The sequence below is a fragment of the Cupressus sempervirens genome, chromosome 9, assembly GCF_028749045.1.
Source record: "Cupressus sempervirens isolate cs-2001-9-10 chromosome 9, ASM2874904v1, whole genome shotgun sequence".
In the NCBI taxonomy this organism is placed as follows: Eukaryota; Viridiplantae; Streptophyta; class Pinopsida; order Cupressales; family Cupressaceae; genus Cupressus; species Cupressus sempervirens.
In genome coordinates this window covers 88,611,846-88,683,934 of record NC_143126.1, presented here as the reverse complement: position 1 = coordinate 88,683,934, position 72,089 = coordinate 88,611,846, and the positions used below count along the sequence as shown (strand labels likewise).

The following is a 72,089-nucleotide window of genomic DNA, read 5'->3' as shown; positions in this document are numbered from 1 at the left end:
AAGACACGACTCAAATGCAAGGATTCTTCTATTTTTTTGGTCTCATGATCAACTTTACAATGGTTTTTACAAAACCCTCCTTTTTAGCCCCTTTACCCTAGGGCTTTCTAGAACTCTTACTTTGCAACGTCTCTAGAACCCCAAAATGGTTCAAACACCTTCACTTTGGTTATATTAGATGACTTCAAACATAAAATGCAACTCCTATTTGGAGAAAACACTAAATCCACCTTGGGAGCAATCGCATACCCCTTTTTATGCACTCAAATTTTAGGGAAAACTATTGAAATACTTCTTAAATGGTTTCAACACTCGACTTTTCAGATGGAAATGGTTATTATAGACTCAAACCAACAATAAAAATCCCAAACTTGAGGTTTCTCAACACTCAACAATCAAATTTCAAAACTATTACCAGCACTTACTACTAGGACAATTTCTAGTTTTAACGGTCAAACTCCCAAACCATACAAAGGACCCCCCGCTGTTTTTGCATTTTTAAACACTCTTTTTGGAGACCTACAATAACCTCTCTCACTTTTTGGAGATCACACTCCGTTTTCATTTTACGACGCCATCTCGGGTGATGCTGAAACTTGCAATGTCGGCTAGTACAAAGTTGCCAATTGCCAAATCTCTCTCACCTTTCCTCGTGGGATTGAACTGTCTACTCTGTTAGCTCTGCGTGGCTGGGTAAACCCTATCCCCAACCTCGTCCTATCCCCTTCAATGCTCGAACGTTCTCAGGCACGCCAATCCAGAATGTCCCCAAGGGTCACTAAATGCCATAGGGCTGCAATCTTTGACGGGGCATATCTCGGAGCTCGTGCGAGGTATGGATGCGATTCTAGTTCCTACAGGACCATGTTGCGGAGACCTACAATAACCTCTCTCACTTTTTGGAGATCACACTCCATTTTTGTTTTACAATGCCATCTCGGGTGATGCTGAAAGTTGCAGTGTGGGCCAGTACAAAGTTGCCAACTGCCAAATCTCTCTCACCTTTCGTTGTGGGATTGAACTGTCTGCTCTGTTAGCTCCAAGTGGCTGGGTAAACCCTATCCCCAACCTCATCCTATCCCCTTCAGTGCTCAAACGTTCTCAGGCACGCCAATCCGGAATGTCCCCAAGGGTCACTAAATGCCATAGGGCTACGATCTTTGACGAGGCATATCTCGGAGCTCGTGCGAGGTATGGATGTAATTCTAGTTCTTACAGGACCATGTTGCGGAGACCTACAATAACCTCTCTCGCTTTTTGGAGATCACATTCTGTTTTCATTTTACAATGCCATCTCGGGTGATGCTGAAACTTGTAGTGTTGGCCAGTACAAAGTTGCCAACTGCCAAATCTCTCTCATCTTTCATCGTGGGATCAAACTGTCTACTCCATTAGCTCCGAGTGATCGAGTAAACCCTATCCCCAACCTTGTCTTGTCCCCTTCAATGCTTGAACATTCTCAAGCACGCCGTGTTAGATTGTGGTGACTGATCAGGGATTGGGTGAACCACGTTAAATCTTGGTGCCTTGTGTTCATTTCTGTATGTTCTATTATTTTCTGTTATTGGTTATATTTGCATGTAGTTTTTATTTCTGTCTATGGTTTATCCTAACAAGTGGTATCAGAGCAAGGTTGTCTTTCAGTTATCCTCTGCAGGAAAGTCTCACGGTTAAGTGGGAGTCTCACAGTTGAGTGGGAGCGATGGTAGATGAGGGTAAGTTGAGGGTTGACAGGTTTAATGGGTAGAAATTCCAGTTATGGAAGATGCAAATGGAAGACTATTTATATCAGAAGGATTTATGGAAGCCGTTGGAAGGAAAAGCCAAGAATCAGGGAACTATGTCAGAGGCTGAATGGGATCTTTTGGACAGAAAGGCACTCGAAAGCATTCGGTTATGCTTGGCACCATCGGTGGCATTTAATATTAGAAAAGCAAAGACGATAGAAGATTTGATGAAAACCCTAGCGACACTGTATGAAAAGCCCTCCGCTTCAAATAAGGTATTTCTCATGAAGCGTTTATTTAATATGAAAATGGCAGAAGGTGGATCTATTGTAGATCATTTAAATGAGTTTAATACTATTACTAGTCAATTATCTTCTGTGGGTATCAATTTTGATGAAGAAATTAGGGCTCTCTTGATTTTGTGTTCTTTGCCTGAAAGCTAGAATGGCTTGGTAATGGCGATGAGTAATTCTGTTCCTGGATCTAGTACCCTAAAATATGATGATGTGATCGGTGTTATTTTAAGTGAGGAAAGTCGTAGAAAATCCTCAGGTGGATCTACATCAGGAAGTGCTTTAAATGCACAAAGCAGGGGCAGAACGACTGAAAGAGGAAGTAACTCTGGAAATCATGGGAAATCAAGAGCAAAGTCAAAGGGGAGGAGGTCTCAATCGAGAGGACCAAATGATTGCTGGTACTGTGGGAAACCAGGGCACAAAAAGAAAGATTGCTGGACTCGAAAAAAAAATGAAGGATGGTAAGTAACAAATCCAAAGAGGATGCTTTGCTTCTGTCTTTAGAGAGTGTTGATGATTCATGGGTTTTAGATTCTGGTGCTTCTTTTCATGCTACACCTCATAGAGGTTATTTTATTGATTATGTCCAAGGGGATTTTGGGCTTGTTTATTTGGGGGATAATGAACCCTGTCAGATTGTTGGAAAGGGAAAAATTAAGATTAAGTTGCAGAATGGGAATCATTGGCTACTACATGAGGTAAGACATGTTCCAAAACTAAGTAGAAATTTAATTTCAGCAGGGCAACTCGGTGATGAGGGTTGTGTAGTTACTTTTAATGATAAAAATTGGAAGGTTTCAAAAGGTTCCCTTGCAGTAGCAAAAGGTGTGAAAGTAGGCACCTTATATCTTTGTACAGGTCATATTGTTCCTTCTACTTTGATTGTTTCAGAGAAAAATGAATATTCAGGAACAATTACTGCAGTTGAGCAGGGAGAACAAATAGCTGCTGTAGATTCTGATACAGCGTTGTGGCACAATAGACTTGGGCACATGAGTGAGAAAGGTATGAAAGTACTTCATTCAAAGAAAGTTTTACCAGGTCTAAAATGTGTGAATATGGATTTCTGTGAAAGTTGTGTGTATGGAAAACAAAAGAGAGTGAGTTTTGTAAAGACAGGGAAGGAAAACAAAAAGGAGAAATTAGAGCTTGTGCATACAGATGTATGGGGACCGGCTCAGGTATCTTCCCTTGGTGGCTCTCATTATTATGTTACATTTATTGATGACGCAACTAGAAAAGTATGGGTTTATTTTCTTAGACAGAAATTTGATGTATTTCAAACTTCTAAGAAATGGAAATGCTTGGTTGAAAATGAGACTGGTAAGAAATTAAAATGTCTCAGATCTGATAATGGTGGTGAGTATTGCAGTCATGAATTTGAAGATTATTGCTCCACTAATGGTATTCGTAGACAACAAACTGTTCCAAGGACTCCACAGGAAAATGGAGTGGCTGAACACATGAACATGACTATAATGGAGCGCACAAGGAGCATGAGGTTGCATGCTGGGTTGCCCTTACACATGTGGGCGAAGGCTGTCAATACTGCAGTATATTTGATTAATAGAGGTCCCTCTACTCCTTTGGGCTGTGGGATTCCAGAGGAAGCATGGACTGGTAAGAAGGTGAGTTATTCTTTTCTCAAGACCTTCGGTTGTGAAGCTTTTGCTCATATAGACTCTGAAAATAGAACCAAGCTAGAAGCTAAATCAAAGAAATGTGTCTTTGTTGGATATGGCATTAATGAATTTGGCTATAGGCTTTGGGATTTTGAAAATCATAAAATTATAAGAAGTTGGGATGTCGTATTCAATGAAAAAGTGTTGTACAAAGATCTGTTGCAGCAACATGAGAAGAAAGAAGATGATTATGTAGTGCTGGATGATACTCCAAAAGCTGATGTTCCAGCCATTCCTCATGATGTGCAACAACTGCAACAACAAATACCACACACACCAGTGAATGTTAGACGGTCAACAAGGCCAATTAGACCTCCACAAAGGTTTTCTCCCTCTTTGTATTCTATTTTACTTACTGATGCTAGTGAACCTGAAAGTTATGATGAAGCTGTGCAGGTGGATACTAAGATTCAGTGGGAGTCTGCAATGAAAGATGAAATGGACTCTTTGCTGAAAAATAAGGCATGGGATTTGTGCAAGTTGCCTGCAGGTAAAAAGGCTTTACAGAATAAATGGGTTTATAGGTTGAAAGAAGAGGAAGGAGGTAAGAAAAGATTTAAGGCCAGGTTAGTTGTAAAAGGATTTGCACAGAGTAAGGGAATTGATTTTGATGAGATATTTTCTCCTGTTGTTAAAATGACTTCTATTCGTACTGTTTTAAGTCTTGTGGCTACTAAAGATTTGCATTTAGAGCAGATGGATCTTAAAATAGCCTTTCTTCATGGTGATTTGGATGAAGAAATATATATGGCTCAGCCACAGGGTTTTGAGGTCAAAGGTAAGGAGAACTTAGTGTGCAAATTGAAGAAAATTTTATATGGCTTGAAGCAAGCACCTCGGCAATGGTATCTGAAATTTGACAGTTTTATGCATGAGCATGGATATAATAGGTGTCATTCAGATTACTGTGTTTATTTTAAGAGGTTGGATGATGATAGCTACATTATTTTATGTTTATATGTTGATGATATGCTTATAGCTGGGTCTAACATGGATCATATTAAGGGGCTAAAATGCCAATTAGCACATGCATTTGCTATGAAGGATTTTGGGGCAGCAAAACAAATCCTTGGTATGAAGATTTGCAGAGATAGGAAGAACAGAACATTGACGCTATCTCAAGCTGATTATGTTGAGAAGGTGTTGCAACGTTTCTCTATGGAGAATGCTAAAGCTGTCAGCACACCTTTACCTGGTCATTTGAAATTGACTAAAGAGATGTGTCCCAAGACACAGGAAGAGGAGGATAAGATGTCCAAGGTACCCTATGCTTCAGCTGTAGGAAGTTTGATGTATGCTATGGTATGTACTAGGCCAGATATTGCACATGCAGTGGGAGTCATTAGCAGGTATATGAGTCATCCAGGATTTGAGCATTGGAATGTTGTCAAGTGGATTCTCAGATATTTGAGAGGAACATCCAATAAGTGTTTACACTTTGGGGGCTCTACTACTGATTTACAGGGCTATGTTGACTTAGATTTGGCTGGGGATATTGATACCAGGCAGAGTACTACAGGTTATGTCTTTACTGTTGGTGGGGCAGCCGTGAGCTGGGTTTCTAGGCTACAGAAGATTAATGCTCTCTCCACTACAGAGGCAAAGTATGTTGCTGCTACAGAGGCAGCCAAAGAGATGATATGGCTTCAGTTCTTCTTGGAAGAATTGGGACATCCTCAGAAGGATAATTATTTGTTCACAGATAGTCAGAGTGCCATTCATCTTGCTAAGAATTCAGCTCTGCATTCTAAGACCAAACACATACAATTGCAGTACCATTTCATTCGGTCAGTTTTGGAGGATGGACAGTTAAAGCTAGAGAAGATACATACCAATGAAAATCCAACAGATATGTTGACAAAGGTTGTAACAAGGGAGAAGCTGAACTCCTCTTCAGCTTCAGTTGGTCTTTTAGACTAAATGTCAATAAAAGAACAGCAGAGTCTAGGGTGGTTTGATCTAGTGGGAGCCCCATGCGGTAGTTGTATTGCTACAGGATCAGTCTCCAAGTGGGAGATTGTTGTTTAGTGTGGAGCCTAATCAATCCCTAAGTGGGAGATTGTTAGATTGTGGTGATTGATCAAGAAAGTACTGTACATACTTCATAAATAGTGGGGTTCGGGGCACCGCCCCGAAAAATTTTTTTTTGGGAAGTAGCCGACATGGTAGCCGACATATTATGGCCGACATATGGCCGACATGTTATAACACTAAAGCGGTTTAATACTTGTATAAAAAGGGCTTAGGGTTGGGTATTTTTCATATGTGGTGATACGAAATTGGTTCTTGCGGCGGTATTGAGCTGTAAGGGATTACGGATTGTAATCAGGTTGTAATCACTGGATTGTAATAAGATCGGACTTGCTGTTTGGTGGACGTAGCCCAGGGATTGGGTGAACCACATTAAATCTTGGTGCCTTGTGTTCATTTATGTGTGTTCTATTATTTTCTGTTATTGGTTATATTTGCATGTAGTTTTTATTTCTGTCCATGGTTTATCCTAACACACCGAACCCGAATGTCCCTAAGGGTCACTAAATGCCATAGGGCTATGATCTTTGATGGGGCATATCTTGCAGCTCGTGTGAGATATGGATGAGATTCCAATTCCTACAGGACCGTGTTGCAGAGACCTACAATAACCTCTCTCACTTTTTGGAGATCACATTCTATTTTCATTCTACAATGCCATCTCGAGTGATGCTAAAACTTGTAGTGTTGGCCAGTAGAAAGTTGCCAACTGCCAAATCTCTCTCATCTTTCATCGTGGGATCAAACTGTTTGCTCCATTAGCTCCGAGTGGTCGAGTAAACCCTATCCCCAACCTCTTTCTGTCCCCTTCATTGCTCAAACGTTCTCAGGCATGCCGAACCCGAATGTCCCTAAGGGTCACTAAATGCCACAGGGCCGCGATCTTTGACGGGGCATATCTCGGAGCTCATGCGAGATATGGATGAGATTCCAATTCCTACAGGACCATGTTGCAGATACCTACAATAGCCTCTCTCACTTTTTGGAGATCACATTCCGTTTTCATTCTACAATGCCATCTCGGGTGATGTTGAAACTTGTAGTGTTGGCCAGTACAAAGTTGTCAACTGCCAAATCTCTCTCATCTTTCGTTGTGGGATCAAACTGTCTACTCCATTAGCTCCGGGTGGCTGGGTAAACCCTATCCCCAACCTATTCATGTCCCCTTCAGTGCGTTCTCAGGCATGCTGAACCAGAATGTCCCTAAGGGTCACTAAATGCCATAGGGCTGTGATCTTTGATGGGGCATATCTCGGAGCTCGTGCGAGGTATGGATGTGATTCTAGTTCCTACAGGATCATGTTGTAGAGACCTACAATAACCTCTCTCGCTTTTTGGAGATCACATTCCATTTTCATTTTACAACGCCATCTCGGGTGATGCTGAAACTTGTAGTGTTGGCCAGTACAAAGTTGCCAACTGCCAAATCTCTCTCATCTTTCGTTGTGGGATCAAACTGTTTGCTCCATTAGCTCCGGGTGGCTGGGTAAACCCTATCCCCAACCTTGTCTTGTCCCCTTCAGTGCTTGAATGTTCTCAGGCACGCCGAACCAGAATGTCCCTAAGGGTCACTAAATGCCACAAGGCTGCGATCTTTGATGGGGCATATCTCAGAGCTCGTGTGAGATATGGATGAGATTCCAATTCATACAGGACCGCGTTGCAGAGACCTACAATAACCTCTCTCACTTTTTGGAGATCACATTCCGTTTTCATTCTACAATGCCATCTCGGGTGATGCTGAAACTTGTAGTGTTGGCTAGTACAAAGTTGCCAACTGCCAAATCTCTCTCATCTTTTGTCGTGGGATCAAACTGTCTGCTCCATTAGCTCTAGGTGGCCGGGTAAACCCTATCCGCAACCTCTTCCTATCCCTTTCAGTGCTCGAACGTTCTCAGGCACGCTGAACCAGAATGTCCCTAAGGGTCACTAAATGCCACAGGGCTGCGATCTTTGACGGGGCATATCTATGGGCTGTCAATACTTTGACTATACTTTAAGTCAACGATTATCAATATGTGAAAAAATGGAACTCGTTGTATTTTGAAGTACTGAGAAGATGGCCTTGCCCTTCCCCAGGAGTTTCAAAAATGGGAGACATTAGGTAAGAGAGTGAAAATGTTACTATCGCTTCAACGCACATGACACAATTGGAAATGCAAATTTTGATGGTAATCATTTTGTGACAAGGGAGAGACTAGGGATGATCATTGTTACTATCTCTTTAGTAGTGGAATTTTGTTTTCTCTTGAATTTGGTGGTGGGGGATCAGTGGTAAGTCTCCTTGGATATTCCTTCTTATGATGTTAGTGACAAGTGTTGCTCTTTGAAAACACTTGTACAATCTTTTTTAAATTATTAGATAAAAATAGAGAATTGTAAGTATTAAACATGATTAGCCTTTAGTTCTTAGAAGATCTTTATTTCCCCATCAATGCATTTAGAAAGTTAAGTTTTAAGAAGATCATAAATAGAAAAAATTAGAGAAGCGATTTAAACATTTATATTGATTGGAAACACGTGAGTTTTGAGTTTCCTCTACCTTTTAAATAACGTTCCTTAGCTAGCAGACCTAATTCCACATTCCATAAGACTGTCATTGTGCTAAAGATTTAGGAAACCAACTGCTCTAAGATAAAGCTTCCTGGTCAATAATAATCTAGCCTATTGAGGAACATAATACTTCTCAATTAAACTTGTGTTAATTCAGTATTAATTTTGTAATTAACTACAATTTCAGTATCTGTGTACAGGGGGTGACTGAGAAAACTATTTGAGGTCCAATTTGAAAATATATTTGTAAGGATCTCGACCAAGGTTCACAACTTCGATGATTAATACATTCATTCAGGCCAGAACCTCACTACAAAAAAATAATATATAAAAAAGGTAGTGAATAACGTCATGTCTAGACCCAAATCAACCAATGAAAGTCAAATTAGCATAATGTGGAACAACAATATATGCATTGAGTGGGTTGTCATAAAAAAGCTTCATAATAAAATTCATGTCTAGAATTAAAAGACCTTAAAGAACATTTATGCTTGTAACATAAATGGACATTGAAAACTAAATATGATTACAATATGTGAAATAGCATTACAAGAACTTGTAATGCTCTTGTGAACATCGTGTTAATTCTTGTAAGAATCCCTAAGATGCTTGTTATACTCAAAATTTTGTTGAAATTGAATTAATTTTTATCTAGTCGGTTAATTGGCTTAGGGTGATATATGCTTCTTAGATGGAATAATGAGTTTGTGATTAACTCTGTATTAAGATTCATAGCATCTTCTAGTTATTTGCAAAGGAAATTTATAAATTACTTGCTAATGTCATATGGCTTGCTTGAGAAAGATGTCTGTGTTCTTATTGATGGGTACTAATGACTATACACATTTAGTTCTTATGATCACATTGCTTTAGGACGTTTACCAATATTAGTTGTTGAAGATTTAACAATTCAAACAATTTCGAGCTAAGCATATTAACTTAATATGTCTGAAGAAACTATGGACAAATTTTATGATTAAATCATTTCTATGATTATTTAGATTGAGCTCCGATTAAAGAATATCTAATAAACAAAATATTTCTAATTTTTGACAAATCAAGAATAAATAATTCTATTGACATCCCATTAATAATGTCAGATGTATGATTGATCAGAATCAATTATTGAGCTATAGATTAATTAATCAGTGCCCATATAAAAAAAGATCCTATTTATGATCCCATAGATTAATTTATATCCTATTTGACAAGCTTTCCATAGACATTTCTTTGCCATACTAAATATTTTTGAAAACATATTTGAGTAGAAGGACTATAGTAGATACTACATGATGTTTTAACAAATAAAGTAATGGGTTAAAGACTATTATTTCCAAGGTATTATGTCATAGTATTTTAATTGTAATGATCTTAGACTAATGATATTCTTGAAGGTAACTTCGACATGCAGCAAGAAAGACAACCTACAGCCAAGGATATATTGTGCCTACAACCAAAGCCATAAATGCTCACAGCGAAAGCCACTAATGCACATAGCCAAAGCCATGTATGCTTATAGCCAAAGTTACAAGTGTTCGCAACCAAAGCCATGAGTACATGAAGTCGATGATCACAATTGTTTACAACTATTCACCAGAAACAGCTTCTTTGCAATTTTTGAGAAATACTAATAAAGCAAAAAAGAACATCTACTAGTTGGTAGACATAATGGAAACTCTCTAGCAATTGAATTTAATTGCATACATGCACATATCTAATTTAATGTCATACACGAACATATCTAATTTAACGTCATACATGAACAAACATATAATATAAAATGATAACCAATAATGTCATATACATTAACAAACACATAATATATTATGATAACCAATAATGTCATATATGAACAAACATATCATATATTAACCAATAATGTCATACATCAAATATAGAATGTCATATGTACATCAAATGTGTATCGAATATGTCTCTCAGATGCCTATATATATACATGGGGAAGGAAACAAGTCTCTATATATATGTATCAAATATCTCAACTACATCTTTTACTTCCCACGAGGGGAAGGAAACAAGTCTCTCGACATCCTCTGCCGTCGTGTGGAGGGAGACAGTGGAGATGATGGGGCCCTCCTGACATGCTCACTTGACCTCTTATTGAGGCTCTTCTCCAAGTCCAACTGATACAAAGAAAGTAGATATGAATCAATATTTATTATACGTTGAAATCAAATATGTGTACTCACAAAATCAATTATTTTCTTACTGCCAACAAATAGTCACTCTATAAGTCCACCTCAAATGCTCGTGGATGATTAGGCATGACAAGACCCTACAACAATTCAATAAATATAATCACTTATAAATAACATTAGAAATTTTGAGATTAACTATTATAAGCAACAACTAAAATGAAGAAAATTCTTTGATACCTCCGTCAGTGGCTGTGAGCTAGCCACAGTTGCGGCCACTCCACTATCAACAGACTATCGCAGATGAGGAGGTGTGTCCGACATCATGAGCTGCATGTCATACAATACACGTTATATCTAACATGAAGCATGGAATAAATATAATCAAATGAATTAAATTAACATGAAACAACTGTACTTGTGTGAAGCTCGTATGATGTCTCTGCTCTGTGTCTGTGGTAAAGGTTGAGGGTCCTGTGGAGAACTGATGCACATGCATATTTTTTTTGGTCAATCCTTAATATGATTACGTAATAAATATATGTATTAATTAAAATGATTAAATTGATAGATACCTCAGGACTCATCGAAGGGACAAAAAATGGGCCTAGAGGATCGCTGCTAGGCCCAGGAACACTTTGACCCTAAATTTTGAACAATGTCAATAAATCCTAATTAATTAATCATTCACTATATGTATGAAATGTGATCAAATTAGTAATTTACCTGTGTGTCAATGCCAAATGTCTCATTCAAGAACTGATCGGTGACAAGCCCATCATCTGCACCATCTCTGACATGAGTGCCAAATGTGCATAGGGATCCGCATGAAGAGCACATGTGATCACGACGTATAGAAGGCTCCCCCTCAACTAATGGGCTTGTGGAATGGATGAGGGTCTGCGTCAAAGCATTAATGGTCCCTAGAGTGCTGGCCTCTACATGTTCCTTCACAACTAAAGGAATAATCACATGCTCGCGCTGTGGATGGACCACGGCTGCCCTAACTACATTAGGGTCACGACGTGCTCCTGGCCTCTCAAATGATGACCCCCCACCTCTACCCTAGGAGTCTAACATATCAAAATAATTGGGGATCTCCCCAAGGACAAACTCACAATATAATTTCTTCAAAAAATACATGGGGACCTCGTGATTGTTGCAAGGAGGGGCATCAAAAACCATCCACCATCTATCCCAAAAATTATTTCTAATAGCATCATGTATGCTCCAATGGATGGGGAATCATTTAGTACCCTCTCTAATAGTATTTTGCTCACCGGGTTTTCTAAATAATGCACATATACTACCTTTTGGTATTTCCTTTTTTCTAACATCTTCATATGACAATTTATTTGCATAAAATATTTTTTGTTCATCCCTCTTAGCCCGCCAAATATCTAACTAACCACTAACTGAGGCTATCTGAGTGTTAATGGATTCGAGGGATGATGCCAATTGAGCCCTCATTGGATTGGTTTGTCCGAATTCTTTCAACGAGCAATGATTCCTTCTAATTCAGTTTTGCCTCTCTCTATTTCATTTCTTATATTTTCTTGTGTGCCTGGTGGAGGTCTTGCAATTGGTTCGGGTTGTGGAATTTGTTCTTCTTCTTGAGGAGGGTTTTGGTTTTGGGGTTCTTGAGGGTTTTGATGTTCTTGTGGATTTTCTGGTTGATTATGAACATTTCCTGATAAAAAAATCAATTAAAATTCAAATAAATAAACAAATCTAAATGAAATTTGTAAAAACCCTACAAAAGAATATAAAAAACTTACAAAACAATATGAAAAATATATCAAACAATGCAAAGTTAGGTTTATATCACTTACGGCGTCGTCGTGGGTGCGCTTGTGGTCTTGGATTTCGTCGACGAGGAAGCATTTTGGCAAATGGTGGTGCAAATGTTGAGTCTTCAACTCACATACGCGCTGCTCGCTGTAGGAGTAGAAGAAAATGTTGATGAAAATGATGGGATGCGGGTTTGCAGCCCATCATATATACTTTTTATTTTTAAAAAGTGTGTACGCACTATAGCGCGCATGCGCTATGGCTTGGGTTGCCCAAGCCATAGCGCATGCGTGCTATAGTGCGTACGCACTATAGCATGCACGCGCTTTTTAAAATAGGAAGAAAAAAAATTCCTTGTCACCTTTTTGGCACCACAACTCGGTGCATATGCCCGTGAAGTCAAAGCACAACTCCATAAAACCTCTAAAAAGTATAAGAAGCATGCAGATAAAAAAAGGAGACACTTAGAATTTGAAGTTGGAGACTTAGTGTGGGCTAATCTCAAGAAGGAGAGACTACCAAAAGGTAAACATACCAAGCTCATGTTGAGAAAACTAGGTCCTTGCCAAATAGTGAAGAAGTTTGGAACCAATGCTTATGAGATTCAATTTCCACCCGAGATTGGAATCTCTACCATCTTCAACATAGCAGACCTCACACCATTCAAAGAAGCCAATGAAGGAGTTGATACAGGTCAGATTGCTAATGTAGAAGACATTAAAGATCTACCATTGAAGGAGGCACCAAAGCTAGAGAAGATACTTGACACCAAAGTAGTGAAGAAGACAAGAGGAAAGGAGTACAAGCAGTACTTGGTAAAAATTAGATGTTATTCTGACGTAGATGTTGTGTGGATGATAGAGGATGATATAAAGAAGAAGGGTACCACTCTACAAGAGCTCATCTCAAGTGGGCTTGAGATAAATTTGCCCGGGGTGTATGGTGCAGGAGCACCTACATAAAAAGTTTTTTTTTTTTTTTTTTTATAAATTTTTAATTTCATTTCCACATGTACATATGTCCATCATGCATTAGAATAGATCACATTATTCATGTTTGATATGTTGTGTTCATGTTATCTAGTCTTTTAATTGCATTTAGTTATAATAAAGGCTTATTTTGTAAGCCGCTTACATGATTTGGCACACCTATAAGCCATCATGTTCAAGTTGTCAACTAGCCTATAAGAATGTAATCAGTTCATTGAATTCAATATTAGGATCACCTAAGTGTTTCATAGGGGTCACATAAATAGAAATGCATGGTAGTTTAATATTGTTGGCATAATACAAAGTTGCACTTTTAAAACTAGGAAATTCTAGAAATTTTAGAATTATAAGAGTCTTTTAAATACACAAGAGCTCAAAAGGCCAAGAGTCACATTTATATATGCTTTGTTGGTTGAATTATATCATAGAGAAAATGTATGAACAACAAAAGGGTTTTTTTTGACAAGTTTGGATATAGAAACAAGAGAGGTTTTCTGATTTTTGAAAAAATATTTTTCGCTATCTGGTTCCCATTTGTATATGTGACTTGGTTAAGGTCTGAAACTTATATGGTTGGATAGATATTCGAATTGGCTTTCCAACAAATCTAGTTGGAGGTTCTAACTCTTCCGTATGAGGGAGAAAATTGAAATTTAATGAACAATGGTTAAAATTCTAGGTATTGTTCTTTACGTTTTTTTCTTGTTTCCAGCTTTGTCACGTGTTTGTGTGGAAGGATAAGGGTTTGAATCCTTCATAAACGTTTAGGGGGTTGAAATATCTTTCAAATGAATCAGGTTTGAAGTTTTGAGATGCCAGTATGTATGAGATATGATAAAATATTTGACAAAAGGTCTGAATTTGCTTGAAAACCAAGGGTTTTATAAAGAAATTTGTTGTTTTTGATATCTCTGCATCATTAAAAGACACCTATTTGTACTCATTTTGATCAATGATATGAAAATTAAACATACAATGAAAACCTATTTATTCACATTTAGACTTAAATCAAAGAAGGCATCTAATATATCCAAAATCATTTATTCTAACACGTGAATTAACTAATACTCATTCTAGAATCTATATACATGTTTGGATCTTGTTGTTTGTCAAGACATTTTAAATTTTTACCAACTTGAAAAAAAAAATACAAAGAGTGATAGAGAATATTATTATGTAGATGGTTATTTATGTGAGAAGTTACATGGTAGAATCAAGAAGTCAACAAGGAATGGGTTCTCGGCCATAGCATGAGGGTATGTCTATGAATTTGATCCAGACCAACAAACTTGACTTGACACAAAACAAAAAGGTGCATGAATCTTATTACCTTCAATAAATGATAATTATTAATATATTATGTGATTCAACCATTTCTATTTTTAATTTCACCTAAACGATTTCATATCTAGTCCAGCAATTCCTAAGATTTTGTTTAAATTATAAATTTCAATAGAAAAGATTTTTTCTTCTTTAATAGTCTATTAAAGAAACATCTTTGTTGAGATCTCTCTTCTATAAATACCTTTGTTGAGATCTCTCTTCTATAGAAGGTTTTAAAGATTATTATACCTATGATTATTTAATTTTTTAAAATTTCATAAATCAAATCCTATTAAATTATCACAATTTTCTTAGCATTGACATTTTTATTTTTATTTTATTCTTATAAATAAATAAGTAAATTATGCACACTTGTTGGACACTAATTTAAAAGTCAATCTTAGCTCAATTAAATCTAACCTATGTTAGAAAAAAATAAAGAGATGAAGAAGAGTGTGAAACTAAATAACTTTCAATACAAGCATACCATTCTTAATGTAAAATGATTATAGATTCCTTTCAAAACTTCAAAATGAGGAAAAAAACATCATTGAATTCATTGAAGTTGATAAAAATATAAGAAAGGTATCACTTGAGTCAAGTTTTTACTAAATTTAACATAATTACAATCAAGGACATAAAAAAATCAAAATAGTTGATATAATATAGTCAATAGGATGACACTTCACATTAAAATAGTTTATTATTATAAAATCTCCAACATATCAACAATTTTAGATATACTCAAAATCTTAGAAGAATGTTCACACCTTTAGGCTTTACCCCTTTGAAGATGTTCCTTTAAGGACTAAACATGCTTTTCTTGTCCACCCTAGCAAAATGCTTTTCAATGCCTTGTGGCGACAAGAAACTCCTTATGCTGCCTTTCATTCTCCATGCATTTGTGGAATCTTGTCACTTTCTATATTTTAAGGTGACAAGTAATGCATGTTTGGCATTTGCAAGAAGGAAAACCCTAATTTGTTGGATACTTAGTAGGAAATCTGATTGGATTCTTCTATCACTATGGTGGTCCCGTGAAGGATTAAAATTGTGGCTTTTAATTAAAAACAAAAAACAAATGCCATCCATCTTTTTAAAGACAAAAATGGTCAGATTTTAAGTAATGATGTCCAACTCAACCTCTTTTAACTATTTTGGTCTTTGTGAACGTTAACAAAAATCACGTCTTCTTTTGGTTCGTCTCTTGGACTTTGCCTTTGGTTTGATATTTTTTAAGTTGAATATGCTTTGTAGCCCGGGGCTCCTATAAAATAATAATAATAATAATAAAAGTATGGAAAGAAACATTTGTCATGTTAATTATAAAAGACTAAACTTTATTTCTTCTTTTTCTTAGTTCTCTTTGAACTACTTTGATTTAAAAAAAATAACAATAGTATAAGGACTAAGCTTCTAATAATTTAGAGAAAGAAGAACTATTATTTTTTAGTTGTAATTTCAAGAATATTATTATTTTAAAATTAATTATAATCTATAAAATAATTGAAAATTATAAGAATTATTTCATTTGATGGTACTAAGAGTATTATTTGCTAGTATCATAGAATAATGACAGATGTTTTGATAGTGAAGGAAAATTGCTAGAATTAGGCACCTTTCTATAAACTAAAACATATTGGGTAATTTTTTTTATGTGATCAATGGTACAAGTATGACACGATCTTTGATTGTTTGTACCAGGGAGAGATTGGACATCATGACCTTATGCCTACTACAAGAAGCTCTCACTAATTGAGTAAACCCCAACTAAAGGGAAAATGTGATCAACTACTCTAGTAGAATGTGCATTTTTAGGGGTAGAGGAGGAAATGAAAAATCACATATTCAAACATAATAGTAATTGACGGAGTTTATAGACATTACACATATTAAGGTGTGTAATCTACAATATTATAAAGGTGAATATTTCACACCCTACACACTTTCTCTTCTATTTTAAGATCATTTAATTGTGTTGTCCTTTATGTAATCTTTTTTAATGAAAAATAGAGATTATTTAGATTGGCCCCATACTAGCAAATTCCACAAGGTGGAGCTCCTCTTCAACATATTCAATTTAGAAACTACTTAATAAATTTTATTCAACATAGAAGCCATAATGGATGTTCAAGAGCAACTACTCAGAATTCCAACTTAAGATGTTACTTTGGGATCTAAACATGGATTTCCATCTTGAGAACCTTATGGCCTTTCCATGTTTAAGCACAACCTGGTTGACTTGTAAAATTCACATAATGGTGACATTCATGAAATATAATTCTCTATTCCATTCATTTGAGACCCATTTTGATTTAGTAGTACTTTGTTTAATGATTATAATGTATACCAAAAATGGGGTACACTTCTATACACCATTACACTTGAGAGAACCCATGAAATAGGAAGTCTCATGAAGTGGTTTATAGCTTCCTACTTGTAACGTGCAAGGGAAATGAGAAAAGTATTGTGATTGTGGCTCTCAAATGAACCAAGATAGGTGACCCATGCAAGGTGCACTACAGAATGGAAATTTCAATGGGTAAGAGTAATGAGATACTAATATCCAAGGATTTAAAAGTGAGAATGCAAGTGCAAATGAAAGTAAACTAAGATAATAATGCAAGAGTTAAGCTATGATGCAATGCAAGTACAAGGAAAGCAAAAGCTATTCTAACAATGCAATATTACAAGTCCTCCTAATTAAGCTATGTGATTTAAGCTAAATGCAATAAAGGACAGACTAAGCTAATTTTATGAATGTATACCAAAAATGGGGTACACTTCTATACACCATTACACTTGAGAGTACCCATGAAACAAGAAGTCTCATGAAGTGGTTTATAGCTTCCTACTTGTAACGTGCAAGGGAAATGAGAAAAGTATTGTGATTGTGGCTCTCAAATGAACCAAGATAGGTGACCCATGCAAGGTGCACTACAGGATGGAAATTTCAATGGGTAAGAGTAATGAGATACTAATATCCAAGGATTTAAAAGTGAGAATGCAAGTGCAAATGAAAGTAAACTAAGATAATAATGCAAGAGTTAAGCTATGATGCAATGCAAGTACAAGGAAAGAAAAAGCTATTCTAACAATGCAATATTACACGTCCTCCTAATTAATGATGCAGAAGCATCTTGCATGGAAAAATTATTGGAAAAAAAAAAATTGGAAAAAAAAAAAAAAAAAATCTGGAGGAGAGAGAAAGTGACGAAAATTAGAGGAGAAATAATTAAAAATAGAAAATAGGAAAAAAGGAGAAAAGAAAGGAAAAGGTGATTTCTATTTTCGAGGTGCATAGGTGGCATAATAGAAAAAAATTAAAAAATAAATGGTTGTCATTCCATTTATCGAGGTGAGTGGGTAGAATTCTAGAAAGTTATGAATATTGTAGAAAGTTTTGGAAGTTGTAGAAGGTTGTGGAAGTTGTAGAAGGTTGCGGAGGAATTCTAGAAGGTTGTGGATAAGTCATGCATGGGGTGGTAAGTGCCTATTTAAGCAAGGCATATGAGCATTTCTAAATCAAGCTCAAGGAGTAGCTTGAGAAGTGGAAGCTCAAGAAGGAGCTCAAGAAATAGAAGCTCAAGGAGTAGCTTGAGGAGTGGAAGCTCAAGGAGAAGTTTGAGAAGTAGAAGCTAGAAGGCATAAAGACTTCAAGGTGTGAAAACTCTAAAGGTGTAGCTCTTCAAGTAGAAGTTATTGGTGAAGCTCTTGGTGTGAAGACTCTTATTTAGGATTTCTCTTATGTTGAAGAAGTCATATCATCTTGTGGGTGTTGTAAGGATTTTTCAAGTATAATAAAATTTCTTGTGAAGCATTTTTTTTATTGGTCTCCATATTGTTGCATTCTTGGTTGTGAGTTGTTAGAGTGGTGTGACCCTCTATCAATTAAGCTATGTGATTTAAGCTAAATGCAATAAAGGAAAGACTAAGCTAATTATATGAAAGTAAACTAAATGAGCATGCAAATCATGAGTGCTCAAGAATTTAAATGGGAGCATAGCAACATAAAAATAGCATAAATATGGCATATATGAGAGAGTGAGGGGAGAGCCTCCTTTTAAGGAGAAATGGATAGTTAGAGATTAAGAGGCAAAATCAAGGGTGAAGAATTATTCCTATTTGGACTTTGTGCTCAAGATTCTCAAGAGGCAAAATCAATGGTTGTGTTTAAGAGGCAAAAGATGTGTGGAGGAGATGAAGAGGCAAAAGAAAGATTCCTCTCACCTTGGAAAGTGTGTATTCAATGTGTAGACACAAGTCTTTTTCTTTTATTTTAAAATTAGAAAATTCCTTTGTATGTGCACACATAAGATAAAGAGGGGTTTTATTCAATTAAAAGGGAACATGTTCTTCTAATCAAATGCAAACATGGGATAAGGTAGTCAAACCTAGGTTAAAATCAAATAAATGATTAATTGATGATTTGATCAAAGATAAATGATTGATAAATATGCAAAATTGATTAAGCATAAGATGTAGTGTAGCATAGAGATTAAAATGTTGAAAAAGGGGCTTGTAGTTTATGTAAGGAAACTTGCAATAAAGAATATAACCATTTCCACATAACCCATCGTAGATCTGAAATAAATATGCAATTAAAATCCACATGCAAGAGAATAGACAACATACCCACAAAAATTATGACATAAGATATACCCTAGGAAACCCTCGTTGAGGGAAAAACCCAACCTTTGAAAGCATCCATCACCATGTTATTCAGCATAAACACCATTGCAATACAATCATGGAAGCCTTCAAAGTCATAACCACAACCAAGCAATCCATGTGAACAAGCATGAATCTACACATCCCATGGCATGCTTCCAACTTTCACAAATGCTCCCTTGGCTAACTTGTCAAGCATTGTCTCACTCAATTCTTGTCTTTTTACCTTCTCCTCACTATAACAACTACCCTTGTGGCTACTTATACAGTAGCAAGTCCCACAAAACCACTAAGTGGTATTACATAAACCACGTGCTACCTAACCCATTGACCCCACATTTAATATTGGAAATTTAATTATTTTTCCCCAATATTAAATAATTACATAAAATACTATCACAATATTACAATACAACTCATCAAGTATATCCCATGGGAATCTTTACATGTTGCACGTCCATCTAGGTACACCATTACATAACGAAATAAAATAATACAATATAACAATATTATGCAATGTGTGCAACACCCATTATCTCAATAGTTTATCGAACCATTTTTGGGCAATTACATATAGTACATATGGTACATTTAGACATAAAACTTGACAAATCTTTTGATCCCTCTTTGATTTCATCTATACACATTCCAAAGGATCCACCCTCTTTGACTCATTTATTTATTATCCCATGAAAAATTATTTGTAAAAGTAAACTAGTATAATTTGATATAGTATATAAATGCCACCTAAATTTGTAAATTCATATTTAGTTTTTAGGCCCAAACTAAGTCTCACTAATTATACTTTATGTTTCAACTTAGGTACAAAACTAATTCATTTATATTCTAGGGAACAATAATTTATTTCAAATCTTTAAGGAGACATCCAAAATATTTATGTGAGCATTCATGACATCATTGAATTTTTTCTTTTTATCTTTAGTCAATTGTGTCAAACCATTGAACTTGTAACAAGGTTTTACTGAAGTACAATAATCATAGCCTAGGAAGTTGTTAAATAGTGTCTATTGAGACTATCTATTTGAAAGCATAGGTACATATGTAAAGGTGAGTAGACTTTCAACATTATTTTATGTGAGTGATTATCATGTCTTCCTACACAATGTTCATATTTGTGAGTAGTGTTCAAGTATTTTGTCATAAAATCAATTCTATAATCACATAAGTGAATCCCAAGAACATTTCAAGGTCGAGAGTGTCACTATCCGAAAACAATTTCAAGCTTTTGAAGATCGAGGGCATTGGTATCCCTAAAACATTTTGAAGGTCAAGGGTGTTGAAGTCCTAGATCCATTTTGGATGTCAGAGGTCTTTGGACCCTTAAAATCTTGAAATTATATTTTAGCTATTTATTCAAAAAAAATTACGGGAAAATTGCAGTTTTAGGGATTGCGCACCATGATGGTCATTGTCATCCATGAATCCCCAAAACTATGAAAGAAAAAAAAACAAAAGACTGAAAAGGAAGAAAGAAAACAAAAGAAATGGGGAATGAGATTTCATCATTTGAGCTCCAAAGTATCGAGAATCTCTTCACAGTCTTGATGAAACCTTCTAAAACCCACCAATGTGAGAAAAGACAAGGCGATAAAGAAAAAGTAAATAGAGGGTTCTCACTTGTCCAATTGGCCAAGTGGGTTGTGAATTGTGAGGTACAAAAAGCCCTTGTAGAATTAGAACTTGTGTCGACCCAAGTCAAATGAGACGTAGTGCAAGATAGTATAATCCCCAAAGGAGATGTCCTAGCCCCCAACAATTAACCACTCATAAGAATATAAATAATAACACAAAGACCTAGATCCAGAATATCACCAATTCTCATAATAGAATCATAAGATTTTCATTACACGTGTTCGACTGTAAGACCTTCCAGGTTATGACCAAATACATCAACAATTACAATAACAATTTTGCAAGACCTCTCAAGATCCAACCACTAGTTAGCCTAGATCCACAATTTGGTAGAGAACCTTAGGAAGAATCTGAACTTGTGCTCACAAACCACCAAGCAACCTTCTTGTTTCCCAAGCCCACACTTAGCTACTAGCTCTACTAAACTCGCTCCTCTCACCTACTCCATGTTGAACTTTATTCTAAATTATGACTCTAGACTTCACAAGACCCCCTACCTAAACTAAACCAAGCCACATGCTGGCCTAGAAGAATACATTAAATAAATACATCCACATATTAAATGAACCCTCAAGCTAGAAGTCATCTTGGCAAAAAAACATAAAATAACTAAATACTTAGGACAAGCCCCAAGTTTACAATGCATAACTAACTCATATGACCACATAAAAGTACATGCACTTAGACATAGGTCCATGTGTCATCAAATGATCCAAATCCAAGAGTGCACACACCAACTCCCTTGGATCAAATCTCGTGAATACAATCTCCAAAGTCTGCCAATAAATTAGGAACACATTACTAGCATCCACCAAAATGACTATAACTCCATGATGATAATTCCAATCTTTATGTGTGCTTAGGAAAAGGTTCCTCAATATGCCTCAAATACATCCCCACTCACGCAAACCATAGGTCAACAAAATACGAGCTCGATGCTCCTGCATCACAATGACTATTGGGATGTTTGTATAGGGAAATAATGTTTGGCCAAGATATTTTGTCATAAAACCTTCTTCTTTTTCAGTTGAGCTACTCTCTACCCTTATCTTACTGTGTTTGTAAACCTGGCCAACTTGATCCAATTGTCTTATGTCTTCCTAATCTCTCTTGCCTATTGAAAATTGTACTAAGTTTTTTTTTTTTTTTAAATATCATCTAAGGCCTTGTACCATACAAAGACTTCTTAACCATTAAACCCTTAACAAATACTCATAGTTGATATTCTAAAATTCAAAATATTGATATTTATCATATTGTATGGATGATTAAAAGAATAAAAACATGAAGAGGAAAATAATTTTGATATACAATCTTTTAAAATTAAAAATAATTAATGGGTTAATACTGATATACTAGTGGTATTTGTGGCTACGCTCTTGCATGTGGAAGAATCCAAATATGATAATGTGAATTTATGTCAGGAAGTGTTTAAGGATGAATTCCTTGGAGATTTGGATAGGTTATGGATACGATAAATGATGAACTGACAATCTTGTATCCCAGGGATTACCATGTTATAATCAAGTGGGATGGAAAACCAATGCCTAGAATGTTGATGTTGACAATTACGGATGTGGGATTTTGGAAGTAAAAAAAAAGATACCATTAAGAAGAATGTGGACTTCTTGATGAAGCTCTTTAGAATCAATAAACATGAAGGAGATGATTGTATTCACAACTACATAAGAGAAAATGGCTTGCAAAACATTGGAGCAGAATATGGACTGAGATCAAGCAATCAAGTAGATAATTGCAAATTTGTGATTCTCCCAAGTGTAGAAAAAGCTATTGTCATGGAATAACTTTTCTCCTAAATAATCTATATTGTCTTGGGCATCAAAAAGAAAACGTGATGATTTTGGATATAAGGTGAGGGTCATGTTTATATATTAGCAAACATAACTACAAATAAATACATTATATTAAGGATAATTTTGTCACTATAACCTTTTGATATGAAGAGTAGATAACTTGAAGCATTACTTGTCTATTCTACAAAAATATAAATCCTTAATATTTTATTAATATAAGATATATTTTGATCAACTTCGACCCTTTTAAAAATATAAAAACACAATGTTTTTTTTAATAATATTTAAGATAAAATTACACTATTTTTAAAATAATTTTTTGTTTTGTTTTAAGCAACCTTATTAACACCATTTTGCTTAACGAGATGCAATTCAAAAGAAACCAAACTGAATTTGTATGTAATGGGCCTCCTCTCGACCTATGCAAAATTCCGAAGAGTGAAACCAAAAGGAAATAAATACTCTATTTTACTTTGTTCTATCATTTCAAAAGTTTTATTGCTTTAAATGTGTATAATTTGCATCTTGTAAAATTATTAAGGTGTGGCAATGGGTCCTATAATAATTTTTTTAATAATTTATGAGCATTATTTTATTTTATTATTGGTGGTGTGTGGGGATTAGAAAATGCCTTATGAGATCTCATGCAAAGGTCTTTTCAATCATAAGCACGTTCAACTATTAATGAATTATTTGTGCAAAAGATCATATTATATTTTTCATTGAGAATATCACGTGACACAACGAATTTTGAGATATAATATAAAACATACTTTTCTACTTAATTCATGTGGGCCCTCATCTCACACACCCTTGTTTTCTCAATTCACTTTTATATTTTGAGTTTTTATTGTAATTGGTGTAAGATACATTGAGTGTATATCATATAACAATTGATTGTGTTGGAGATAATTAATGTTTGGAACTTATATAATATGTATATATATTAAATTGTTGGATACTATTTATTTTTCCCAATATTTGTGAATTTATTTTCATAGCAAGAGTTCTAATATAACTTCTTTTAGATGAGATGATGTTAAATATAAAATTACAAAATTAAAGCTTAACAATATTTGTATATTTAGTTTTACAATTATAAAATAGAATTGTTTATAAGTTTATTAGAAGTATATCTATTTTATTAAAAATAATTCTATTGGTCCTTGTTTATGATGGGACTTATATTGTTAGCTTGTTTTGAAATGTCAATTATTTTCATATAATATTTGGTTTCCTAGTTCTTATTTTTTATTTTTCTTTCTTTTTAACATTTTTTTATTATCTTTCCTTAACATAATTGGAACTATTTGTGAATTTTCGCTGAATTGCATGTAAAGTAAGAGAAATAATAGATGATAATAGTGATATAATGGGGACAAAACTTTAGGAAAAAAAGAAAATTGTTTCCAAGGTCTATTTAAAGGCTAAATATAGGATCTATGTACACAAATCATTGAACAAAAAGGAAGACTTGAATAGGAGGGGAAAAAACTTAGATAATCAAAGGTAACACTAATTATGACAACAACAACTTCAACAAAAAGGAGAAAAAGGGAATTCCTATTTTTGAGGGGCATAGGTGGTGTAAATAGAAGATTAAATAAAAATGGTTGTCATTCCATTTATGTAGGTGTGTAGGTGGAATTCTAGAAGTTTGTGGATACTTTATTAAAGCATGCATTTAATATTTGTTGGCCACATGGTGGTGCTTAGTTATATTTGGGTGGGAACTAAATATTTGTTGAAAGGTAGTTGTATTTACCTTTTATCCCACATTGGTTGTGTTTGTAATGTCTTGGGTTGGAAGTGTCTATTTAAGCAAGGCTTATTATCATTTGTAATCAAGTTTTGGAAGTAGAATTCTTCAAGTGTAATTTCTTGTAGAAGCTCTTGGTGTACAAGCTAGTTGGAAGCTCTTGATTTGGGAGCCCTCTCATATTGTAAGAATTTTGAGTTCTCTCATTTCAAGAATATTGTAAGGATTTTCAAGTATAATAAAAGCATGCTTGGTAAGCATTTTATCTCTCTTGGTCTCCATATTGTTGCATTCTTGATTATGAGTTGGTAGAGTGGTGTGGCCCTTCATCAAATACCATGACTAAAATAATGTTTACAATAATTAGCACCAAATACTCATAAATATGAACAAACTACAGTTATTAATTTTTAATTTGACTGTAAAATAGATACACAACTAAACTCAAATATACACTCAAACATTATTATACAAGAAGAATTAATATACTATCAAACAATATCATATCATACAACATAGAAACATTATAGTTCTTAATAATTTAAACTCATCGACAACTCAAATCATCCTTTTATTCTTAATCTCCTTTGTTGAGCAAAGAATATGAGATCTATAATCCTCAAATGTGATTAAGATACATGGAATTATGAATTCATTTTCACGCAAACTAGCTTAGGAATATATTCTATATTGGGTGTATTTTTGTTGTACAATCTCACCATCATCTTGTGTTTATAGTAATGTACTTATTTTTTTAATAATCTATTATGCATAAGATTTTAAATATTAAGATTGTATCTATATCTACTACTTCTACAGTTATTGTAGTGCAGTTCATAAAAAGAATTAAATTGTGTCTTTGAGCTTCACTAGGAATTTTAATATTAATTACTAATTTATATAATTATATTATTTTTGTTATAAGGGAAGGTGTTAGGAGCCTATCTAGTTTGAAATAAGATTTTAAATATTAAGATTTTATTTGCTTCTATTATTATTGTACACTTTGTAAGGAATAACTAAAATGCTTGTTTGGCTTTTACTAGGAATTTAAATATTTGTCCATTAGGGAAGGTATCAAAATCCTTTCTAATTAACTTTATGCACCATGAGCTTCTAAATAGTAGATTAGTGTTTACAAGTTATTTTCTTATTTTCTTTGTATACAATAAAAGAGCTCCTAACTAGTATTTCAACTTTTGAATAACTGCAACGAACATAGGCAGATTTGTTATGTGTATAAGGGTTGAAAATGGTCATTTTGAAGACCTCCAACATGTATTCTCTATTACCACAATGTCAATTATTCACTTTGACCACTACAAAGTTTGCACCAGTCAACCAATACTTATGAAAAAAATACGTTATAATTATGTGTTATGCATTATGCATACCCATAAAGTTGGAAAATTCTTCTAATTACGCAATCATTCCCAAAAGACAAAATATCAATTCTTTTAATTAGTAAAAAATTTCTCCACTACTAGGTACCCAAGCTTGTCATCATATAAATTCCAACAAATGAAATATTCAAACTCATCATCACATTAGAACTTACAAACTAAGACAACCAATAGGGTATTTTGATAATGAAGAACTTGCATAACTAGATGTTAGAGTAAAAAGTTAATTTAATTTAATTTATTAAATTATCTTTACTCCCTTCTTAAGATTTCCCTTTATGCACTTGAATTTCCATGTAATAATTAATTAGTAATTATTAAATATCATTTTTACCACTTAGGGTTTTCCTTTTAGATTTTTGATCTCATTTGTAAGGATTGATCAGTTGTAAATTCATTCATTCTATTTTGCACAAGTAAATACAATCTTCTTGTTTTTTGAGCAAACCCTTCTCTCTCTCTCTCTCTCTCTCTCTCTCTCTCTCTCTCTCTCTCTATTTTTCTTACTTCCTTGTAATAGGTTATTTGCATGTAGGATGTCTAGGGATCTATGGATTTGTTCATTATCAAATCCTTCATGATATAAGAGCCTTGCTTGTGGCTGCCTATTCTTGTTTGAAGAAAAAAAGAACGAGGCTTTGACATAACAAATTTGGTATTATTTTTTGGGTATTTTCTATGAAAATAGGAGGGTCTCTAATTTTCGGAGCACTTTGAGGCTAAATAGGCCTCACAGTTGGATTCAGAAGGCATCAAAACCCTCATTTTCATATAAAATTTGTCAATTTTGGACAATGTTGACTTGGGAGGCAGAAAAAATTACATACCTGGGTCATACGACCTCTAGCATGCACTCGAAGGCAATTTAAAAAAAATCATCAAAATTGCAAAAAAAGATTAAAAAATACAGTTGTTGACTACTAGTGTTTTAAAATTTACTGCAACAGTTACCAAAACCGCTAGCAGTCTAGCTAGCCGCTAGCAACCAACTACTTTAGTTGCCACCACACCACCATCTTGCCATAGCCATTGCTAGTCATCAACCACCACCACTTCGCTTGACCTCCACCACCCAACCAAAAGTCATATTGAGGGTTGGGGGGTTTTACCTATTAGCCCTTTTTCACTTTTTTTAAAGGGGTTTGTCATCTTTTTGGTTTACGGAAGCCCTCGTAGTCTTTCCCTCTAACTTGAGCATATAGGGGTATTTTTTGGATCTGAAAGAAGCATTAGAAATTTGATTCATAGATAAAGACAATGATATAGGTATTTTTTGGATTTTTTTTCAGTTTGGTACCTATTTTTTCTCTTGAAGTCTGATGATGTCTTCAATTTCTAAGGGGCATAACTTGCTCATTTTAGCTTTGTTTTTTGATCCAAAAGAAGCATCGAAAAGATCTTCTAGAGCCCTATCCATATTATCTATTATTTTAATCAGTATTTATTAAAGGTACATATGATTTTCAAATTGAATCCAATTTTTCTCTCTTCTTGTTTATGCATTCCTTCTAACAACTAGGGTTTGGTTTTTTGTATCGTGGAGGGTGTTTTGTATTATTTTTTCTATTGTTTACATCAGTAAACCATAAATTTTTCAAAAAAAAGTCCAACAACTTCTAAAACAATGGTCAAGACCTCTTTTTTCTAGAGCTTCTGACCCCTCATAACTATCACACATGGAAGACCTTGATGACATGACTTCTTTGGTCAAAAGGGTTGTGGTCTTATTTAGATGCAGTGTAGCCAATTATACAGAGGCCTTTTGAGGTCATGCAACACATGAAAAAGATGGATGAGGCAATGGAGTTGATATCTTTATAAGCATCCAAAACTCCACAATTTCATCTTGATGGGTGCAATACCCCTCTAGTTATGTGGACCAAGCTCGATGGCTTGTTTGGTATCATGAATGAGTTTAGGGCACTTCAGATTGAAACAGAGCTTACCTCTCTTATACCATATTATTTTCATTCCATTGAGGACTTCTTGATGAAGTTCAAACAACATAGATCTTTATTATAGGGTTGTGGGAAAACCAAGACTGACACTGAGTGCATCTACTTTATTCTTTCTAAGCTGCATGGAAACTTTTAGGCTTTTGGCTTCTACCTTTTATTCCACCAAATATGCTTTGGGTAATAGATTTACCATGCGATCCTTTGAGGTTTTTTGTGATCATTTGACTCAAGAGAAAGCTAAGATCTCTCAATTGGATTCTTTCATAGGCTCATAAACTTATGCATTGGTAGGTTAGTCATATTCTGGGATGAAGGAGAAGACACAAAAATCACATTCTATAGAGTCTCATATTGATTTTAGCTCTCATAGTTCATCAGGTCCATCTCCTCCTAAGGGGGTTAAACCAAAGCCAAAAAGATCGAAGTGTGCTTATTGTAATAATCACAATCATGATGAGTTACATTGCTATGAGAAGAAGTTAGATGGCTATGCCAAAAAGGTTTCAGATTTGATAGCTCTCCTTCAAAAGAGCAACATTGATATTCCTTCTTCTTCTCACGGATCTTCATCATCATCATCATTTCAGTCCAATGGTAAAGATATAGGAAAGGGTCACGTACTATCTGCAACTACTACTCCAACCTCTTCTAAATGGTTACTGGATTCAGGTTCTTCACACCATATGGCATCTTCTCAAGATTTGTTCTCTTCTTTTGAGGCTTCTCCTACTACACACATTTTGATGGGGAATAACACTATTATGACTGTATGTGGGAAAGTTTCTATTGGAATTGATTATGTTACATTCCATGTTGTATTTTTTGTTCCATCTTTGTCCTCTAACCTTCTCTCTATTTATCATATTGCACATAGTGGGACAGGGAATATAGGTGAGTTTACAGAAGATTTAGTACACATCAGAGATAATGAGACAAGAAATATTATTGCTATAGGTACTATTGATCATTCTTCCCAACTATACTCATTCTCTCATTTTGGTCCACCATCTCCACTATTGGAGACACACTCTCCTTCTTTCTGATAGACTACTGAGGTTAAGTCAGGTCATTTGAACTTATGTATTGTTCGTGAGACCAATGTTGTGACTTCTACACCTCCACCTCCTATTTGGATTCCATTTATTACACAAGATTTCTCTTCAACATTGCTTACCATTGTAGCTCCAATCATCAAGCCACCTATTGCAGTTGTTGAGGATATATCAGAGGACACACATCTCCTCTCATATGAAAGATTCAACACACTTGTTATCCCACCTCTATTGGAGATTCCATTTTAGGATTCTCATGCATTCTCCTTTGAGCATCAGCTAGGACTTCTAGATTCAGCCTACATTCAGGGGTTTCACCCTCCTTGTCCATTGCATTGGCTTCTTTCAGATTGAAGCCACATTGGTATGTTCATCGACACAGGAGTTCTTCCATTTTGGGGGGCTATGGAGTCTCAAGCTTCTATCATGGGGGCTTTCATTGTACTTATGGTCTTTAGAGAGTATCTGGAGATATTTCATTTTTGCATCATTTTTAATCTCTTTTTGGAGTAGGGTTTTTCCCATTGTATATTTCTCTATTTCATAGAGATTTGGTTGTGGTTGGGTACTGTTAATCATATTTTCCCTCTTGCGAAAATTTAAGTTTTGTCTATCAAACATGCCCAATGGTCATCTTTTAAAATATTCAAATGGTCCAATATTATAAAAAGTACATTTTAAACCATATGTTATGTTTTATTTCCTAAGTCTTCAAGTGGTCACATGTTATTAAGATCTAGGCAGGCCCACATCTTCTCATATGTTTGATCTTCCAAGATCCACAATTGTTGCTTTGTCATTGTCAAAAGGTGCACGGAAAAAAGTCATAATGATATAGCAACAAGGTACCAGGCACTCGGTGGACCTTTCAACCTTATGGTTGGTGTTAAAATTCTATTCATTACCTTTTGACGTGGGCAAGTTCTTGATGTACCTTGTCCACCATCAAATTGAAGATTGATCAACGGTTGTTACCTTGTTCCTATGTAGAAATGTATGAGGATTTTTCATACCAATATAGAGACACACTTACATGTGGACAAGTGGGGCCAGTTTGAAGCTTAAGCCACGTAATAAGAAAAAAGTTAGGTAATCTGATGATGTGGTGGTACTTGGTGGGTTAGAGGTACTGACGAGGATGGTCAACTAGGGCTTTGTCATGGTTGTTTGATCTTCCAAGATCAACGCATGTCACTAAGAAAAATTGTATGATGAAAATGCATAGCAAGATAGTGATGGTGTGACATGTGGATGTGTGGTTCCTATTTCTATTGTGGGCCGCAAGTGAAGGGATGTTAGATGAGTTGGTGTAGAGCAGGGTTTTGAATGGTCAAAGTACTGATAGGGGTCAATGCATCTTTGGGACCATCAGATTGAATGCAGATCGAGCATTGTCATTATGTCGCTAACCAAAGATGTGAGGCCATTATCCATAGCGACATAATGATAGGTAGACATGTGTCTTAGTAGGATTGGGTGGCAAGTAAGCAATGACGGTTAAATTCACAGTTTCACAAGGTTAACAGTTAATAAAGATAAAAAGGCAGTGAAGTTGTGACTAGGCTTAGGTCAATAGGTCAACATAAGTTTGAATGCTGGCTAAGTGGTGGAATGATAAAATATGACTGGTCCATATGGTGAAGCCTGAAGATTGACTCTAATTGACTAATGACATGGCTGACTTGGCATGTTGACAATAAAGAAAGACAGTTTTTAATGGCAAATATGAACTTCTCGATCATCTGCAACCACTTTCATCATTCTTAATGCTCAATAAATGCAAAGGATATTCCCTTCACTTCCTGGTTATCCATCTAATCGGTTGAAGCATTAATGGTCATCATTTCTATCTTCTCAAGGTTATGTTTGGTGAATAGAATGATTTTCCTGCATTTGGATGTGTACCATGATTAGATCTTCATAGATTTGCAGTGATTGTTCTTTGCAATCTTAAATGTAATTGTTGATTTTTTCCTTAGGGTAGGAGCTATTTGAGATATGCTTGAACTGTAAAAGAAGATTTTGTAACCCTTCTTAGGGTCGATCATTTTTTATGATTCTTTAGTAGTAGTATTTTGTTATGTTACTATAATTCCCTTTTGTCTATGAATGAATGTAATCTCTATTATGCCTCATTCTGCATTAATATAAGTGTAAAACCTTCTTACCTTTGTTAATGTATTTTTTTTCATTCTTCAATCTACAAAAAATAATCTAATATTACCCTTTGAATATTATGGAGTGAAGTCCCTTCCTCATAGTACCCATTTGGTTTCTGATTTGTATGTGGTTGTTGGGTTAAAAAAAACATTGAATCTGTGTCTTGTAAGATTGCCTTGATGAGTAGTGCATTGTTAGGCAGAAATAGGACTAAAAAAACTATTTTGGTGTATCACCCCCTTCATATTAGATTAGGTAGTTTTCTTTCATGCATTCCTTCTCCCTTTTCCTTCCAAAAAGTAGTTAGGTGCACCCTAATAGTAAGTAATTTGGCCTTCTCCAAAGACTCAATCTCATAGTTCAAGTCCTACAGCTTGGAGATTGTTTCCATGCTTCACAAGGTTGTCTTTAGGTAAAAGCTTTAGGCAAGGGTGCAAGTGTTTAACAACATTTTTTGGCATGCCCAATGGGTCCCTCATATTGAAGCATTCTAAGTTCACTAGTGTCAAGAAGAAAAGAACTCCAAATACATGCTGAGGAGATAGTGCTGATCTTAGTGTTCCAGGCCTTCAAAGTGGCTCATTTTCAAGTACTTGGTGACTCCAACTCTATATTTTGGTTTCTAGACTAAAGTTGTTGTGATTCATGCCCAAAGCTCACACAAGAGTATCTTCTAGAGGTAATTTTCAATATACTAAGCTCTCATTTTCAAACTCTAGAAGGAAAAGAAGTAGATTATCTATATAACCAATTAGGAGTGCAATAGTAGCAAATACACCTGCAAGATCTCTTTCCACTCCTCCTATTGATAGATCACTATTGAGGGCGTCATCCTTTCATCTAAATAGATCATTATTTCATATGGCTCAACCTAGAGCACATGCATTTGACACCTTTAATGGTGGGACTCCTCTCTTATTGGCTCAAAGACATGATATCCCATTGTTAGCTCTTAAAAGTATATCTAATTTTACTGGTGAAACTTCCATTTCCCCTATAGAGCATATCCAAGAAATATCAAATGTCTGCAATATGCATGGTATTACTGAATATGATTTTGTTGTTAGACTTCTAGCTTCATCACTAAAAGGAAAAGAATTACAATGGTATAGAGGTTTTCCCCACAACTCTATTACTGATTGGGATGGGTTAGGAGTAGAACTTTGTAAACATTTTGAAGATAAAAGTGATCATTTATCACTTTTGGAGCAGCTAACAACTATTAAGAGAGCCCCCCATGAATGTATGACAGATTTTAATAATAGATTTCAAAAGACATGGAATAGAATACCTACTGCAGTAAAGCATTCCCCTGGTAATGCCTTCTTACATTACCTTAGAGAATTTAATAGTGATATAACTACCATAATGCAAACTATGGGAGGGGATACCTTACCTGATGCTTATGGGATTTCCATAAAGGTAGAAAATATATTGATTCAAGGAGGGAAGTTAACTCCAAGGCCTCCAATGCCTTTCTTCCCTGATATGCCCAATCATCAACCTACTGTAGCCCCCATCCCTACCACATCTACAAGTTAGCCCCTTTATCTTGTCCCTTTAACCTCCACATCTTCAAATGGAATAGATGAAATTAAAGATATGATGTAGTTCATGATGCAAAATATAGACAACAAGTTGCAAGGTCCGAAGAAGAAGCTAAAGGATAGCTTCTCAGTAATAGAAAAGATGAGTAACAAGGTGGTGACCCTAGAAAGAAAACAAGATCAAAATAATAGGCCTTCAGTATCAAGGTCCCATGCATAATAGGCCTCCAAATCAAAACCAAAGTTATACTCCATATAATCAAAATAGGCCTACTTGTAATTCCCCTACTACAAATACAAATACAAATTGGGCCTTAGTCCCTCAAAATAATCTTTCTCAAGATCAAGACTTTTGCCCTTCTCGTAATTACTCCTATGGTTATTGTATGTGTCATAAGGTAGAGTCTTACTTAGCATTGACCACACAAGAGTAAGTAGCAAGACAACAATATAATGTTAGTCAATCTACTGATGGTTCTCATATACAATAGCAGGGTGATTGTTCTTTCATAAACCATCATTCAGAGGAGCATTGTCATTTCAATCATGATGATATAGCCCATAACACCAAAAGTAAGATGAGAGCTATTGAGGATGCTACTCCCTCACCTAATTAGGCCTCAACTTCAGGTGTTGCTCCTCATGTGCCAGTGACAAATGCTCAATCCAATGTTGCTCCTCAGTAGAAGCATAACACAAGCAATAAGGGTGTTCTTAAATCTCAGAGTGCTCAATTTCAATCAACAGAAAAATTGGTACTCTTTTCAATGTGGTGGATCAAATGAAGAGGAACAATGTCAGGGTCCCTATATGGGATGTTGTTATTTCTATTCCATCACATATAAGTTACTACAACAGGAGTTAGAGAGCATAGAAGTGAAAGATCAACCACCTAGAGAAGAGGATGCAACAAGCCTAGTGCAACCAATAAAAGGAGGAGAAACAAGTAAGAAAATTATGCCTCCTCCCTTTTATGTCTCTTTGATCATAGGAGATAAACTAGTCCATAATTGCATGATTGATTAAGGGTTTAGTAGTTTAGTAATGTCTAGAACTGTAGCTGATATCCTTGGCATCAAGTATGAACCAATGGTTAGGGATGTGCTCCAATTAGATGGTAGTTCTTTCAAGACTGTAGGAGTCTTGAAAAATATAAAGATGGCATTGTATGCATGCTCTAGTTGTAATGTTACACAAGATATATTAGTAGTTGAGGTCAAACCATATTTTGTAATCTATCTTTCTAGAGACTTTATTGAAAAAATAAGTGGTTATATTTCATCTAATTGGTCTTACATGTTTTCTAGAACAAGGTATGGAACAAAATCTTCCATAACAACAAAGCCTCTATCCCTTAATCATATAGAAACCTATATCCCTAGTCCCATAAACATGAATTGCCCTATTTCTGAAGAAGAAGATGGGGACATATCAAAGGAGCCTACTACTCCTTTGGTAGAAGTGCTTGATTATCGTTTGTATGAGTGGGCCACTACTTATCAATTTGATCTAGTACAAGAAGCCCTAGAAATTGGCCTTGGCACATATTACATAATAGAAAAGGATGCTCCTATTCCTAATCTCATAAATAAGGAAGAGGACACTGATGGATTGTGGAGCATGTTTTTTGATGGCTCAAGAACTAAGAATGGTTCACGGGCTGGTGTCATGCTCATTTCCCCTGAATTGGAGAAGTATTATTTCTCTTATAGACTTCAATTTAGCTACACCAATAATGTAGCAGAGTATGAAGCTTTGATCCAAGGTCTCCAACTTGCACAAAAGAGAGGAATCAAGGCTCTAAGGGTATTTGGGGATAGTGAGTTGGTTGTTAATCAAGTAAGAAATTAGAATGTTATAATGAACAACCTCCTCAAATCATAGAAGCATAGAGTGTGGGATCTTCTTGAAGGTTTTCAAGCATTCAATATTCAAAGTGTTCCTAGGAACAAGAACAAACATGTTGATAGGCTTGTAGTCATTGGTGCTCACTATGATGTACTAGAACATGTTGAGGATGAAAAGGAGAAGCATGTCAGATTGGTTTTAAGATTTGCAATCCCAGACAACAATACCAATTGGAAAGTCTTTGATTCTGATGTACAAATTTGCAAGTTCCTGCAAAGTGAGGTAGAGTTCTCAGAGAGGAATCAATCTAGGCTACAAGGGCAGTATAGTGATCTAATCGTGAACCTCAATTCAAAAAAATTACCCAAAGGCCTAATCACTTCGAAGAGTATATTCAACCCTAATGATCAGGCAAGGAATAGGGGTTTGAATCTAGCTACCAACAAAGATGATCACATACAAGTTGAAATTGTTGATGGAAGGACACTTAATTTGGGAAAGGTATGTTCTGAAATTGAACAAGAAAGTTTTGTTCATCAATGTCGAGAACTCGATGACGTATTTGCATGGACATATGATGATTTGAAGGTTTTTGACCCAAGTTCATTCCAACATACCATAGATTTGAATGATAATGCTAAACCTGTTTGACAAAAGCAAAGGCCAATTAATACTTGGATCGAATCCATGATGAGAAAATAATTACCCAAGATGATAGAGGCTAATATTATTTTTTCCTTTTAAGAATTCTTCTTGGGTAGCTAATCTTGCCTTTGTTAAGAAGAAGAGTGAAGAAATTAGATTGTGTATAGATTTTAGGGACCTTAATAGGGCTTCTCTTAAAGATCACCATCCTCTCCCTTCCATGGAGAAAATATTGTCCAAAGTTAGTGGTTCAGAGAGATTTTCTTTCTTAGATGGGTTTTCAGGTTATAATCAATTGTTAGTCAAAGAGTCGGACTGATACAAGACAACCTTTACTACTAAATGGGGCACTTATGCCTATAGCAAGATACCTTTTGGACTAACTAATGCAAGTGCTACTTTTCAAAAGGCAATGGAGATGGCTTTCAAGAATATGATTGAGAAATTTGTCCTCGTCTACCTTGATGATATAACAGTCTACTTCAAGAATGTGGTAGATCATTTTGGTCATTTGAGGCGGGTGTTCATTAAATGTAGATAATATGGTGTATCCCTAAATCCAAGCAAGTGTGTGTTTGCTACTAATCAAGGAAAATTGCTTGCAAAGATTGTGTCTAAGGAGGGTTTGACTATTGATCTAGAGAGAACAAAGGTAATTCTTGCTCTCCCACTTCCTACTCATAAGAAACAATTGCAAAAATTCCTTGGTAGAATCAATTTTGTAAGGAGATTTATCCCTAATCTTGTTACCATGGTTAAGCCTCTTACATTTATGGTAAAAAAGAACATGTTGTTTCCCTGGACAAGGGAAGGGAGAGCTAGTTTTGAAGAGATTAAAGAAGCAATAACATCAACTCCTACCCTTATCAACCCCAAATTTGGTAAGGATTTCATTCTCTATTCCCTTAAAGGTGAGTAAAATATATTAGTTGTCTTGACACAACTAAATGATACAAATAAAGAACAACCTATAGCCTTTTGCAGTGAAGGGCTAAAAGATTATGAAGGCAAGTACAATTATGTGGAGAAGCAGGTTCTTGCTATCATAAGTTCCTTAAAGAAGTTAAAACATTTGTTATTACATAACGAGATCCAACTCTTGGTTCCTCATGCAGGTGTGAAGGACTTTCTTTTAAATAAGAATGTCAATGAGAAGAGGATTGGATGGATCACTAAAGTCATGGAGTATGACATAGACATCAAGATCACTAAAGTTGTAAGAGGTAAAGGGTTATGTAAATAGATGATTTCATCCCAAGAGCTAACTGAGGTTGCTCTAGTTATAGAAAATGCATAATTATTAGGGGATGAAAATCCAAATAATTAGATGCAACACATGACAACCTTCTTGTTAGGAGGAGGGTATCTAGAAGGATTAGACAGAGCTAAAAGAAGGCAATTCAAATCGCAATCTATCCCCTTTATCCTAGTGGATGGGATTCTTTTTAGAAAATATTTCAATGGAACCCTATTGAGATGCATCAATACTGATCAAATAGATAGGATGATTAGGGATTTTCATGATGGTCTTGATGGTGGTCATTTCTCAGCTAGGAAAACAGCTATGAAGATCATGAAAATTGGTTATTGTTGGCCAACTCTATTCCATGATTATAATAAACATGTGAGAAAATGTGAGAAATGTGCCTTCTTCTCAAGAAAATAAAGGTTAGCAACCCTTCCCCTACATCCTATTTAGGTTGATCAACCATTTTCCCAATAGGGGTTAGAATTTATTGGTCTAAGCAATCCACCTTCCAGCTCTGGTCACAAGTGGATCTTAGCTGAAATTGTTTACTTTACAAGTTGGATAGAGGTAGTAGCTTTAAAGGATTCCACAAAGACTTCAGTGGTTGATTTCCTTGATGGAATTGTAACTAGATTGGGCACCCCTTCAATAATCATATCTGACAATGCGAAGTCTTTTGCTGGGACTCATATTTGCTCTTGGGCAGTTGACCATGGTATCTATTTGAGCAACTCCTCAAATTACTACCCCCAAGGAAATGGCCTAGCTAAGTCCTCTAATAAGAACCTAATTAAAATCATGAAGAGGACTATTGATGATAACCAGAGGTGTTGGTATTCAAAGTTAAAGATAGCTCTCTAGGTTGATAGAATCACACCTAAGAGAGTAGTAGGGAATTCACCTTTCGTGTTGATGTATGGAACGGAGGCCGAACTTCCTATTCCCCTTGAAGTCCCCTCCCTTGAATTAGCTCATCAATTGGAGCTAATGGAAGATGATTTCATGACAGTCAGAATGGAATAGTTAATGGAACTAGAAGAAAAGAGGCTACAAGCTTTGCAGACACTTGAACTTCATCAACAACAAGTCAAAAAAAGCTTTGACAAGAGGACCAAAGTTACCTTGTTCTCAAGTGGGATGTAGACATAGCCAAACCAAGTAGGCACTCCAAATTTGATGCTATCTAAAGTGGACCTTATGTTATCACCAGCTACAAGCAGGCCAATGCTTTCAAACTATCCAGACCCAATGGTGATGTCCTGCCAATTCCAGTCAATGGAATCTATCTCAAACCCTATTTCTAGTGAGGGTTAGGGTTTTCTGTATATATTAGGTTAGTTTCCAATTTTCCAAGAAGTGTCAAGCATAGGTTGTCTCTTTGTTCTTCTAGAGATAGCTAGGTTTTTTGAAAAATTTGAGGTTGCAGAGAAGATAGAGGTAGAGTTTTCAAAGTTTTTTTCTATTGCAGATGTAGCAGTTCTTTAGTATTTCTAGTTTTTTGCAGAGAAAATTTCATATTTTTTATGACTTTGTAGCCCAATGGATACTAAAGGTCACTGATCATATACTTAGCAGGCCAATATCCCCTCTGAGTCACCAGATTTGTTAGTCATATTTACCCTCCTGCCAAAATTTGAGTTTTGTTTGTCAAACATGCCCAACGGTCATATTTTTAAATGTTCAAATGGTCCAATATTATAAAAAATATATTTCAAACCTTAGTTATGTTTTATGTCCTAAGTCTTAAAGTGGTCGCATTTTATTAAGATCCTGGTGGGTCTGCATCTTCTCATATGTCTGATCTTCCAAGATCCATGACTGTCGATTTCTCATTATCAAAAGTTGCATGACAAAAAGTCATAATGACATAGCAACAAGGTGCCATCCATCCCAATGGGCCTTTCTTCCTTGTGGCTTGTGGGGATGTCAAAAATAATGACATGTGTTAAAATTCTATTCATTGCTTTTTGATTTGGGCTAGTTCTTGACGTACCTTATCCAATGTTAGATTGAAGATTGACCAACGGTTGTGACCTTGTTGCTATGCATAAATGTACGAGGATTTTTCCTAAAGAGATAGTGATAGACCTACACGTAGACAAGTGGGGCCGGTTTGAAGCTTAAGCCACATAGTAAGAAAAGAGTCAAGGTAATTTGATGATGTGGTAGTACTTGATGGATTAGAGGTACTAACAAGGATGGTCAACTAGAGCTTTGTCATGGTCATCTGATCTATGCATGTCACTATGTCGCTAAGAAAAAATGTACGATTAAAATGCATAGCAAAATAGTGAAGGTGTGACATGTGGACGTGTGGGTCTTGTTTTCATTTGGGCCGCAAGCAAAAGGATGTCAAATGAGTTGGCATAGAGCGGGGTTTTGATTGGTCAAAGTACTAATAGGGGTCAATGCATCTTTAGGACTATTAGATTGAATGCAGATCGAGCATCGTTGTTATGTCGCTAACCAAAGATGCAAGGCCATTATCCATAGAGACATAACAATAGGTGGACACATGTCCTAGTGGGCCTGGGTGGTGAATAAGTAGTGACGGTTAAGTTCACAGTTTCACAAGGTTAACAGTTATTAAAGATAAAAAGGTGGTGAAGCTATGACTAGGATTAGGTCAATAGGTCAACATAAGTTTGAATTTTGGTGAGGTGGTGGAATGATAAAATATGACTATTCCACGTGGTGAAGCCTGAAGATTGATTCCAGTTGACCGATGACATGGCTGACTTGGCATGCTGACAATAAAGAAAGATAGTTTTTAATGGCGAATATGATCTTCTCAATCATCTGCAACCACTTTCATCATTCTCCATGCCCGATAGATACAAAGGGCATTCCCTTTACCACCTAGTTATCCATTTACTCGATTGAAACATTAATGGTCACCATTTTTGTCTTGTCAAGGTTATGTTTGGTGAATAGAATGATTTTCCTGCATCTAGATGTGTACCATGATCAAATCTTTCCCAAATTTGCAGTGATTGTTCTCTACAATATTAAATTGTTGAGCTTTGCCTTAGGGTAGAAGCTATTTAAGTTATGCTTGAACTATAAAAGCAAATTTTGTAACCCTTCTTAGGGTCAGTCATTTCTTTTGATTCTTTAGTAGCAGTATTATGTTCTGTTAATGTAGTTCCCTTTTGTCTATAAATGAATGTAATCTCTATTGTGCCTCATTCTCCATTAATATAAGTGTAAAACCTTCTTACCTTTGTTAATGTATTTTATTTTCATTCTTCAATCTACATAAAAGTATCTACTATTGCCCTTTGAATATTGTGGAGTGAAGTCCCTTCCTCGTAGTATCCATTTGGTTTATTATTTTTATGTGGTTGTTGGGTTAAAACAAAGATTGAATCAATGTCTTCTGAGATTACCTTGATGAGTAGTGCATTGTTAGGAAGAAATAGGACTAGACAAACTATTTTAGTGTATCATCCCATTTATATTAGATTAGATAGTTTTCTTTCATGCATTCCTTCTCCCTTTTCCTTCTAAAGAGTATTTAGGTGCACCTTGATAGTAAGGAATTCAGCCATCTCTAAAGACTCAATCTCATAGTTCAAGTCCCACATCTTGGAGATTATTTCCATGTTTCACAAGGTTGCCTTTAGGTAAAAACTTTAGGCAAGGGTGCAAGCTTTTGTGACAACAAGTACCTCATTATGCCTTGTTGTCAGGACCCAAGTTTGCTTTCAACATTGCATTATAGTTTCCTTTCTATTTATGCATTGTTTGTAGCTACATTTTTGTTCATCTTAGTGGGGGTGTTAGAGTAAAAGGTTAATTTAATTTAATTTATTAAATTACCTTTACTCCCTTCTTAAGATTTTCCTTTATGCACTTGGATTTCCATTTAACAATTAATTAGTAATTATTAAATGTCATTTTTACCTCTTAGAGTTTCCCTTTTAGGTTTTTGGTCTCCTTCATAAGGATTGATCATTTGTAAATTCATTCATTCTATTTTGCACAAGGAAATACAATCTTCTTGATTATCGAGCAAACCCTTCTCTCTCTCTACTTTTCTTACTTCCTTGTAACAGGTTATTTGTATGCAAGATATCCAAGAATCTATGGATTTTTTCATTACCAAATCCTTCACTAGAAACTCATAATACCTAGGTAATGTCATGTATATGTGAAAACCTAACCTGTTAGGAGCACGCATAAACAAAAAAACATTAGTTGTACATGTGCATATCAAAGATTAAAAACAAATCAAAATACAACTAATGTTAGACTTGAGTTTTACAACTTAATACAATCGAGAAGAAAGAGTCCCCATGCAACCTCAAAGCAACTCAACAATGTGCCCATAGGAGGCCTTGTTAGTATCCTTTAGATTGTAATTGTGAGTGTGCTCTTCCAAACACAACTATGAATCCCAATTATATAAAATTACAATAATGAATGAAAACCTATGCTAAATGATCAAGAATAGCTCAAGAGTTGGCTATGGAAAAAACCATTCTTGAGAGCATTCAAAGAGGTGAGTGATGGATGCAAATAATCAAACTAACATTGCAAATCTAGAATGTCAATACAATATTAAGGCTAGAATGTAAACAACTACCAAAGGTTAGCTCTACACATAAAAATCTCTAAAAGATCTAAAACTAAACTAGCATGATAACAATGCAAATGAGGAAGATGAAAAATGCTTGAGACAAACACTCTATTTATAGGTTTGAGAGAGGCCTCGAGGAGGTGGCATCTATGTGGCATCCACATAGCTGTCACAAGGGAGACATATGGGCTAAGGAGACAAACCATGCAAAGGTCAACACAAGCCTTTTGGATGAAAGGGATGGCTCAAGGTGTGCTCACACATGTGTGAGCAACCTTGGAGGAAGGAAAGGGGGACAAGTGTGTAAGAGGTGTGAATAAAATAATAAAATGGAAGCTTTATTAGACCTTGAGTTTCTCACACGTGTGAATAAACACTTATGAACTAAAAGGTGTATAAGATAATTAAGTGGGATTAATTAATGGGTAGGCTTAGAAGGATGAGAGTGATGGGTGTAAACTAGGTTTTAGGTGTGATTAAGATTAAATTAAATGGAATTTTACTTAATCACAGGAATATAGAATTTAATAAAGTGGAGAAGATTAAATAAATTGAAATTTATTTAAAGGGGATTGTATAGAGCACCATGCATTAAATAAATTTAATACATTAGAGGGGATGTATTTAAATTAAATTTAAATACATTAGAAAAATGAACCTATTTAATTAAATAAGTAGAAGAATATGACAAATATAATTAATTAATAAATAAATAATTTATAATATCAAAGGAAATATTAAATGAATTAATATAGTGTTTAGGAAAATTTTAAGTGTCTACATGTCAAAAGATCAAAACATACTAAATCTACTTATAACAATAACATAGATGATGTGGATAAATCCTCTATTACATTGTTTAAATGAAACATATAATTATATGTGTAAAAAAATCTCATTACCAATCTCTAAATAGCTTTCAAGTCCTCTAAACCAATGAAAACATAGATCAAGGAGCTACATAATTATTACAAGGTGTTCAGTGGTAAAATGGAAGCAGTTTAATAGGATGTAGACTTCCACTTTATGGGGCACTAAGTCATTCAAATATGTATATGTAAGGCAAATAGGGGGATTCCCAAGTATGATTCCACTTATGATCCAAATTAGATTAGCTAGTACCCAAAGGGAGAAGGGTGCTAATATTAAATATAGGTTGTAAAATGCAATACAAAGAAATACACTCTATTAGGCCCTTGATAGGATAATGTAAATGCAAAATTGAACTAATTGCTTAGGAAATGTAGATCTATATGCTATGTGAATACAATCAGCCCAATTAAGATACAAATCTAGGATAAGGATATGAAAGGAAATAAAATATAAAGGACTCACCTCTTAATATGTAGAGGAAGATGTATTCAAGCTCCAAAACTCGCAGATCTGAACTATAGCTGAATATTCATCCATGAATCTTGGAATGAAATGACAAAAGGAACAAAACCTAAAAATATCCCTAGAATCTAAGACTGAAGGACTCGGCTTGGAAAGACATCCTACAACTAGATTGACGTAGTCTGTGACTCTGAAACTGATGACTCCATAAAGCTTGTGAGCTATAGGTTCCAAATTTGTAATTATTTTCACTCCCAACCTACAAATCAACATAGAAAAGAAAGGTTTGGAGGTTTGGTTTTGATGAGGGCTTTCCTTGAGCCCTAGGTTAGGGAATTAACCGTATTTGACAAATGTAAATGTGAATGATTGTAAAACTAGATAAAGTTTAGGATACACCTTGCTTGAATGTATGTAAATGTGTTGTATTGTAGGTCTTGAATTTGGTATGAAGGAGGTAGGATATCTCCACAATTGCAATGGATCTATCATAACCACATCATGGAAATGAAAAATAAGAGTGAAATAGAAGAGGAGAAGAGAGAAAGAGACATTGAGCATAGGTCCAACCATGGTCCAAAAGAGGAATTATGAAAAAGGGTGCTAAAAGGTCTTAAAATGCAAGTGTGTCCATTTTGAGACAATACACAAGGAATAATGAATTACAAGCAACAATAGTTGACTCCATATGAACCTCAACTTCATAGACATGAGAACCTTAAAGAAGAATACAATATACCAATAAAAAATAAATTTGCAAATCAAACCATATTTGTATCAACATCAATCATGTGCTAAGCTTTGTAAAGTAAGGTCTTCTCCCCAATACCTAAACTAAAGGATATAAAATTCTAATGTTCAAATTATGATGAAAATATGACAAAAATAGATTTAGATATCTCACATAAAGTAGATTAATTCATCAAACATTTCTAGAGACTAAGGAATATGTTGAAAACCAGATACCACTTCATGTATCTCTCCAAACAAGTCCTCAGAATTAGTTTGATATTTCAAGATGAGAGACTGGGAGTCTTGGGATTATTAGATAGAAACATAATACTTACATGAAAATATAACCAATAACACAAAGGACTTGTTGGTAAACAGATTTGTCACAGAAGAATTTGCCCAATGGAGTGTATGTGGCAAATCGTTCACAACAGTTGGATAGGCCCTTGATATCTGACCTTCCTCTACGTTTCGAGGGGCAACTCCCTCATATGATATAATTTTGAAGCTTTTCAAATAGATATAAAATTAAAATGAAAGGGGAGAAATCTCATGATGACGAATGCATCACACGACTTCAAAGCTTTCTCAAACTACTAACTTAAAATTGCTAATAACAATGATCAAGATCTACGCTTGAAAAACTATTACTAGCACAACGTTGATCCACAGATTCATAAACATCTACACCATACCGTGAGAATGCTCACTACAAAGAGAATCAACATTTGAAACAATTTAGATTCAAAAAGAGGGAACTCAAACTGCACATTCCATTATTTTCTTGCACCAAGAAAGCAATAGAGATTTTTCAATTCAGAGATAAAAAGTGTACATACTTTCCGAAATTTATCCCTAGATCAAAACTTCAGCATGGTGTTCCCTTATTTTTCCAACCAAAAAGTCCCCTTTACAAAGCCCAAAAGAGCCCTTATATAGACAAAGAGGTTAATAACTACCCTTCTGTGGTTAATAACTACCTCCCAAATACGTGATTTGGGTGAGGTTAATTAACCTCTACAAAATTAACCTTGAATGACTTGATACTTTGACCTCACACCTTCTACTTTTTCACTGAGCTCCCAAAATATTACATAGTGACCTGGTTCAGTTGACTTATCTGCATAGCTTGTGAAGTCAACCAGCTCCACATTTTCTTCCCTCACTAGTCTGGTAGCCTTCTCAACGGCTATCTATAAATCTTTGTCTGTGATCTTGTCGATGTTTAATGTGAGGAGGAGGTTCTTTCGGCACATGTATGACAATTGTGGAGTAGAATTGTAAAATCTAGTCACTCTAACAACATCACCGAGCCTGTACCTGTAAAGTCTAGCACATGTTGTGACCACCACCTCATAATCCTGCCCGACTTTTAGTTCTGTCAGACCCATAGTTTCAAATTGAGTATGGTGGGCATTACTACATTCTAAACCATTTTCCCATTCTCATGATGCAGATGGAGTGGAATGAATTCAAAATATGCAAGGTTGGGTACCACCGTGAAAGTTGCATTCTCTGGTGGGAATGTGGGATTCACATTGGCTGCAAATCCACCTTCAGTGGCACCGTAATCTCCACTCATCAATGGAAGATCACCTACATAATGTCTCAATTTTCTTAGGCATGGTTCCACGGCACCAGTAGTGACACAATGGATATACTTGATACTGGGCCAAAGCCGTGGGATGATTCCATGCCAATTCTCCATGTCTTTACATTTTTCATAGATGTGACTTGCTAAAGTTGGATTTGGTTTAAGAAATTTTGAAATGGCCCCTCTCATAGAAGGCACTTTGATTCGTTCATTAAGTCTCACTTCCTTGATATCAGAACAAAGTTCTTGCCAGACTTGCTCGAGTGTCCGCAGAGCATCCACTATGGAGTAAGAAAAAAATTGATCAGAAATATTCTACCTCATTTGAATATAGCAGTGCACATAGTAGATGGCAATACAAGGATTGTTGAGGATCATTCCCAAATACAACCTCATCTAGACTGCATGGAAAAATCTGGCTTCTCTCCCTAAACATCCTATAAAGTTCACTAGCAAATATATGTGAAGTCACAGTGCAAGCTACAAAGCCCCCCTTCACTGCGAATTTGTTTGCTACCATAAATGAGTTCAAATACTCTTCCCCCAAGTCTGATTGGAAATAATCTAGCTCGATAGGCGGCAGAAATATGAAAGACCTGCACCATTCCTGAGAGCAATTCTTCATTAAGAGGGATGAATTTGAGCCTCCCGTCAGTAGTCCCAAAGCTCAATGAGAACGCAGAGATTGGCTGAGCAGTAAGAAGGGGGGATTGATCTCTGTGGGCAACTTGGAGAATGTAGGGCTCGAGGTCAGCGTGAATGGCGAGAGGAACTTGTGCTTTGAACTCCCCCGGATCTGTGCTTCCATTTACTTCCCATTTCCGCAAATACTCCGTCGCACTGTTACGCTCCAGAATCTTCTTCAGCGTCTCCCGCTGCACGAGCTCTGCATCCCTCGTTATCGCCTCGAATTCCTCAATCACATTCTCATTTAGATTTGCATTCGCCATTTTCGGCCTCAAATTCCTTCTGCTCTTCCTTTGTGCGATCTTCCTCGGTGCAGACTTAAAACATTTAAGATCGCTTTATAGTGAATCAAAGAGACTCTGCATGTTGTGTCCATGTTTCTCCAATTCTTATTTAAAGTCAAGAAGATTGTACAAATCTTCCAAAGTGTTGGTAAACAGATTTGAAAATTTTCACTCCCAACACCAAAATCTCTGAGTATTTCGAAAGTATTTGTGAACACAACTATTTTCCAGCCATCCTTTTCTATTTCCTCCACCTTAAGACTAACCAGGCGTAATATCTACACTTGTCTTTTAGATGATCTTTCTTCTAGTTCTTAACCTCAATCAGCTAAACAAAGAAGGTTAATGATTGTCTCAGAGAGGTTAAGAAAAATATATTTTTGGAGGTTATCATTTACCTTTTGAGAGGTTAATGGTTAGGAAAAACGTATTTTTGGGTGTTAACATTAACCTTTTCTTTGGAGGTTAAGAAAAACGTATTCTTGAACGCTATCATTAACCTATTGGAGAGGTTAAGAAAAACGTATTTTTAGTGGTTAACATTAACCTATTGAGAAGTTAAAGGTTAAGAAACACGTGTTTGGGTGGCGACCATTAACCTTTTATAACTTGAGGCTCAGAAGTTGGATTTCAATGATCTCAAGTGCTGTGCGGAGCTGGTAATGAGTCGGAGACATGAAGATTTAGAATTCACAAAAGCTCAGAGATGAAAATTGCCAATTTAAAGCTTAAAATCAAGCAATTTTCAAAAATCAACGAAGACTTATAAAATTGAAAGAATTTTATAACCGGGCAACAACTAGCTGTAACTGGGGACAAGGACTGACAAGGACGAAGCTCGAATCCAGAATGAATAAAGTAGTGCTTTATCCATTGGGCTGTGAAATAGAGTCATTCGAGGGGCCAATTTGCAAAAGGGAGGAAACTAGCACCGAAAACCAGACAACTTGAAAGAAAAACTAGACACAACAAAAACTCCTAACTAGACTATATACAAGGTAGGTTTCCCTACCACCAATGACTCAAAGTATAATCATGCAAATCCATTGACTGGATGGGGAAAATAAATACCATGGCGTGCTAACATGTGACCACTTTCAGGTTCCTGTGGACTCAAGTGTAAGTTCTCTCTTTGAATTCCAATTCTGAGACTCTTAGCATTCTTCACATCACTTGATAAAGGAATGTATCCAAATAACCGGGCTTCATCAAAAATCTCAGATTTCGAAATCATCTCCACTTCCTGTTGCCTGTCATTGATGAATTCATCTTGAGAGAGTTGAAGTATAAGGCTTTCAAGTTTCTCAACACATTTATGATCTTCTCTTGTACTTGGAAAACCCTCTACTTGAGTTTCTAGTGGTTGATCATCAAGAAGTCTTGAATTCATTTCTAACACCAGACAATCTTTCTTTTCCACGGGAATGATTTTGTTTGTATTTTCCATGAAATTATTCCAATATGAATGCACTTCCTTTCCCCACTGAATCTTCCCATAATGTATTTCTTCCTCTTCTTCCATCATATTGCTCAAAGAAGAAACAATCATCCTTTCCATTTGGGTGCACGTATGCTCCATTGAGTCTATCTGATCAAGAGAATTGATCATTAAGTGACATTGATGTAAGGAGAATTCTTTTTAAAAAGTGTCGTCATCTATGCCTTCATCTTCACATTTTTCAATCATTAAATCACAACACATCTCTTCAAGGCCAATTACTTCTCTAGTGCAAGGTACCATCATAACGTTCTCTTCAATATGGTTTCCACTTGTGAATTGGAATGCTTCAACTTCAGGCTTCATGCATGAGGAAGAATAAGAATATGATGTGTCACCTTCTCTTACTTGAAACTTATCTTTCATTTCCATGTCTATTGTACTTGTCATTAAACATTCATCAATGTTTACACAAGCTTGGTGCATTAATTTTTCATGATGACCATCTTCACAAAATGAGAAAACTTCATATTCCACTTGCATGTAACTTGGAAGGGGATCCCTTGACAGCTCATCATCTTTCTCTTGAAAATGATCTTCTACTCTTGTGATGATCATTCCACTTTCTAAAAACTCCTCAACATCTGCAAAAGTAAAGACTTCAATCTCAGGAGTTAATGAAGATGTCTGCAAGATTTCACTCGAGGTTATTTCTTCACTAGTGGTGGTAGAAGATTGTGAAAAATATTCTAAATAATTGATTTCATCAATAGAGTCCTCATCATTAATGATTAGGGGTGAATTAATAGGAAGGTCTTCTCCACAGAGAAAGTCATCATCTGAAGCATTTAGGCACCAAGTAGGAATAAAAGTAGTATGCAATTCATCTTGATCCGCATTTCCCCCATCTTTAACCATATCTTCTATAATTCCTTGAGAAATACTTGATATTTCTTTTTCCTTCTCATTAGGATTGAGATGGTTGAATATGTTCTCCTGTTTTACATTACTAGACCCTTTTCCTATAGACATCATTTCTTGACCATTTCCTTGACTAGACATAGAATCCTCATCTTCTTTCATGCATGAAGATTTAGATGAGTCATTTCTAACATTGGGATCAAGAGATATTTTGTTATCAAGGAAATAATTCTTGGATGAGTCTTCTTTCTCAAGTTCTCGCAATGTTTGTAGTAAAGAAGGATGCACATTGCCAGGATCCAGGTGTGCATTACCATAGAATCTTTTTAAAAATTCAACTTGATTAGGATCAATGGGAGCATGATTTTGATGAGCAATAGAGGCAGGCTTTGGGCTATTCTTCTGACCACCATTATCCATTCTCGATTCACATGAATTATTTTTCTGATCAAGTTCTTCATTATGCTCACATGCGAAACTTCTCTCCAAAGATGAATTTGTCTTGTGAGAGAAAAACTGATAATCTTTACCATCTTCTTCTTCTATCTTTTGCAATGTCTGGAGCAAAGATGGATGAGTCTCACCTAGATCTAGTTTCCATCCACCATAGAAACTCTTCAAAAAGCTAGCTTGTGTAGGATCATCAAAAATCCGATTTTGTTTAGGCGGAGGCGCATGAGAGATACTTTTATTATTCTTCATCACTGATTTAGATGAAAGACATTTTTTAGTAAAGCCTTCTTTATCTTTATATGTTGAATTTCTCTCCAAGAAGGATTCTTGATAATGAGAAAGAAACCCATATTCTTTTCTATCATCTTCTTTGATCTTTTGAAAAACTTGAAGTAAGTGGGGATGAACCATTTTAGGATCTAACCTCCTACCGCCATAGAAATTCTTCAAGAATTCAACTTGCAGAGGTACATCGGGAATCTGTTTCTTAGGATATAAAAAGTATTCATCATCACTGTCACTATCACTATCGCTTTCAACTTTTCCCTTGTACCAAACCATGTTTTAAATTCGAACCTCAGATAGAGTCGCCAATATTCGATCTTCTAAATAGAGTCACCAACCTTCATTCAAGGGAAGGTACCTTCATCAGCTGAGTTACTGATTGTTATTTACTTGAGTTTGGATGTGACCAAGATTTTGCTTGTTCCTTCTTGGAATGACTACTACTCTTTCAACAACGTTGTGACCAATACGAGCTCTTCACAAGATTTTCCCAAATTCTTCTTCTTTTTCGAGAACTTGATTCACCAGATGGTATTGTTGAGCACTTCGTCTACACCTCCAGGCTAGAGTGTTCAAGTCTGAGATGATATCCACCTAGTTGTCTTGGAAGCCGAGGTTTGGTTGGAGAATTGGAAAAATGTTCTCACATGGTAGCACCATTGTGCTTCATTACAGGTGACTGTCAATCTTTCTCGTTCAGTCTCCCCAGCAGAGTCGCCAAAAAATCTGTTGGTAAACAGATTTGTCACAAAAGAATTTGCCCAATGGAGTGTATGTGGCAAATCGTTCACAACAGTTGGATAGGCCCTTGATATCTGACTTTCCTCTGCGTTTCGAGTGGCAGCTCCCTCATATGATATAATTTTGAAGCTTTTCAAATAGATATAAAATTAAAATGAAAGGGGAGAAAGCTCATGATGACGAATGCACCACACGACTTCAAAGCTTTCTCAAACTACTAACTTAAAATTGCTAATAACAATGATCAAGATCTACGCTTGAAAAACTATTACTAGCACAACGTTGATCCACAGATTCATAAACATCTACACCATACCGTGAGAATTCTCACTACAAAGAGAATCAACATTTGAAACAATTTAGATTCGAAAAGAGGGAACTCAAACTACACATTCCATTATTTTCTTGCACCAAGAAAGCAATAGAGATTTTTCAATTCAGAGATAAAAAGTGTACATACTTTCCAAAATTTATCCCTAGATCAAAACTTCAGCATGGTGTTCCCTTATTTTTCCAACCAAAAAGTCCCCTTTACAAAGCCCAAAAGAGCCCTTATATAGACAAAGAGGTTAATAACTACCCTTTTGTGGTTAATAACTACCTCCCAAATACATGATTTGGGTGAGGTTAATTAACCTCTACAAAATTAACCTTGAATGACTTGATACTTTGACCTCACACCTTCTACTTTTTCACTGAGCTCCCAAAATATTACATAGTGACCTGGTTCAGTTGACTTATCTGCATAGCTTGTGAAGTCAACCAGCTCCACATTTTCTTCCCTCACTAGTCTGGTAGCCTTCTCAACGGCTATCTATAAATCTTTTTTTGTGATCTTGTCGATGTTTAATGTGAGGAGGAGGTTCTTTCGGCACATGTATGACAATTGTGGAGTAGAATTGTAAAATCCAGTCACTCTGACAACATCACCGAGCCTGTACCTGTAAAGTCTAGCACATGTTGTGACCACCACCTCATAATCCTGCCTGACTTTTAGTTCTGTCAGACCCACAGTTTCAAATTGAGTATGGTGGGCATTAGCTACATTCTAAACCATTTTCCCATTCTCATGATGCAGATGGAGTGGAATGAATTCAAAATATGCAAGGTTGGGTACCACCGTGAAAGTTGCATTCTCTGGTGGGAATGTGGGATTCACATTGGCTGCAAATCCACCTTCAGTGGCACCGTAATCTCCACTCATCAATGGAAGATCGCCTGCATAATGTCTCAATTTTCTTAGGCATGGTTCCATGGCACCAGTAGTGACACAATGGATATACTTGATATTGGGCCAAAGCCGTGGGATGATTCCATGCCAATTCTCCATGTCTTTACATTTTTCGTAGATGTGACTTGCTAAAGTTGGATTTGGTTTAAGCAATTTTGAAATAGCCCCTCTCATAGAAGGCACTATGATTCGTTCATTAAGTCTCACTTCCTTGATATCAGAACAAAGTTCTTGCCAGACTTGCTCGAGTGTCCGCAGAGCATCCACTATGGAGTAAGAAAAAAATTGATCGGAAATATTCTACCTCATTTGAATATAGTAGTTCACATAGTAGATGGCAATACAAGGATTGTTGAGGATCATTCCCAAATACAACCTCATCTGGACTACATGGAAAAATCTGGCTTCTCTCCCTAAACATCCTATAAAGTTCACTAGCAAATATATGTGAAGTCACAGTGCAAGCTACAAAGCCCCCCTTCACTGCGAATTTGTTTGCTACCATAAATGAGTTCAAATACTCTTCCCCCAGGTCTGATTGGAAATAATCTAGCTCGATAGGCGGCAGAAATACGAAAGACCTGCACCATTTCTAAGAGCAATTCTTCATTAAGAGGGATGAATTTGAGCCTTCCGTCAGTAGTCCCAGAGCTCAGTGAGAACGCAGAGATTGGCTGAGCAGTAAGAAGGGGGGATTGATCTCTGTGGGCAACTTGGAGAATGTAGGGCTCGAGGTCAGCATGAATGGCGAGAGGAACTTGTGCTTTGAACTCCCTCGGATCTGTGCTACCATTTACTCGCCATTTCTGCAAATACTCCGTCGCACTGTTACGCTCCAGAATCTTCTTCAGCGTCTCCCGCTGCACGCGCTCTGCATCCCTCGTTATCGCCTCGAATTCCTCAATCACATTCTCATTTAGATTTGCATTCGCCATTTTTGGCCTCAAATTCCTTCTGCTCTTCGTTTGTGCGATCTTCCTCGGTGCAGACTTAAAACATTTAAGACCGCTTTATAGTGAATCAAAGAGACTCTGCATGTTGTGTCCATGTTTCTCCAATTCTTATTTAAAGTCAAGAAGATTGTACAAATCTTCCAAAGTGTTGGTAAACAGATTTGAAAATTTTCACTCCCAACACCAAAATCTCTGAGTATTTCGAAAGTATTTGTGAACACAACTATTTTCCAGCCATCCTTTTCTATTTCCTCCACCTTAAGACTAACCAGGCGTAATATCTACACTTGTCTTTTAGATGATCTTTCTTCCAGTTCTTAACCTCAATCAACTAAACAAAGAAGGTTAATGATTGTCTCAGAGAGGTTAAGAAAAATATATTTTTGGAGGTTATCATTAACCTTTTGAGAGGTTAATGGTTAGGAAAAACGTATTTTTGGGTGTTAACATTAACCTTTTCTTTGGAGGTTAAGAAAAACGTATTCTTGAACGCTATCATTAACCTATTGGAGAGGTTAAGAAAAACATATTTTTAGTGGTTAACATTAACCTATTGAGAAGTTAAAGGTTAAGAAACACGTGTTTGGGTGGCGACCATTAACCTTTTATAACTTGAGGCTCAGAAGTTGGATTTCAATGATCTCAAGTGCTGTGCGAAGCTGGTAATGAGTCGGAGACATGAAGATTTAGAATTCACAAAAGCTCAGAGATGAAAATTGCCAATTTAAAGCTTAAAATCAAGCAATTTTCAAAAATCAACGAAGACTTATAAAATTGGAAGAATTTTATAACCGAGCAACAGGACTAAAGCACAAAAAAATAGAAAATAAAACACATAATATTTAATGTGGTTCACCCAATCTTAGGCTAGGTCCACAAAATATAGAGTCCAATATTATTATCTAATAATTCAGTTTGATTACAAACTGTAATCCCTTACAACTCAATACTATTGCAAGAAGGTACTAATTCATAAAATGAAAAAATCCCTAACCCTAAATCATTTTATACAAGACTTATGTCAGCTAAGAAATTAGGGTTTGAATATATCATCCAATAGAAAATAAAATTGAAATGTCTTTTATAATTAAAAAATCACTTTTAAGACCCGACAAGAATCATTTCCCCTTGACCTCATCATTGGCGTGCTTACCCAAAACCCCCATAGAAAAATATTGGAGAAAACTGCATCGATAAAAGTGGAGAAAAAATCAACCTCATAGTTTGATTAGGCTCCACATAACAACAGGGAAAACAAATAAAATCATGAAGATGCATCAAAAATTTCTAAGAACTCCTACATTCAAGACTAATTTACATGAGAAAAATATATACAAAAAATGCATATGATATTCAAGCAAACAACAACCAAATAGGCACTTGGTTTTATAAAAAAAAGATCAAGTTGTAGTCACCTAGCTGGTGTTGAGTTCAAATCTTTATCAAGAAAAAATAAAGATTTTTAAGCAAGAAACGTTGCTTAGATCATTCTTCAACCAAGTAGACCAAGAGTGGGTACACCATTTTCTGATACATAGAGAAAAAAATAATAAAATCTTACTATAAAAGAAACCTTCTCATTAGATTCATAATGGACTTATGACCATATCAAAGTGTAGATTCATCAATCTTATTATTTAAAAATTACTTAACAAGTAGCAGTTCCAAGTCATGTTTCTATGTACAAGAGATATCTAACTTCAATCAAGTATTTCTATTATACATGAGCATCCACCAATAAATCTATGCCAACATCAAATAAAAATTACAGTCACAAAGCTAGCAAATGTTTAATTTTCAAAACCAAAAAATAACTAACTAGAACACTATCAAAGCCTCAACTATAGAATTAGGTACATGTGAGGATCATGGTCTAACATCTTCTTAAAGGATGACCATATGCTCACTTAAACATGTCTTGTTCCCAAGATATCCTGCTGCAGACTCTCAAAAATGGTTCACGTCTACGATTTCATCACATTTTCACACTAACTCATCCCATTTTCTCATTTCACTAATTTTGATCTTTTGGCCAACTTGATTACCATTGGAGAACATTTCAAAAATATTCTTCATAATTTTTTATTGGAGCACATTTCAAAAATATTCTTCATAATTTTCTATCCCCTTTCAAATCAATTACATATCGCTTTGAAAATGATTACAATTTTGTCCAAACTTTTTGGAATTAACTCAGAATCACCCCAATCAACTCAAGATCATCCCAAATCAACCCAGAATCATCCCTAATCAACCCCAAATCATCTCAAATCAGCCATAATCATCCTGAAACATGTCAAATTTGTCAAATCAATCATCATCTATCCAACCCTAGTCATTCTCGTGTCTCTCAGTGCCTCATAAACCTATCAAATCTTATCAAACCCATCAAATATGACCTTAGTACTATCATTATTGCCATCCAATCATTGGCATTTTCGAGTCCCTCTGTATCAAATCGTGACATTATCAAACCATTTTAATAACATTGACAATGTCTATCGATATTATGATCAACCTTATCAATTAGTTTTGATCCTATAGCATTTACAATTTCTGTTAAATGTTACATATTCTTAATCCATGTCATGTTTCCTTGGCATGTTATCAGTCCTAATCAATCGTTCAATTTGATCATGGCTTTGATGTACCTGTCATCATCCTAGTCAATCTACATAATTGTCACATTTCATCAAAGGATATTGTCACCTTTTATCAAATCAAACTTGCCAATCATGTACTAATTTATCCTATACGATTAAATAACCCATAATCTAATCCTATGTTGTTTCAATCATTTTCATCTTGCATTACTAATCATTCTTCCTAACTAACATTCTCAATTAATTGATATTTATTAATTAATTGATTCGTCTTTGCAAACTGTGGGAATTCATTACAATTTCCTAAGTTCTATTTTCCACCTCTAATTTCCATTTGTGTGGATATATGGATTTTGAATTCAAATATTCCACATAATCTTGCCACATGGACATCTTACGTCATAGATTCTATCCTCACACTTGGCTAAAATATGTCATAACCCATATATTTTATTCCTTACACATGTTTATAATAAGACTAATTCACCATAGATTATAGACTATAAGTGGATTTGAGGTGTTATATGCATGTCATAGATTCTCCTCCACTTTTAGCCATGTTGACTTCCATGTGTCATAGAATCCTACAAGTGGCTTTGAGGTGTCATATGCACATCATAGATTCTCTTCTACTTTTATGCATATTGACTTTCATGTATCATAGAATCTCACATTTGGCATCTTATGTAATATGTGTCATGGATATCCTAAGAAATATAGTGCCAAGTTGTGTATTTGTGTTGACAAGTGTCACCCTTTCATTCAATTCTCTCCTATTGCATGTTGGCTATAAATTGAGCCTTCTTAGTCCATTTTTCGGTCCTCAACATTTTGTCCTCAACACTTTTGTCTTCAAAATCTATCATCTCTTAGCATCCATTAGGCTAGAAATCACTCTTCTAGTACTCTCAATAGCACCATCTCATCATAGGCTTTTTCTTTCAATTGTATGTAAGATAGGCAATAGGAGCTACATCAAATGGAGAAGAAAGGACGTGGGAGCTACAACTAAAAGAGGGAGTTTTACTTTGTGTTTCTTTCTTTGTTTTAGTTGGATTTTATGGTAGACTAGAATGGTTTTAGTGTATTTTGATTGAGTTTTTTTGATTGCTCATAATATGCTAGGTATTAACTCATTTTCTGGTCCTACACCTATATTACATGGAAAATCTAACTCATAACCAAGAGTATATCGTGACATAATACCATATATATTCTAAGTCAAGTAAAATCCATTAAAACTAACAAATCATAAATCTCACACACCATCAAAGACTCCAAGAGCTCTCCATGTGAAAAATTAGGATATAAACACCTCTTCATATAACAAGAAGATCAGGAAACCTTGTTTAATGTAGCAATGGAATGTATATGAAATATTTTTTAAACATGAGGATAGAAACCAAGAGATCCTTATAATCAATTGTTAGAAAATATCATTCATCCTCTAATTAAGAAGTATACATGGTTCCATACACAGTTCAACACAAATAATCAAGAATATAATCCTAAAGCAAAGAAGATAGAATACACTATATAGCTATACAAATATCCCACTAAAAGTGATTTTGTGCTATACATCGCATCATGATCAACATTACTGCCAAAACTCTATTGCAAGTAAATAAAGCTTCTCATGCACTGTTAACTATTATTATATATTTGACTAAATAAATATATCAGGTACTCCCATTGAAATGTCCCTTTTCTAATTTTATATGATATTTCAAGCCTCAAATCATATCTTTAAAATCAAACAACCAATATTTCAAAGATCCACCAATTTCTCAATAAACCCCAAATCGGGTATGCCAGAAATAGTGCCAAAAGCTTCACAGCTTCACCTATTATTAATAAATCTGAAAGTGGACATTTTTACAAAAATTTGAGCAGCAAACAGCCTATAAAATGATATTTCCAGATCTGTATAACATGCACACAATAGCTCCCAAACGGAAGACAAAAACAATGCTCATCGGGCTCCCGAAAATAGCACAAAATAGCCCAGAATCACCACAAAAACTTAATAATCTATCAAAGAAGTATAATCATATCCAAATACATATATTCAAATCTATTTTAACATCTAAAAGTTTGAAATACAACAGCAACCCAAACTGATATGAAATACTCAACTAGAAACACCAAACTCTTACAAAAACCACACCTGAAAACCCACAAATCTGCACTGTTCAGCACAAAGGAAAACTCTGCATGAGCATGCACATGGAATGGCTTCAAACTCCCGTCCTTAGCCTTCCTAGAAACCTGCAAACTCCCGTTCTTGGGTCTCCTTCTCCACAAGTTTGGCAGCCTTTGAAGAACAACAAAGCAATGCGCAAAAATCAAGTTCTGGAATCCACCCAAAATGCCTCCAAACTCCTTAAAAGAGGGCATAACCCTAACTCACGTCCAAGAGGGGTTAATAAAATATATTTTAATAATAATTTTCATTTATTAGTCCATTAGCTTCCAAAGATTATCCCCTTTTTCCGAAACTTCACCTTTTTGGGCCTGCCTGCCTTAGAAAAGATTATTATTTTTAATTTTTTGAAAAGGGGACATGACACCCATACCTTTTTTTTGTCTCACTATAATAAAAATACTAATGTAATTGAGGTGACCAAGAATAAAGCTTACTATAAAATATCCACATCAAGTAATTTACAAGATTTGCATAAATGCGACATGCATAATTGAGTGATGGAATTTGAATGCATTTATTCCCACCCTAGTAGAATGGATATTCCCAACATAGATACACTATAATGATTGATATGAGGGCTCATTAGGTGTTGACAATGCCTTTGGCTAACTTCTAGGAGCTTCTAATAACATTTTTTTATCCCTTAAACTATCACCCAATATTCTTTCTCATGATTGCAGAGGACTAGACACTATCCTATCCATGGGTGGTGCATTGGGCATTACTCTATTGGGATCTACTCCTTTTCTTGGCATTAAAGATATTTTGGTGATTGCAAAGGGTCTTCCTAGTTCAAGCACTGGTAATGTGGAAATATGTGGTGGGAAGGGTGCTTTTTGCTCTTGGAATTTTTTTAGGTGAATTAGGTCTATTAAGCATCTTTGGTGGGAATAACTTTGCCAAAGATACTGATCCATTTTTGTTGTTCCTCCTAAGGTGAAACCTTGACCTCTAACTTGTGTCAAGACCTCCCCTATGATGGCCTATGACATGGATGTGGTTGAAAATGTGGAGTACTTCCAACGTTATGTGTTAGCTTTTAGATTATTTGAATGCTAGCCATTTTTACCTAATGTACATCAATGGGTGACATATTCTCAAACCCTTGGTTTTAGGTAATATTAAGCTTTTCCCTTGTGCAAGGGGATTGTATTATTATTGTTTTTCCTTGCTTTAAGGAGCGAGATCTAGTAATGAGCAAGTTGTGGGCTTAGATGAGTCACTATCTTTTGACCAAACCTTGGGCAGCCTCCTTCAACCCTTTGACAAAACCTCTCAATGTGTGTCTAAAGTGGCTTTGTCTTCACAATATTTTCCTTCATTTTCAACATAATTCTTGTTTTGAGGACATCAACAACTATATTGGCTATTTTCTATAGTACAACTATCATGGGCCTCTCCACCTTTGCATGCATTTTGGTTGATATCAATATCTCCACACCTCTCCCTAGATATGTGGTTCTCATGGTGAGGGATAGGTAATGGACCCTATCGGTGGATTTGAGGGCCTACAATTTCGATGTTGTTGATACTTCTCTACTAGTCACCTACAATAGATTGTTCACTCTTGCAATGTATAGATGTTGTCACTTGGTGGAAGGATGTTAATGATGAACATTTAACTAATATGGGTCTAACAATGCATCAAAATTGATGATGACTACCCTCTCAATGATACTCGTATTGCATTTATGGCCTTTGCACCCTTGTGGATCCTACTCATCATGTTGGTGCAACCCCCTATGACCACAACGACCCTTCTTTATCTGCTACTTTACTCTTCCCCAATCTTTCACTGGTAATTCACAACCTTCTTAACACTATGCCCCTTGTGTTGGCAGCTTTTCTAATAGGGTTTTACTACTTTCTCACCCTTGTGGTGGGGATCCTAGTGATAGTATTGTCTATATAGTTGTCTGATGACATAGGGAAAATCATTCTTTAGCTTCTTATTCCCTTCTCCATGTTGTGGGTGAGTTGTGGACCCACTCTTGAGGTGGGCTACTACCTTTTATTCGAGAGAGTAGTTTATGGTGTGTCCTTGTAACAATGAGCACCTTTACTGTTAGTGTATTTTTTCTCTATTTTGACACCTATGGATTGTTGTTGCGTAAGGGACAACACCCTTGTTTCGATACTGTTTTATGTTCCAATATCTCAACACCAAATCAATGTCATCTAAAATGAAGATAACTAAGGATAAAATGTATATTTCCAAGACTTAAACACCAAGATTAATGCTATAATTTATTCCATAAACAAATACACATAAGAAAACCAATATATTAATAAGAAAAGTCCAAATACCCATGTGTCAATCTATAATCATTTCCAACTGAAAAATTTGTAAGAGTTTAAACACAATCTTTCCACATATGTACAAATTGGAGATATTGATTAACATATAAACTTGCAAAACCATCTCTCTTTAAATCAAAATCCACTGCTCCCAAACATTCATATCATTAAATAATCTAAACCAATGGAATATTATAGATCTACAAATCAGCAACCTTTTAGAAAAACTACAAAGTCCACTAAGGAACCAAGTTGTCCAAATCATTCAAATAATAAAATGACCTACTCCACAACTCCCCATGAAATAAAGGAAACAAGTTTTTTAGAAGTCTACAGAATATAAACATACTAGTTTCACAACCCATAAAAATCAATGGTAAATCATCCAATGTTTCATGCAACCAAGGACTAAAACCACGAACCCAACATAAGAACTTCAAATCATATTATAAGTAGTAAAATTTTTCCCATGTTACTAGGGACCTAAATCACCCACCCAAAATGAACAACCTTTTCACTCCACATGATCATTGTTTTACTGCACATAACCACAAAGAACATGACCAAAGATACCATGCAAGAGGAGTGTTGCATATTGCTCATAGGAGCTTCATGTCACCACCACATGACTACCTTCATAGAATATTAGATCCTCTTCTATAAACTTGCATTGCTCATTATAAATCTCATTGCCAATATCCATGTAACAGGCAAATGTCACAACTTCCAATCTCATGAATATACAAAGTAATGTTAATACACAAAACCTCCATTGAAGTCCACAAGCCTCCAATAACTCTTGCTTATATAAATCAAGCTATAATACTAAACATCAATTTTATTAAAAAAATCTCTAATCTTGTTGTTAATCATCAAGGCTCCATTCATATTATGATATCAATTCTTGGGATATAAGACAAACTACTAAAATATGAGTATCTAAAAATTGTATGTAAATGAAAAACAAGCTAACTTAATTTGGAACCAACATGCAAAGATCCAACGTCTCTAATGCTGAATCAACCACTTCAACATGCTTGATTAAAAAAAAACTTAAATAGAATTAAAACTACAATAAAATAAAGATAACATTACCATAAGATATTAGTAATAAAAGTCACAAATCTCAAGCATGAAGTGATCACCTTACAATACAAGATTTACATTTGAGATGAAACTATGCTAACAAGAGAGGCCATTCATGTATTATCATCTTCAAATGCAAGATTACAATACGTTCACTTTTTTCTCCCTTTTTTTATGTCTTCAATTCAATAGCAACTTTGTAGTCATCAAATTCTATTTCGACCACCATTACTTCTACTTATATAACATTTCTATCATTTAAATGGGACATCCTAGTTGCTTATCATATGCCAACTCCTCCCTCAGATAAATAAGTATTAATGTCATAAAATAATTTATTGTTATTGTTTTACTCAACTATTTGATTGTTAATGCTTATCATATCCCAACACCTCTCTTAGATAAGTCTAAGTATAAATGTCATAATTTGATATGTTACAATTGTTTTACCCTACTACATGAGTGTTCTTATTTTATATGGTGCTTTTCTTTAAATATGACTGCATTAGGTGACAAAACAACCTCATAGAAAGTTAGCTGCCCCAAACTACACTGTCCTCCAAAACTCTTATCCAATAAATAGTAAATATTTATTGATAAAATTTATTTACCAATATATGATTAAAAACTAATTACCATACAAATAACAATTAAACTGTGGATAGTGAATCCCTCATCCCTTATAAATGGTTTATAAACAATACAAAAAAATAATTATATGACCAAAGGTTTACAAAATCCTAATTGAAACCATAGCTTACGATACCTAAATGCAAAAACACCCCAGCATAGATTGGAATGCTTCGTTAATAAAGGAAATATCTCGTGCCTTTTATGTAGAATGTGAAGCAATATCTAGCGCAGAAAACAAGTATACGTTGAAAGTGTTTTAAAGGTGACAGAGTTTTTTGGAACTTTTTAATTTTCAAACATTAGAGCAAATGCAACAGACGTGTTCAAATATGGAACTGTTGAGAAGACATGTGAAGTGTTTGACATAATACTTGTGTGAATGTGCATGGAAAATTTTACAATCATGATATTGCTATTCATAAGAATTTGAATAATATGAATGAATGAACTATGAAATTGTATTGTATCACTATTGTATCTTCAGTACTACCTAAATACTTGTTTGTGTTTCCTCTAGATCTAGCTGGAAAAAAAATCAGAACTCGTGTAAATTACAAAGAATAAATAAAGCAAGAAACATATAACTTCTGAACAGGTGGAGAAACCTGTGTAAATTACAATGAATAAAGAAAAACAAATGCAAAAATTAAGCATGTAATTTCTGACGAGATGGAGATCTGGAACTAACAGAGAACTGCAAGTGTTAACCCAAGAACTCAAATTGCAGAAACTTAAAAAGCCCAAATTATTAAAAATAAAGCTAAAAAGATTACCGAAAAGAGGAATATAGAGAAATAGAAGTATGTCATTGAATAATACAGTTATGAAAACGGTGACCAGTTAACAGAGATTAATGTTACAGTAGAGCTTGAAAGTTTCTAGACCCTGGTTTTATGCAGATTTGTCATATGTTCCTGACTTAACATATTGCAGCCTGCCATCTGCAAAGTACCTGGTAGAAATTACCCTCACCCTGTTTTCATTTACCACCCAGCTCACATAGTATGCATGAGCTTTGCCTATTGCAGCCTCTAAAGGAGCAAAAACAGTGAATCCATAAGGAAGGTGTATCAGAATATACTTGCAGTCCATGGCACTTTCATCTTCTTCACTCAATCCACCTCTGAAGCCTTTCCAAACTGCCCGTCTACTTGACATTTCAAGATGTGTATTGATGCTCATTTCTGTCCCAACAAAGGTTCCCTCTGGCTCACTTCTGCTTTCTTCAAGAAGGGCTCTGTGATGCTTCCAAATAGTTCCCTGCCATGAAGGCTCTGGTCTCTTATCATTTTCCCTCGTCTCCTCAAGCATTAAAGCTACCCCCATCTTGCCTTCAAAGTCATAGCCAACAATAACAGGGGCCCTGGCATCAGGAGCTGGAAGCAAAAACAACCAAATGATTGAGTTCTGAAAGGTGTTTTTTGGAATCAACGTGGCAAACTGATCAAATTTGAAGATTTGTTTCATAGAATCAAGCTTTCTTGGAGCTCACACCCTTAGTTGATCCTTCCCAATTTACAACTAGCATGAGTCAAAATTTAAAAGTTTCATTTTCCTTTTCGTTTGCAAGAGGCTCGAGCATAGAGTTAGAAAAAGTAAACTATGATTTGGGCGCTTTACATAATGAAGAGGAATTAGAAAGGATTAGCATCACAGGAAATCTATGTATTTTCAGGCCTATCCCAAAAGAATGGTGCATGATCCGTAGAAATTCAGATAATAGCATTCCACTTACATAGCACTGATATGTCAAACTAAAAATGTTAATGACATTCAATTACTCATTTTTAAAACTGCAAAACTAAACTCACAAAAAAGACAGAAAAAATATTTATAAAATCTTAAGGGGCAAAATATTATTTAAACATCATACCCAATAAATTGAGTATATATGAAATTTGTTGTGTTGCCAACTACAAACTGTAAATTGGAAGCTTTACAAGCAAGGTTGCCAGTTGCCATGAAACGATTCAGAATAGAGACGAAACCATGAAAAATTTAAGTTAGCATTGAAGACCCTATGGAGAAGACTTATAAAAGCTATTTGCAAGCAGGTGATAAAACTCAACAGAATTATCAGAGTTTGCGGGCAATCCTCAAACAGAATTATTTGTTGAATTGATTCAAGAGCTGGAAAAGGATGATATTGTGGGCAACGTCTAACCAGAATGGTAGATGCACTTTTAACCAAATTAATTATTAATTAAACTTTTTTCACATCTTGTACTGTATATAAAGACTTACGGTAAAATAGTGAATCTAGTGTGCTGGATTGACATTGGTGGGATTGTGGTGGGATAATTTCCAAGAGCGCTTGTGTAAGGTGTATTTCCTCCAATAGAACCGAAGTAGAGACTGATCTCATTATGGCTTTTGATTCTTCTTATTACCATTAGAAGGCTCGCACATGTTTATGTGGGTGTGGAGGTTAGATGATATGTGAACACCTGACAGCCAGGAATATTAAAAAGTATGTTCAATTCATCTCGTGTCACAGATGTAGTAGAGAATTGTTCTTAAAACACTTTCTGTCAATCAATCAGTTTATGGGATCACAAAAATTCATTTTTCAGTGTTTTGAAGCCTGAGCTATTCTAGTTCTATGTGTTGCAGCATGAGGGGCTTGTTGAAGAGTGTGCTGAAGATGAAGAGTGGCAAGTTGGGCTAGGCGAATAGCCAATTTCATTATACATCCCAATGAGTGGGGCTAGAATGATTCGATTCCTCAATGATAGTCTAGTTAGGAGAGACTTAAACCCAATTGGGTTAAGTCAGAATTAAAAGCAGCGGTAGATTTTAAAGCAGGGGTTTTGAGAGCACTTCTCGGTTCCTCTGTTCCTCTGTTTCAGTGATATTAGAATTGTTTCCAAGAGATAGTTCTTCTATAAAACTCACAGGATAGAAAAGTCTAAAGGTGATGGGTGGAGATGTTTGTGGGAAGAGGCCATTAAAAATAATGCGTGAAGGAATTGTAACTGGAAGATGAGGGGATGGCAGAAGAAAGAGAAAGGGATGATACACGGGATGAAGAAACCTTTTTTTATCAGCAAGGGTTAATACTTTAGTAGCTGGACCTGGAGGACGGGAAGGGACATGGGAGAAAGTTTGACTTTGAAATGGGTTCAGCTAAAGAATGTGCTTTGGGAAAGAGGATGCCATCATATGTAGTTGCTTATCCTCTTCATCATTCAATTTGATGAATTTCTGCTGTCAAATATTGAGTTTGGTTATCTATTGAGCATTCTACTGAGAGTTGGTGACCATTGAGCTTCATTTAACTAACCTTCATTTGTAGACATGTTCAGGTTTATATCTGACTCTGGCAGTGTCAGCAATGGCTTGTATCAGTCTTTTATAGAAATGATGAACTGAAGTCATGTAGTTCTTATATGCATTGCAAAGTATTTGTAATTATATTTGGAATGTGCAGATGTGAAATCAGGTTTGGAAGAGCGAGAATGATGTTGGTGGATCTTGCACAAGGGATTAGGATTTGTTGGATGTAAGAGAGGGTATTTCAGGAGTTTAACAACAAGTGGCTGAAGCAGATTAAGTGAAGAGCACAGGATAACGAAGAGGTGCTGTGGAAGAGAGGAAGAAAGCCTCAATTGGGAATTTTCCTGTGGATGCTCCAACCTGTTCCTGCATCCCCAAAGCATCCATTGTGCCCCAATTTAAAAAATGCAATTGGAAAAAAAATATATGATGTCGAATGAAAGCATTTGAAAAACCTCCTTACACTACTCTTCTCTAATCAGTAGCTTTTGGATGCATTTGATATGGTTTTTGACAGTTTTATACTTATTCGATATAGTTGTTAGCAGTTCCGATACTTATGTGAATGAATATTGGACTGTTTGCTTTGCACTTGTTTAGTTTGTATACTTGTCGACTTTAACTTAAAATGATATCATTTTGAATTGATCCAATGGCTAGATTCTCGCTCTCATGCTATAGATATAAAACAATAGCTATCTCTACAAGACCAACAACAATACCAATCTTATTTTGTTTTATGCTCACCATTTTGTGAAATTATATAACTAAACTTAATCTGAGAACATGATGGAATCATTGAGATACCCTAGAATGATGATTGGAAAAGAAAGGCTTATCTCACTAACCAATTTATTCATTTATCTTTCTGGTAAGACAATAATCCAAAGAGGCTCTTTCATTCTGGTTAATGAATGTTCCAACATAGTGGGCTTAGATCTCAAGTCAATTAAGCCACCATGTTACCAAACTGTGCTAAACTTAACTAATTTGTCACTCGATATAGAAAACACAGAATTAACATATGAAAAAGCATAGAGAACTCTATTTATATGTTCCAAGGTGTTTCCAAAACGAAGACACTAGGACAGCAGGGGACGTGCTTCATGGACTACAGAACAGTAGAGGATGTGTTTTGGGGACAGTAGTCCAAGGGCCATTGTTTGGGGAAAGAGGATGAGCACATTTGAAATATTTCACTCACTATGTCAAAGAAGAAACCCCCTCAAGAAAATTCACACATCTCACAAAGACTTTCAAACTTCTTCAAATGAAAATGGAATTCTAGAAACTACATAACAATAGTTGGAACAATGCACCGCCAATAATTTGACTTAGATCATCACAAAAAAAGGGCAAAGCAAGTCCAATAAATTCTTAAGATTTGAGACTCGACGAAATTAGCAAGAAGGAATAAGATGTTCTTACAAGGAAAGACAACAGGCTGAAACCAATGAAGAAGTTAAATTAATTGCATAGATCACATATAACAATAGTCTCAGAACCAACTTTAAAGAAGCTAAAAATATTGAAGTGTGGAGGAAAGTTATGCAAATTGACTATGATACTCTTTCAAAAAAATAGACTGTAGTTGTTGGTTAATCCTCCATGATGTTGCAAGCCTGTTAGCTGCAAATGGGTCCTTCAAAACAAGTATAAAGCAATGGGCTCACTTGACAAACAATATATGATGAAGAAAACTTTGCACCTATAGTGGACTATCATTCATACTTCGAATAGTGCTCTCAAGGAAAGAGTGTATATTACTCAACTAAAAGAATATGTAGTTAACGGTCAAGAACGCCTTGCATACAAGCTTATCCAATTTTTATGGTTTGAAGCAAGGCCAAAGAGCATGTTATGAAAAACTCCCCAAGCATCTCTTGAAGAAGAATTTCAAGCACTTTGAATTTGATAATCCAAAGGTTGACAAAACAGTTGTATACTTAGTTGTTTATGTGAATGATTTGTTCATAACAAGTAACAACAAACTTTGATAACCAAAAGGTTCACAAAACAGTTGTATATCCAGTTCTTTATGTGAATGATTTGTTCATAATAACAACGAAGACACATAAAAGGTTTGAAATAACTAATGTGGGACACCTTTATTACTATCTGGATATTTAAGTGATTGAAAAAACCAAGTATATCTTCATCACCCAACTAAAATATATTGGTGCGTTTCCAAGCAGCAGCTAGTGCCAATGCTTACCTCAGAAGAAGCAGTGTATATGACAGCTTCCAGAGCAATTAGGGAAACATTATGGCTCAGAATATTCTTAAAGATTTGTAGAAATGACAAGCTTCCTCAAGTCCTCGCCTAGTTGACAATACCTTTGCTATCAAAATGGAAAATGTCCAATCTTTCATGACCAAACCAAACACCTCAACACAAATTTTCATTTGATTTGATATCAAGTGAAAGATGATAATGTACAACTCAAATATTTTCTGACTAGAAACCAGCAAGCAGATATTCTTACCCAAACATTTGAACAAAAGAAGTTTGAAATATTTAGAGAAACGCCTACTTCAGCTGCAATCCCTTTAAAATGGGGAAATTTAAATATTGATGTTTATAAGCTAGTTCTATAAATCAATTCTCCTATTTTAGTTTCTCTGAGGGAATTAAAAAATTCGTCAATTCCTTACCAATGACTCTGTAATTATTCAGTTGTTTTTAACGAATATATATCATTCCGCAAAGAATTGTCTTGGAAAGTGGGGCACATAAGATACTACACCTACAGTATCCAACCATAATGGGTACTCAATTTTAAGCAATCAATCTGATAACCTTAAAAAATATTATATGATAAGAATGATCCACTCACATGCCATGAAATGCATCTCATTGAAAACAACAGATTTGGGGTCATTGGGCTTGAGGGCGAGCTGTACCCAACCAAGATCTCCATTAGGGAACTGAAGAATTCTATGGTCAATAGAATTAGGATGCCAAATACCATCTTGGAGGCTGTGCTTAAATTCATACATAGCCCAGGGCCCTCCCTCCCAATTAACATCAGGCCCCTCTCCACTGCTCTCATACCACTGATTCCTGTGATACAAATGCACACGCTCCTTATCCACCGGCCACAGAGACCTCACGGACTTGTAAATCTTGGTAATCTGAGGGCCGTCCGTGGGCTGCCACATGCTCCACAGCCCATGCCAGTGTTTCCAGTGATGTCGCGAGTTCCACTCCCAATGCTCATCTGGGGTTAGCTGCTGCACTTCAGTTTCGCCCTCAGTTCCTTCTGTGTCGGGCACTTTTTCCAGTTGCTGTGACATGCTGAGTGCTCTTGGAGGATGAGAAAGTGATATATTTGTGGGCTTCAACGAAATAGGTTGAATCTTTGATACCTTGATAAAGGAGGGTTCAGCTGGTAATTTGAATTTGGGGGCTAACCCGTGAGATTGGAAAGAACCCACAATCTGATTTGGGAAACTAAATAGTTTGGAGCCCCAGGATACTTGAGTTGGGAGTTGCATAACTGTATTTGAATTGCTCGCAACATCTAGAGATCGTCTTGCCAAAACCTACATCTTATAAAAGCCATACGTTTCGGCAAACTCCGAATGGACAAAATAATTGCTACAGGCAGGCTTTCACCATCTCGGCACCTTCACTAAAAGCTACTATGTTAATCTAGTGATAAAATGGTGCATGTTGTGAATATTCAATGTAAACTAAATCTGAAATAAATGGTACACAATGTCAGCTTTTAATGGGCCCGGCTATCCTTCCTACTATCGAGTAAATTTGAAATTTTTATTTTTATTTTTTTACTTCTTTTGGTGCATTTTGTCCAGAAAAGCCGCTTTTAATAGTCTACTTATATTGTCAAGTTTCAACCTTCTAGATTTGTTTTTGTTATATACAATATCCAAACTATGTCCTTTCTGCATAATATTAAAAGAATACAATTTTTTTTTTTTTTAAATTTTAATCTTTACAAAATATTTGTAGCTATATCATATGGGAGCACAAGTCATCCATTCAGCCAAATCAATCCTTGCTTCATTCCTTTTCAAATTTATTTTTATAACATCTTTTTATGTAATATTTATTTTATTTAATTTATTTAATTTCTTTACTTTGATATTTTTATTTAATTTTTCTATAAATTTAATATATCTATATTTCTAGAAATGTATGTAAAGCGTATGAAGAGATATTAATTAATTTAAAGATTGTTGTTATCTAATTGAATGTAGTTTAACCTACATAAATGACTAGACATTATTTTGTTGTTTCTTTTTGTACTTTCGATCATTGATGTTAAATCCATTTGAAGGGTCATTTAACTTGGACGAAAATATAATGACAATCTACATTCTATTATGTTGATTTTCAAGTTTTCAAGAAATGTTTGTTTCAATAGAATTTTCTATACACAAGTACACTCTTCACATTAAAATAACATTTGGATTGAGTTCATATGTTATGTATTTAGTGCAACATATCATAAATATTTAGCTATGTAGTCAATGAATTTTTTGAAAAGGCTTTAGAAACTTTTGAGAAAATGTAATTGATGGATGCAAAGAAAAAATTGTGGCCTAATGCTTAAGGACTTGAGTCATCTTAAAATTAGTCAAAAGTGGTGACTTGTTGATGTGAGTATTGGGACCAATCTCATATGTAAAATAAAATACTAAGTATCATATCACCTTATGAACAAGGAAATTTCAAATGCTAAATAATGTAACAAATGTTTGGGCAAATGAAGCAACCCCAAGGTTTACAATGTGAACAAACAACATTGTATTGGATATAACTTAGTTGAATTTGATGTTATATTGATGGTATTCATAAAGGGACTTACACTATTCTTCCCAAACTTTACCAATTGTTCTCTCTCAAAGTGGTTGGAACTTGAATATCAATTTACTTGAACTTCAAATAAAGATAAGAAGAACAAAATCTTTTGATAATCTAAGATACTTTCTAAGGACAATGATATTAAAAGATGATGCTGAGATGCGTAAATTCCTTAAACAAGCTTTGCTTCGCCAAGTGCAACTACACAAAGATGATGAAATCCTCAAAGGTAACAAAGAACTTTTATATATTTAAACATTCATCCAAAAACCAATTTTGGTGCAATCTAAACGAACAACCACAATCAAAATTAATGCTTAAAGTGAGTTCATACTAACCATACAATTCTTTTTGCAATCAACAGACAACCAATGAGATGTGTTGGAAATATAAGAGGAGTAACTAAGAGGGGAGGGGTGAATCAATTACTACTAAAATAAATCCCAAATCCCTTAGATGTTGGTACTAAATTACAATCTGAGAACTGATTACTGTTGATGCTTGGTAAACACACATAAATGTTGTAACTCGATAAGTGTTTAATCATGCAAACTTTAGATGTTATTTGTGATTACCATTACTTTAACTTAGTTGCAAACACATAAAGAAAATAGCATGAACATATTTGACACAAGGATTTAACGTGGAAATCCAATTTGGGAAAAACCACTAATTGCAACTAGTTACTATTTTCACACTTATGAAGTGAGCCTTGTTAGGAGCCAACCCTATTAAAGGTTACAAAACACACTGTTACGTGTGACCCTGTTAAAAGATTTAATCACCCTATTAGGAGTGGCATTGTTAGAGGTCTTGAGACAATTCAATAGAACTACCACCTTGTTAGAGGATTTACAAATAGTTGTTAAGCCAACTATGTTAAGAGATTTCAGATCACTGCTATAATGGTTAGAGAGTGATAATGAGATGACCCACTTTTAATGCAACTAAATTATTGAGTGCAAATCTCAGTTCTAGCTTGTACTTGATCCTTCCTAATTGAATATAGCTTTTTTGCTTCGCAAGGATATTTTGCTTATCCTTCAAATTTGCTTCCTCTCTTCATCAGTTAATCTTTAATACATTCATCACATCTTCACACTTACACTCTTTGAATCCACAACTTGACCTTATGCTTGTATCATTCATATTGTCAAGTTGGCTCATATACAAATTAGAATAATTATATTCATCACCTTAGTTGGCTAGAACCAATAGACAAATAAATTAAGCTTAATATGCCCAAAATAAGAAATTCCTTCATTAGCCGACCTAGCTTGGTAGACACTAACTTAGAAATGATTTCCTATGTTAAACAACATAAGCTCAGTTAACACTGCAAACTTGCAAAGATCCTTTGGCAACCGAGTGAGCTCGGTTAACAATGGTTCCATCCAACTTTCCTTCATTAACCAAGTGTTCTTGGTTAACACTCATCTTCTATAGACTTTCCTTTGACACCTGAGTGAACTTGGTAGATACTGCTTTCTAAACTAGGCAATCATAGGAATGCTTGGTAGACACAGAAAATTGTCTTCACTGCCCGAGTGTGCTCGACATAAACTGACTGATAATGATATGACATTTGTGTAACATTAAAGACAATACACAATTAATCAATTGTATCCAATAGAGATGAACTTGGAATTAATCATCCATCTTCATGTCTCCATTCAATCAATGAACTTTAACTAAACTTTGAAGAAATAGAAACCATGTAACATGTTGAAACAATACATAAAAGATCACCATATCTTTATTGAAAGCAATATATTGAATTCAAATATAGTTCTAGCAACAGCCTCTGATCAAGCCTCCTAATGCTACTTTGACTTTTTTTCTCTTAATATTAATGATTAATTGGCTAAGTCCTTATAAATGAGAAGGTCAAGCCTTTTATAGGCCTCTCAGTTATAATGAAGAGCCTATATTAATTTAAATTGATGACAAAGATAATTCTAAGTAAACCCTAAATATTTTTTTTACAACTACTAGTACAAAATATTCAATATCATATAATGGTGTATTTCATATGATATGTGTTGAGCACAACATACCATAATATTTAGCTAACTTTTAATCAATGAATTTGTTGAAAAGGCTTTAGAGACTTTCAAGAATATGTAACTAATGGACTCAAAGTGAAAAATGTGGCCTAATGATTAAGGTCTTGAGTTATCTTGAAATTAGTGGGGAGTGGTGACCTATTTGTTAGTATAATTAAATATTTTATTGAAATGGATTGATTGGGACATTTCTTATGATATGACTTTCCAATATCATCAAGCCATGTAATCAATGCATTTACATTGACACCTAATCAATCCCTGATCCAGTGAACTACCAATCTCCAAGCACACTGCAACATGAATTGAAGGCGCCTCATCCATTGCCTTGTTGACTTGACCACATTCATGTGATCTAAATATGAAGATCCTCATCAATAGGAGACCCAATCCATGCCAGAAATCTAGTAATTTTTATATTAAAAACTTGCATTTCTTGCATCATTTTTCATTAAATTTGATGGGCATATAAGTTCCATTGGGATTTTTTCCTTTTTGGCCATGCCAAGACCCAAACCATCAATGTAAACCTTGTGCTTATATCAATAATTAGTAACATATAATTTGATGATCATTTGGTTGTCATGATTGACCACTTTTGTTTTGAATGTGCATGATTTTTTAACTACTTTCTAGATTGGTGTCAGTTTGGAGCAATTATAAGTGGATATAGTACTTTTAGTATTTGGTTATTTTTGACCTATTTTGGCACTTGTAATTGATAAGATCCTTAAGTGATCTTGTATCTCATATTATTGAGTCTCGTATCGCTTCATATTTTCTATCATAATTATCAAAATCAGAAGCCCAATTTGGTCTATTCTGACAAGTGGCAACTGTACACACACTAAGTATAAAGTGTCAAAATCATCCATTTTATGGTGTTTCTTTTATTGACTGAATTTGGGGTGGACGGGGGGAGGGGGTGGTGTCTTGAGTGCTTGTATTTCTCTTTCTCTTATGTTGTTTCATTTTTTGCCATGGATTCTCCTAAGTTTCCACTTTTAACTCCGCATAATTATGCTACATGAAAATTTGATGCGTGGAGTAAGTTAATAGAAAAATGATATATTGATTATATTGATATCCAACTACCAATGCACCATCTGATCTTGAAGATCTAAAGGAAAATAAAAAGGTTGTTGGAATTTTGAGGGAATATGTCTCAAAAGAGCTTGTTTTTCATATTGATGGTTGTAACATAGTCAAAGAAGCTTGGGAAAAACTTGGCAATTTGTATGGTCGAGTTGAAAAATCTAAGGGTTTTCAACTTGATAGATGTCTCATCCTTTTGGATCCCAAGGACTTTGATAGAATCCAAGACTAGTGTAGCCAAAGCCATATAACTTAGAGCCTGACTTAAGGATTGTGGCATGGACAAATTAGATAAGAACTTGATTGAAAACTTATTGCATCTTCTTCCATCAGAGTATTCAACAATTATTTCTAGCTTCAATACCAATAAGTTGACAATAGGTCGTTTATCCACCATGCCTTCATTTGATGACTCCACAAAGATGTTAATGGTAGAACAAACAAAATTGATG

At 35.2% G+C, this 72,089-nt stretch overlaps 1 protein-coding gene and 2 pseudogenes across 1 annotated transcript; all 3 read right to left on the bottom strand.

The window, feature by feature from the left end:
- Window positions 1–43,981: 43,981 nt before the first annotated feature.
- LOC149537759 (jasmonoyl--L-amino acid synthetase JAR4 pseudogene) lies at window positions 43,982–45,500 on the bottom strand (annotated as a pseudogene).
- Window positions 45,501–50,005: 4,505 nt separating this feature from the next.
- LOC149537758 (jasmonoyl--L-amino acid synthetase JAR4 pseudogene) lies at window positions 50,006–51,525 on the bottom strand (annotated as a pseudogene).
- A 9,631-nt stretch (window positions 51,526–61,156) lies between these two features.
- On the bottom strand, window positions 61,157–67,308 carry LOC149537757 (uncharacterized). Its single transcript, XM_089799143.1, has 2 exons — window positions 66,483–67,308; window positions 61,157–61,745 (listed from the first exon to the last, which is right to left on the bottom strand). The coding sequence occupies exons 1-2, from the start codon at window positions 67,141–67,143 to the stop codon at window positions 61,261–61,263; spliced, it is 1,146 nt and encodes a 381-aa protein (XP_089655269.1). The 5' UTR covers window positions 67,144–67,308; the 3' UTR covers window positions 61,157–61,260.
- Between the last annotated feature and the right edge of the window lie 4,781 nt (window positions 67,309–72,089).

Excerpts from the sequence above, each read along its gene's own strand:
- LOC149537757 (XM_089799143.1), bottom strand. The coding sequence starts at position 67,143 with ATGCAACTCCCAACTCAAGTATCCTGGGGCTCCAAACTATTTAGTTTC. Across the intron at positions 61,746-66,482 it reads TGAGATGCATTTCATGGCAT|CTCCTGATGCCAGGGCCCCT; the intron begins GTGAGTGGATCA and ends TTTTGCTTCCAG.